This window comes from Lates calcarifer, linkage group LG6 (genome assembly GCF_001640805.2).
Source record: "Lates calcarifer isolate ASB-BC8 linkage group LG6, TLL_Latcal_v3, whole genome shotgun sequence".
NCBI lineage: Eukaryota > Metazoa > Chordata > Actinopteri > Centropomidae > Lates > Lates calcarifer.
In genome coordinates this window covers 7,047,463-7,098,629 of record NC_066838.1, presented here as the reverse complement: position 1 = coordinate 7,098,629, position 51,167 = coordinate 7,047,463, and the positions used below count along the sequence as shown (strand labels likewise).

The following is a 51,167-nucleotide window of genomic DNA, read 5'->3' as shown; positions in this document are numbered from 1 at the left end:
CTGTTTCTTATTCTGTTTATTCATCTCATCCTCATGCATTCTCCATCTCTCTCTTCCTCCTGTTGATCTATTCTTTATGTCAGCTGGAGTCTTTGTTTCCTTCCTCCAACAAAACCGGCTCTGCTATCCTACATCACACACACACACACACACACACACACACACACACATTTGCAGCCTCAAACTATTTATTTATTCAGTCTCCCATGGTGATACGAAATATTCCTGTATCACAAGATTTCAGTGTGTTATACAGCAGAAAGCAAAGCACACTCCTCCCTCCTCCTCTGAATAAAGCTTTATTATGTCAAATAAAAGAGATGCTTTCCAGTAAAAAGCCCATTGTGCCAGTGCAATACTGATCAACTAGAAATTGTCTTGTTCCACTGTAAATCAGATAGGACTGCACACTCTTGCATGCTTGACAAAAGATTTTGCATAACGCACAGAATTATCATTCTTTCTGAACCAGCTGAGAGATTTTCTGCTGTGTGTGGCACGACTGATATCAGTCCAAGGAATTGAACCAGTGATGGTGGAGGAAATTATAGAGGCTTTGTTGAATGGCAATACCAGTTGGAAAAGTCACAAAGGGTCACTGTTATTGTGTAAAGAAAGAAAAAAAAAAACAAAACTAAACGTCTGCGTGGTTCAATATTAGAAAAGCCTTTTAATCAAGTAGCAACAGCATTATGTGTACATTAAGTGATTCCTTCTTTAACACAGGCCTCAAATACACTGTGATTTTTACTGGTTTCTACTCTTTTAACCTCTTTTTGGGTAAATTATGGACCTGATTGGTGTTCAGCTTCTTGCAGCTGGTGTCAGTCAAATGTTCTGTTGATAAACGGTTGAAGGGACGTAAAGACCCCGCCCATTGCGTCCCGTCTCCACGGAAACACTAACAAACATGGCGGATTAAATTTGCTGTGAGGAAAAGTGATTGTGGGAAGATATTCTTGCCGAGGTAAAGAAACCCTATGGCTAAACGACGTTGTTAAATGAGTTTTTATATTAGAAATGTGATACAGCCAACGTTCAGTGTTGACTGTGTCTTAGTCGAGCTTTTCAGCTTTCCAAGCTTAGCTAGCGCACGTTGAGTAGCTAATTTACATGCCGAATTCCATTCAGAAATCTGGTTATTGAATGTTGTCTTACGTACTCTTACTTACGTTAATACTCAAAAATATTACTTAACATCTAAAGCAATTCACTAAGAGCCCAACTTCAAATCGGCATATAGTTACCATGACGTGGTTTAAAGTGGAATATCAACTTTTTAAATGAGACCAGCGGCACAGTTTATGACGAGCAACATGAACTAACAATGAAATTAAGATTAGCAATTTACTGTTAATTAACGACATGTCTGTCGCATTAAAGTGGCTTCCAGTGATTCAGTGAGTAGCTCTACTTCTGAATTGGCAATTACTGAAGAGGTTTGTTGAGCCATCCACCCCCATTTTGGTTATTCTTACTAGGTGTTTCTGAGTTGTTCATTAATAAGGTGAAATGGACGAAGAAGACAGGAACAGTCCCTGTGATGTGGCCTCAGACAGCTGTGGACTGGTGGGTGTCCACCTCAGCACTGATAAGGACTCTGAGGGTGAGTGACAGCTCCTGTTACATCACTGAGATTCATACACACATAACTGCCTGTTTGATCTCTGTTTTAAGAAACTGGGAAACCTTATTATATATATATGTACGTATTTCAGATGGAGGTTCAGACCAGGAGCCTGCTCTTCCTCCTGATTTGGAGTGGTTGGATGAATTGTCTGAGTAGGTATTTTTGCTTTTCTTTGAATCATATCTCTTTTAGCTAGCTCAATTTTGTAATTTTTCTCCCAAATTGATTATACTCGCTGCATTCTAGACCCCAGTAAACACCTCCAGGCATAATTGTGATTTGATCTTATGTATGAACAAAATGCATGGTCAGACTTTGTATTAAATATGCAACCTTTCCTAAATATCCTTGTGCATCTGTCCCAAGAGAGGACGATGGTGATGGTGACCTTGCAGTTGTGGCTGATTATGGTAAGAAGAGGAGTTATGCCGAGACAGCACGGATGTTCAAGCTGAGACGAAACCTGGACCAGCTGGACTGCTTTCACCGACAGAAGGAGCATGACGTGCTGAAAGCCAGGTCTGGACCTGGCAAACAACACACTTCTAGAGCCACAGTAGCTCCTTAACCTAGATAGACTTGACTGAGGTCTGCACACATAATTAACATAAACGTTGCATGTGTTTTATAGTATGAATAGCAAAAAAACACAGGTGTCTTTTTGTCACAAGTTGTTGCATTGTCAAGAAAATAACACATTTCTGCCAGTCTTTTCAGTTTCTGGAAATATATTCTCTCAGTGTGATTCGGCTCTCCCAGGTTTCTCCCCTCTTGCCCTCCTCACACAGGGCCAATCATTTCTGTACCAATTGATTCAGCAATTTGCAGGAAATCATTTCAGCTGAAGAGAGAACATTTCCTATAATGTTCTCTCTCCCCACTTTTCTTCCCTCTTTTTATTTGTCTGCACTGCAAGCCATTAAGCACCCGATGAACTGTGATGCAGTCCCCAGCAAAAATGGCTGTCATTTTCCTTTTAGCACAAAACATCAAAGGTCAGTGTGGAGCTGCACTGCGTTCTGATCAAACATGAGTTTAATGGAACCTAAGCACACACCTGGCTTTTAACCAATCTGTAGCTTTTACTGTACCATGTGCCATGATTTTCTTTTTATGACCATTTTCCCCACAGCCACAGATTGCTGTGTTGCACACCATTACACTGCAAAAGGAACACTAGGCAATTCAAAGCTGTTGAGGTGTGTGTGTGTGTGTGTCCACTCATTTTTTTAGTATCTTCATTAGATTGCCTTGTTAGCCAACAGAATGCCCTCCATTTTGTTGCTGTGGCCACAAGGAAATCCATTAGCCTGATGCTCTGAACACACTGCACTTTAATGGCCTTGAAAATGTTCCTTCTGATTGATTTTGACCTAAGGCATTTCTTTATGTCAACACTCTGATCCTTTCTTTTTTTATCTAGTGTTGTTTTCTTTTCCAGAGAAGAGCTCAACCTCTGTCATCAGAATATTGAAAGTTTGGTAGAGCAGAGGGATAACTTGGAGAAAGAGATAGGGCGACAGAAAACAGAAGACAACAGGTGAGTTCAAAATGAACAAACACTGACTGGTCTCTGTATTTATATCTGAGATGTTGAGTTATTGAACCCCTGAGTTGTTTGTTTTACTCTGCAGTGTGGCAGTGTTCCGTTTACGAGCACAGCATAAACTTCTGTGTCAGAAGCTGCAGAGTGAAGAGGAGCTGGAAGGCCACATCAGCACCGAGCTGAAGCAGCTAGAGTGAGTCCTGAGGGGAGGATGGTTTGACAGGGAGGTCTTGTTCTGACAGGCATTAGTACTGTGTGGAAAAAGTAGCCTCCTCATTTATTTCTATGGGACCACTACATTAACTCAGTGACACAGCTAACAGAGAGAAAAAGTTGAACCTCACTCAACTTTTGCCACAATGTAATGCAGTGCCATCCAGCAATGCACTTTGTTTGGAATTGTTGCTGAGTTTGTATTAGAGCAACATGATGTAACTATTCTACCTTAAAATCTCAGCTTCTGAATCACTGTGATGGTTCAGTGACTTGTAACAGGGAGAATGGAGCCTCTGTCATTCCCAGTCTGCTCCCTGAACATCTTTGGTGAGCAGGTACGATCTCCCTCTAACTGACTGATAGTCAGCTGCTTAAACTGCTGGAATCAGGTCCAGCAAGTTCAAAAGTAATGCTGAACTGTTGATCCGTTAAAAAGAATTCATTAAAAATCAGCGTTCCAGCGTGCATCTCTGATATCCAGTCAGGAAACTTTGAAAATATCAAGTATTACAAACAGAGTTTGGTGTGTTTGTTACAGTGACAGAACTCTCGGGTGTGGAAGCTGAGAATCATGGGTAATAAACATTGTTTGATTGTGTTTCAGTTCAGTGAGTGGTACTATGCAGTCGGAGCTCCAATCAAGCGATTTTCTGATTTCTGTACATAAAAAACACTCAACGGCTTGGACTTGAATTAATTACCACTTGTGGCTGCAGAGGCAGCTGTTGCTCAACAAGATTACATTTTGTTGTTTAAATGTCATGTTCAAACTCAGGTTTTAAGCTGCTGAAAAAATACAAATAAATCCAGTCTAGTTTGATTTGCAGTAAAAAAGTTTTTTTTGTTGTTGTTTTTTACATTGGACTATTTAAAAAAATAGTATCTATTTAGCTTAATCTGTAAAATCTGTAAAGAATGAAGGAAGGATTAAATGTTTACCTCTTAGACCAGCTGATACAGTTAATTGATTTGTTCATATTCAGTGCAAAATCAAATCAGTATATGGCTTTAAAACCCCACACAGCTGAGTGACCGTTCAAGTCCATAATATTCACCATCAGTCAGCATGTTTAGCTTCTTGTTCTGTCTACATCCTTCTCATTCTATGTCCTGGCTCTGCAGACTGGAGCTGAGTGAGGTGGAGGTGGAGCTTGGCAGGTTCTCCTCACTTCGGCAGCAGGTGCAGGAGGAGGAGCGGGTCTTCCAGGTCCTTAAGGCCCAGAAGGCAACAACAAGGCTGCAGCAGGAGAAACAAGCCAGTCAGAACCTGAAGGTCAAGATGCAGCATCTCAGAGAGTAGGAAGAATCACCGTCTTCTCCATTTAGACCGAATCTTTGTTTGAATCTTTGCTGTATTAACTGTGTGGCCATGTAAAGACTGATGTGTGTGTAAGTGTCTGTGATTGTGTTCGATAGTAAACAAGCAGCGATGATGAAGACAGAGGAGAGTGAAAGGCAGAGGAAAATTGAAGAGCGCCGGGCGAACCGCAAGATAACTGCCAAGTACTTGAAAGAGACCATTAAAAGGTAATCAGCTTTTAAGCCAATAAACAGGGCTCAGAGCAGAACAAGAATATGAAGAATCTCAGGGGACCCATTGGAGAGTCGACACATCCTATTGATCATTTGTTTGCATTGGCAAAAAAATGTATATAAAAGCAGGGCTTATAAGATACTGAAATTCAAAGAGCTATGTTGTAGCAGAGAGTGAACAGGTCGGGTCGGGTATGTGCACTGATTCAATCCCAAAAATCACTAACAATATACATATCATACATTACACTGTGCATGAAATTTAGCCTCTCTGAAGCTCTTTGGAAATCCAAAATGGTCACCAAAGTCACCAAAATCTTAAAGAATAAGGCTGGCAGTATTACATGGTATGTTTTTCTTACTGTCAAAAATCCATTAAAAGCAACAATGAATTTTCTTCTACTAACAAGCATCGCCTGTGTTCCCAAAACCAGATTGGTCCTCCGTGCCAGAGCTCTGTTGTTGCCCAAAAACTATTAAGTACACAACAGTGAGTCACACTGTTGCACTGGGTGATATGATCCCTCATTACCTTGAACAAAGCCACTGTAGTTTATTTTAAGCATCACATTTGTGTTAACCCACCCCTCCCTTCAGCACGTGTAATATTCAATAACCAATGCTTTGAGTGGATTATCCACTTAAATCATGAAGACTTGCCAACAAGCAGCAAAATAGAATAATTGTCTATTTATATAACAGGACACTATCTTTGATTAAGATTATTTTTGTGCTCCAAGAAGTGAAAGAAGCCATTAGTAGTAACAGCCAAAACTAACAGCCAATCACAGGATGACAGATCTGCAGTCTTTTCTGGAAACAGAAGAAGTCCTGTATGGTTTCACTGCCAAAAGTGTTGATTTCTTCTCTGTTATATTTTTCAGTTTGTCAGATTTTTTGTTCATTTAAATAGAATGACTGGTAGAAGTTTATATAAATGCCTGTATGTATGAAACATATCAATCTTTACCACCTTAAAGCGTGAAAAGAAAATTACTGGTAATATTTACCATGTAACAGCTATGAGGGTTATGGTTATAGAGAATAAAGCAGTTCTCTGAGTTATGATAATTAATCCCAGCTCCTGGAACTTTTGATTCCCAGCAGTAATAGCAGATTTGTTTTTCTCTCATCCGGAATTAGACCATTCACATGCCTTGTGATTGTCCCCATTTCATTCAGGATGCATCAGCAAGAGGCTGAGAAGGAGCAACAGAACAGGGAGTTACTGGAGAAGAGGATACAAGCTGTCAAATCACTGAAATCTAACATAGCAGCCACACAAGTAAGAAACAACAGCCACCCATACTCATACTATAGAGTAATGATGGTACACAAGCTGTTGCTCTATGTATTATTAACATTTTCTGTAGTCACCAAATGAATAGTACAATATAAGATCATTTCTAACTGCATAGCCTTTTAAGTATAAACTATATATAGTGATGCATTATATACTCATAAAACTTTAAAGATGGACTGATACTGCCTGGTGTCATTTGTGCTTCGAGACATCATAAAGGCAGTGTAAACACAAGTGCATGATAAACATGCACATACATTAATGTATATTTAAATGCATGTATGAAACTGAATATAATTTTCCGTTGTTTGTCTGATGGTTGTACCTACTCATAATCTAATAGAAATGTGACACAGTGCATTTCAAACAAAGTATCATCAGTAGAGCTCAGTAGAAACACTTTGTAAACATATGGGCTAATTATCATTATCAGTCAGAGGTTATGAAAAAAAACCTTTTAGTCTCAGCTGGACAGAATTACAACATTATAACATTATGGCTGCTGATACTATGTATTGTTAGTATATTTACTGTCATGAACTGTTACTGTGTGTGTGTTGTAGGAGTCATAACAAAACTAAATCTTAACTGCGGATTTAATCTAGATAAGATGAGTGAACCTTTTAATGAATTATGTGCATTTATGTCTTAAAATTGAAACTGTTCTTGTCCATATTAAACATGTCACTCAAATACTCACAGTATAGGTTGGAAAAATAATAATGTGATTGTGTGTTATTGGAATCAGGAGTCCTGGAGTCCAATCAATGAAACCAGATTGAAGGAGAGGATTAGAGATACCTTATAAAGATAACTTATAAAAAACACTGAGGCGACTAACTGGCTGAGGCAGATGGCCGCCCACCCTGAGTCTGGTTCTGCTCGAGGTTTCTGCCTCTTAAAGGAAGTGTTTCCTCTCCACTGTCGCCTGGTGCTGCTCATGGTGGGAACTGTTGGGTCTCTCTCTGTAAATATTATAATATAAAGAGTACGGTGTAAACTTGTTCTATATGAAAAGTGCCTTGAGATAACTTCTGTTGTGATTCTGCAGAAATCACAATTCTGCATATAAACCATAGTGTAACATTTACATTAAAAAATCCTACATTTACAACATTTGTTTGCTGACGTATGTTGTCTATTTTTACAAAACATGGCATCAGCACCTGGATTTATTGATTCCAATCACCTCAAATCCTCTACCTCAGTAGAATAAACATAAGCAGAGACCAAATTCAGCTTATAGTTAGATGCTTATTGCTGTTTTTTCAAGTGAACATTCAACAGGTCCATATCACTTTTTACCAGAGAATATTTTTCTAACATCCCTCTCTTCTAGTTCAGATGATCAGTTTGGTGCATCAGGCTGCATGTGGTCAAACACAGCTTCATTAATCTGACGTTGTTTCTTCAGGAGAACTTACGGGTCCAACAAAGCAGAGCCAAAGCAAATGCCCAGAAGAAAGAACAGCAACAGAGACAGCTGAGAGAATCCCTGCAGGCCCAAGGCATCAACAGTATCAAGCATATGTACCAACAGAAACAACTAGAGAGGATAAAACGAAAACAAGAGTGCGTTTTCTCTTCTCTTCTCCTCTCCCTTCCTCTCCTCTCCTCTCCTCTCCCACATGCATGTCCTCCACTCCCACTCTATGCAGCAGTGTGTGGGTGTTTTCTCTCACTGTACGCTGAGGAATACATGACCCCATTTCAGTATAATGCAGTGCTGTTGATTTGCCCTTCTCAGGGAATTTGAAGAGAGGCAGAAGTCAAACAAGGTGGCGATTGTGGCAAAAATCCTTCAGGAGGAACAGCTGGTAAAGAGCAGGAGGAGGCAGCAGGAAAAGCTGCCGAAACTCTCAACTACTGACCAGTTCCCTTCTCTGGGGAGGATGAGAGAGAAGCTCCTGTACTACCTGGATCCCAACCCCCGACCAGCCTCAGAGGAGAGAGCCACAGCTGTGAGTGGTTCTTAACATCTGAGAACCCATTTGTAAAGTGACAGTTTAAACAGACTGAGTGCAGCCTGAACAATTCTGACCTGATGTATTTGTGCATTTGTCCATCAGTTAAGAGAGGTCAGTGACATCAGCAGCTCATCATCAGCCCCCTCTGACGACGAGGACCTGGAGGACACCCTGCACCAGGGAGTGGACCAGCGAAGCCTTGCTGACAGCCTGGCTGAGCCTGAGTTCTCTGGGCTGTGGGACCACAACTACAAGGTGTGCTAGAATAACAGCCGCTGTCAACCACTAACAAATCCCTGCAAGCTGCTAAAATTAAACACTCATAAATCATGTCCCATTCACAACAGGCACACCATTTTTTTTTATTGGTTGCGTGTACTGCATATTTTTGAGTAGGTGAAATTCCCACCTGAAGCTTGATGCACTGAAAGAAAATATTTCATTAACTTGAAACATTTGCACAGCAGTTTTGATGTACATCAACAACAGAGCTCATCAGTTTATTTCTCATTCACTGATTTAATCAGATGTTTGAACATTGGGGTGTGAGGTTGCAGGGGAGGGGATACCAATAAAATACAGACTCAGATCCCAGTAGCTGCACCTCCAGGTCATTAGCGTACTCCAACACAACTGTCAGAGATTGTAGGTGGGAAGCCAGTGAGGGATCGCATTACTGCTTCTGCACTACAGACTTAGGGTAGGGTACTCTGCCTCTCACCCAGTGTCACCTGGGATTGGCTCCAGCCCCCCCACGACCCTTAAGGATAAGATATAGGTATAGATAATGATATAGATGGATGGATGTACATGTAGGGTGGATGGGATCTGGAGGGTTGAATCATGAACCTCCACATGTTCAGAGTGAAGTTCATCACTGACGGCACCATGTGTGAGGGAGTTATGAAGACCTGAGTGCCCACAGTACAATCCCAAGTGTTTGGGCTTGTACTGTTTATAGATCAGAGTTTTTCTGTTTTCCAACACTGTTTGAGTTTGAATCTTTGTAAATTTGATATCTTTAGGTTTTTGACCATTGGTCGGACAAAACACAGCATTTTCCTTTAAGGAATTTTATTTTTCACTATTGACATTTCTTTCTGACATTTTAACAATTAATTGATTAGTTGAAAAAGAATTAACAAATGATCAATAACGAAAATATTAGTTGCAGTGCTATTAATGATTATGCATACAATCATTCACAACATATTATCTGATAACTCTCATATTGTTTTACCAAAATCTGTTTAAAGTGTTACAGAGAGTGATTGGCCGACTCATTTTTCTTGTTACAACAGAAGTATCTGTGTCTGATTCTAAAACATTAATATACATTACACAGAGTGTCTCTAGGCAACTTGCACTGACTTTCTCATGCAGTCTGAAAACACCAACATGTGAGCATTGATTACTTCTACTGTAAACACCTAATGAAACTGAATCATATTGATCACATTAGAGTTGGACTACAGTGACAGCACCAGTTCTGACTTTTCTTGAGTCTAGGGATGAAGTGCCTTGCTCAGGGGCTGCTCCATGGGTGTGTAGATCACTGCCATGGAGGTGAGTGGACCCTGTCTCCCCCAGCCCCCTACACTCTCGAAATGTGGGGCGACAGGCATCACTTCTCATTGTGCTGGTGCCTTTGAGGCCTCAGAGCGAGCGTGTTGTTATAGCTCAGAGCTCTGAGCAAGTGACAAGTGGAGTGGAAGTGATCTCTCTTCCGAACGTAGAGATCAGACTGATGCTCTCATCGAAGGCTACTTCTCCACACAGTAATAACCAGTGCAATAGATGAGCACAGCAATGTAACAAAGCTAATGAGATGATTCATTCATTTCAAGTGCTTTACAGTACAGAGAAAACAGAGCACTGATACAATGACAAAGCCATAAAAAGTAAAACAGTTTCACATGTAGATAAATTTAACACGTTTGGTTTTCCTTGAGTAGCTTTAGTGTTTGAAAACCATCTTATTCCACAGTGTCTGACAGCATCACATATATTCTCTATCAGCTCCTCTCAACCAGGGCAGGATTGTTGAACCTCAGTACTTTCTTTGGTGCAAAATTGTCAAGTAGTTTTGCAGATATACTTTTTTCCCTTCATTTTTTAAATGAACACATAAACACCTTTGTGATAGAAACACCATACTTATTTTTTTAAAGAAATGTGACCATGATTTATTCTGAGAGGGGCATTTTGAAGTTGGAAAATTAATTTAAAAAATAAAATAAAATAAGATAAAATAAAATTGTCAGTGCTGTCAGTGTCTGGGGAGCAAACTGTGTGCTAACAACATATTTTCAAAATTATTTCAGACCTGTTTTGGCATGTCTGTTCTGCAGCTTCTTGCAGACATGGCTAACATTAATGCTGATATCAGTATATCTAGTTTTGTGGACAGGAGTTCTGTGACTTCGATTTTTTTGACATTTAAAAAAAGGTTAAAATTTAGTCAGAGATGAAGATGCATGTTCACACACAGATAATCCACTAGAAACAGCTCCCATTTTTTATATTACATCAGACTACGACTCTCATTTTAATCCTTAGTTTGTTACATAATCCTGCATTAAATATTTTTTTATCTTCTTATTCTTAGACTAGACATATGGTACATATTTACATTTGCTTTCACTCAGACAGAGAATATTACACTCAGTCCTTATTCAGCAGTAGCCTTGGACAACGTTTTAAAAACTTTTATTATTTTAGATTTTGTTTCATAGATACTATGAAACTATCAAAATACTTTAATATTTGCTTCATGTGTTTCTTTTTTCTATCTAGTGCTGTGTTCTATATTTAGAGACATTTTATAGCTGTGAAGTTTGAGTTTATTTCACGATGTTACAATTCTACAGCTTCATTATAGTGACTGTTGCTGTTTCTTCACTGTGCGCTCATAGAAGCTCCTGAATGAGAAGACTACACTGGTCCAGACAGAAGTAAAGCAGGAAGAGCCTGCAGTGGCCAGTGGAAAACTCAACATGTCTGCCAAAAAAGTTGAGGGAAAAGAGTTGAAAGGATCTCCATTCATCAGTAAGCCAGAGGTCATTCTCTTCAAGGTAAAAACATCACAGATTTTATCACAGGAAATCCAATGAAATGGAGTCATGTGTAATGTGTATGTTTCACATTTAAAGCTGTGTAAGCTGCATATTTTCGATTATTCAGCTGTTGTTGATGGGTTTTTAAAACAACAGAATGATTTAAAACATTTTAAATGGTCTGTTTTAGGACTTTGAAGTGGGGAAACTCTATAAGAAGAAAATTGTTCTGACTAACATCAGCTATACCACTAACCACTGCAGGCTGCTTGGAGTCTCTGCTCAGCTGAAGGATTTCATCTCTATCAAGTAAGAGTTTTACATCATACATTATAATAACACACAACGGTTGCTGCCATGGTGTAAAGCAAGTGGACCTAACATCCAGGCAAACATATGCACATATCTGCATGTGTGTAATATTGAGCTTAAAAAAAAAAGTTGCAAAGTTGTCACAAATAAGAAAACTCCAAATGTGTATAATAGCAGGAATTCTGTCACACAAATGCCATATTCTATTAAAACAAAGAATATCATTGCATGTTCAGATGAAAAAGCTAAGTAAGCTTTCAATTATGTGACCTAAAAACATCTAACTAGAACATGATGCTTCCTCCGCTCTTTGTGCTAAGCTATGCTCTCTCTGGGATGCAAGGACTGTCACTTTTTTGTTTTTTTTTTTTACTTTTCATTTTACAGTATATAAGGACAGCAGACCTGTTACATGTCCTACTGACTTATCAGTGAACCAAGCCAATAAATAAAACTGGAAGAGGATACGTGCTAAATAATCACAACAGCAAAGCAGTTGTTGTTAAAAGATCTTCAAATAATCTATTCTTTAGCAGCCACATTTCTTATATTGTTTATAGTGTTTCACCACTATAGGCCACTATGAACTGTTAATTCTTCATTTTCCAAATTTACAGACCAGAGCTTTGAAAGAAGCCAGTAACTCCAGTTTAGGTCTATGTATCACACTGGCCAGATCAATCTCTGATGGGACAAACATACAAAATTAGGCACAGTTGTTGTTCAGTTGCTTTGTGGTTTTTCTCTGGGTTATGATGTTAAATTCTGGTTTGAGGACATCGTTTTATTGTGATGTAGGATCATAGACCATGTTTACAGCAACTAATGTTAAAGCTGCTATGAATCCACTGTAGATTGAACTGCTTCAGTTATCACATGGAAACATCTGCTCGTGTATCACCACTTAGGAATTTAATAAAAGCACTTCTTGTCATTTTAAAAGACGATGGAGTGGACGTGAAAGCAGAGCCTGTCCTCCCACATATGGACGCCAGCTTAGATCACCACGCTCACAGCTCCTCTTATGAGACTCAGCTCTGAGTCAGTCTACGTCTCTGCTATCTCCTCTCTCTCTCTCTCTCTCTCTCTCTCTCTCTCTCTCTCTCTCTCTCTCTCTCTCTCTCTCTCTCTGCCTGCCAGCAGCCTACAGGCCCAGCAGAGATGCATTGTTCTCCAGGTCACTCACTGTGTATCACTTTCCCATCAGCTCCCTCATGACTTGATGTGGTTTCTTCATCTCTCTTCTTTCTGCCTGACTGAGTGAGGAGTCTCCCAGGCTACAGCAGGGTCACTTGGAAACCACTGATGCTGTTCTTGAGCCTTCGTGCTGGGCGACTTGTCTGAACATATCACCTTCTAGTCCTCCATTCTCAGCTCACATGTAGCAAACATGCATTTTCCTACTTATGGATGAATACACACATTAAACGGAATTAAATAAATAATCAAATGAATGAAGAGAATAACAACAGGTGCTGCCTGCTGTTACTTTTCTACCAAAAATCTAAATAATTTTCTCCATCATGACAAAGCTTCTTTGGTTTTCCTGCTACACCTGTTTGTCACTATTACTCATTGTTACTCATCATTTCCTGTAAATCAGAGGATATTTACAGCATAACTATGCAACTTTAAAAAGATAATACAAAAAGACGAAAAATATGTATGACAGATTAAAAGTTAAATTCATAACCTGTAAAACACAACCTTGCTCTGTTCAGTACAGTCAGGTTTTGCTAATATGGTCTTATGTGGTCTGGTATGACCAGTACTTAATTGTAACTTAATTATGCTGCTGTTGATGGCTGTCAACTAAAACCCAGACATTTTTGTTTCTCTGTGGCTCATGAAATTTGTAATGGGAAGATAAACAAGTAACAATATAAGGACAAAGAAACTTCTCTTTCATTGAAGTCAGTTCAAAGATGGTGAAGGATTTCTTGCTCACCCACAGCTGGAGTGCTGCCACCAGCAGCCAAAGTTTTATATAAAACAGACCCAAGTGTTTAAGTATTATTATTGTAATATAGTTTCCAGCCACCAGTGGCAGCACTGAGTGTTTTTTGTTAGATTACATGTGCCTGATTTTGTTTTTTTGTTTTCACCTCAGAAGTCTGACCTGTCAATTATCCACTGATAAAAACACAATCTCTAAGCACTGAGTGACTCAAATGTCTGTGCTGAGGGAGATCCAGGATTGTGTAACATAATCTGAAAGTCCTGGATCAGGACTAGTAGTCACTTGTTGTGTATATGTGCATCTCACTGATTATTTGCAAAATATTGGAACTAGTTGCGATTAATGCCTTTGTGGCTCATCCAGCTATTCAGACAACAAAAAACAATGACCCCCTCTTCTCTCACATCTTCCATCAGTTACATTTACATTACAATTCTTCAAAAACATACAGTAGCTTTACTGTAATGTTTACACGGTATCACTACTGTAACCATATCATCTGTAAAACAATATAGTAATAATATTATTTGAGAAAATATAAAAAACAGAATTCTGTTGACACTTGCTGACAGATTCACCTGCTGCTGCCACTGTATCATCCACACACCCTCCTTTGACTATTCAGTGTCTGCTGAGTATAAAACATGCGGGTTATTCACACATTAAAACCTACAATATTGAGATCAGTCGTGACCACTCCAAAGCCTTCATGGCTTGCCCAGCTAGAAACATTAAAACATCAAACACAGCAGGAGAGAGAAACGTCAACCAGGAACACACTGGGCTTTTTCACACCAGCCCATGGTTCCCTGTACGCCCCCTGAATTTCTAAAAATGGCTTCTCATCCCTCTACCCCCTCCTCCCAGCGTAGGTGCGTGTGTGCCAGAATGGGCTCTGCTGTGTCTTTTCACTACTGGGACAAAAACCACAACAGCCCAGGCTTGCCAGACTTGGTGAAAAGCTATTGTATAGAAGCTGTGCAATTAGTGTCACCTCCTAGCATGTATTGTAAATGAGTGTCTGAGAGGAAGACACCCCTCTGAGGTCTGTGTGTTCCTGAGATGTGTTACGAGATAAAGCCCTAGACTGTAGTAGAAATGGTGGTACTCGACAAAATCTGAGGGTGCAATCAGACCTACCATTTGTTTAATTGGGTCCAAATCACACTGGGATAAGATACAGTGTTTGGTTTTGCCTCCTGTCTGAGGAAGTTAATTAATGAGAAAAAACTGTTTAACGAGCAAATAGATTTCAAAGGAATCTTCAAGTCTAGATTAGACTGGACGTTTTTATGTGAAACAGTTGTCTCTATGAATCCAAACTTTTTTCTGAAACAGATCCATGCAAAACCTACCTAAACCTAAACTGCATATATTTATTTTGGAAATGCCCTCTTTTAAACCAGACCATGATCTTTAACTAACCTGAGCCATGTCCTGTGAGTGCCTAAACAGAACCATAAAACTGTTATAATGCTGTAGTCATGCAGTATAAGTGGGTATTGTTCTGTAAAATCAGATATTTTGGCAGAAAACAAATCTGTTGTCTGAACATTTTACTGATATGTTCAGTATCAACGTAGTGGTGACTTTCCAAATATGTAGATTAACAACACATTCTCATTATGTTAATAGAAAACTCGGTCCAGTTGCAGTTATGTTTCCTACAAAACATTTTGCTGTTGCAGTTTAGTGAATTGCTAGAAGACTGGGTTGTGAAGGGTAATGGGGAAGTACTTAACAAATTAAAATTTTGACCTGATGACTTTAGATGAAAGGTCAGGGACATCTCCATCCTGTGGGGAACATGAATCTCTGTACCAAATTTCACAACAAATCCAACTGTTGTTGCTGTTGCTGTAATTATTCCACAAAATGAATTAAGTCTCTAGACGAGTAAGCAGCAGAGCTTCATGTGGTTTCTGTATTCAAAACCTTGCTTGCAAAATTCCATTTAATTTTAGCTGGAAGTCAAATTTCACCTTGTTCGACCCATTTTCCAAGTGAAGTGGTCTGTCACTCTTTTTATTTATCGAATGGACTTTGTGACTGTGAAGCTGAACCTAAACCTTGACAGTCACATGTAAACTAGTGTTATGGTTGTGTCCAGTTGAAACCAGCTAAAAATAGTGTGTAAGGGTTTCTTCACATTCTCAAGTGCATGAAGTCTGAAAGGGACATTTATTTCAGTGTCTGACATCAAAAAACCATGCTGCACTTAACTGAGCTTGTTCATTAATCTTTTCTGGTCGTCTGTCTAATACCCCATAAAAAATAATTGAATACGAGCATCAGTCAAAACTGCAGCTTTATATCCAGTGTTTGTTTCTAACTAAAAACATCCACTTCAACATATTTTCAAGCAGTTTCATTGTTGGGTTTTTTGGTGAATTGAATATCATCACTCTCACCTCAGATCTGCATCATGCTGTAGCCTCCACATTTTAGAACAAGATTTCACATTTTGAACAACAACAGGATTATACAGGTAATATTCACACACACGGACAGAGTTTTGATGCTTCAGTGTAGATCGCTTTTGAAAGTAGTTATGAGTGTGAGGGTGTTTTAGCTCTGTTGAACTGAATAATGAACTGAGAATGTTTATTGATTTACTGTAGGAGAAGCCAATGGGGAGAAACCAGAATGTATAATAGAACACACAGTCAGTAATACTGTACAGTCTCTGCTTCATCACTTCAGTGTACTGCAATGGATATACTGTGCAGTATGGCCTCATTTGAAGCTCTCTATATAGGGCTGGAGCAGGCTTTTTCAAACACTGCCTCACTCAGCATTTAATCCCAAGTGAACTGTTCTATTTCTCCTCATGTCGTTTCATATCACCTATGAAACTAGGAGAGAAGAATGGTACCAAAGGAATAAATAATTAAAGAAAAAAATAATGAAAGAAAAAAATTCAGGTAAAAGTAGAATATGACATTTATAATTACCACCAGATTCACTCAATCAGGTTGAATCCTTTCATATATTTCCAAGTCACAGCAGTGAGCTGGATGGCAGCTTCAGCCAAGCTGCTCCAAGTTCTTCACCTGACATCTGGACCAGGAATTTCAAACAACTGGCATAAAACAAATCTAATGCTCCATTGTCCACTGACACTGATATCAGTATGCGCAGACTGCTAGTGTCTCTGTTAGACAAAGTGGTTTTTCATATAAATATTCTGATTTTAAGTGTGTGCAAACTATTGAGGAATTTATGATAAATGTAGAGGTCTGTGACCTCTTCAAATAATGTTTCAGAAGAGGTTAATATCACTTTTCATAAACTCTGTGGCTATAATCATCTCATAGGCCAATCATCTCTACATATTATCACCCATCTACTTCATAACAATCACCAATTGATGTTGCTAGGAGACACGTTTTCAGTGTGCTAGAGAAGGAAAACCATGGTCATCCCTCCTCTTCACAGAATTTGTATAGTTAACATAAAAAATACAAGAAAAACTAGTATGAAATCTTTCCATTTTAGACACCCCACCTTCAGGCCAAAATGTCAACATGACATAGATTTCTCATTCTCTGTGCATGAAAACTGTGTGATTGTACTCTAATTTAAACTGTTTTCACTCTGTAAAAGGATGAAACCATTAACAAGATCTAATAAAAGGCTGCTTTGGCATCCATTATATTCTGTAAATGTTGCTATGCTGGTGGTTGCATGTTTCTAACTTCTTGTTTATGTATTGAGTTTTGAGAATCCTCTGTGCTCCTCCTGCTGGCTGCGTGCCATGTTCATATTGATCGGCCTCTTCTTGTGTCTCTAGAAGGGCGGCGCGTTGTCAGGCTCCTCAGGGCAGTGTTCGGTGTTAGAGTTGGTGTAAACATGTGCTGTGAGATACACATGTTGCTTTGAAATAGCTCATAGTCCTCATGTTTCTTTTATCGTCTGAAAATAAACTTTAGGTTTGTGGTATGCAGTGCGATATAATAAAATTTGGCAGTGAAATGATACCGAACCATTCTGTTCCACACTGCAGTGTTTTCATATGGAACTGCAGCTTTTTCTCCTCTTTGTTTTTTGATTCATCACACTTCAGCGTTTCATCTGAGGCTGCTGATCATATCATATTTCCTATTGCAGGGGCATGTACAGTATGTTCTGTGCAAAATCTATGTGTTTCCTTTCTCTCTTGTGTTATTGCGGTACATGTGAGGCCTCACAACGACTCACACGTGATGTGCTATCACACAATCAAACTGCTTTTACTTTGGGTGAATCATCAGACACTTGTCTATCAAATGACAACTGTGTAAAAACCATAGGGACCAGACTATGAAAAATGGAAATTGTTTTATTCATAACTTACTGTGATTTGTGTTTCAGCTTTGAGCCTCCTGGTTCCTTATCTGCCGGGATGTCCTGTGACATGCAGGCTGTTTTCCAACCAATGGTTAGTCACATCACTACCTCTATTACACCTGCACTACATGCTACAGTTAATACACTCATAGGCTAAAATGTGCCTTTTTCTCTGTGGTTTTAATGCCATTTGAGTTTATAAGAATGTGAACGCTGCACTTGTATATCAGCATTTTGTCAAATTGGAACAAGGCTGAGTATAGACAGTGTTAGTCAACAACAACATCTGTATGTTGCTGTGAAAAAATGGCTCTAAAAAATAGTTGGAATGAGAATGGACTTTTTAGAAATGCGGGAACCATATATGTGTGCATATAGATTACAACTGACTCTTATTAGTCAAGTCATCATAAATTTTCTGTCTGCCTGCTGTCATTCCACTCTTTAGTTTTGTAATCTAATTTCTGACATTATAGCAAATCAGAATAATCTTTAGTGCCAAGTAAGTTTACAAATACGAGAAATTTGTCTCAGTATATTGGTGTCAAACAGTGATATATAAAAGTAAAGAGCAAGTACTGTGATACAAGGAACATAAATGTTAAGTGTAACGTAAATAAACTAGATCAGAAATATTGACAATGATAGAACAATATGTTAAGTATATAAAGACAATGTACTGAGTGTTATTGTAAGAATAAGAAGCTGTACAGATTGTGCAGAAATTTGCAAAAGTTCGCGGTATAAAGTAAAGAACGTGTAAGGGTAATAGCCCAGAGAGAAGTGCGTTAATGTAATGCATCAAGATAGGTTTAAGATAGATTTAAATTCGAACCTTTATTTTGAACTAAATGTCAACGATCTTATCCCTGTAGATCAATGAGGACCTGGAGGGAGAGGTCCAGTTTGCATCAGCAGTGGGTCCCTTCTCTGTGCCGGTCAGATGCACCATAAAGAAATGTGATGTAAGTCGTGTGAAGAGAAAATTACTTGACATTACAAATGACTGTCAGTGTAATTTTCTCATTATTGGTTGGTTTGTCTTGAAAGGATTTTTTTTTCCTGCTGCGTAAGTGTACATGTTGAATGTTTGATTTTGTTGGCCAACTTTAGGTTGCCAATAATGTAATAATATTAACAATTCTAATTGAAGAGCAACACTGCCTGTCTGTTACAGTCTAATTAAACTCTATATTATTTAATCACTTCATGTTTGTGTTAATGTATGTAAAGCTATGTTCTGAAGCTGACAGCTCATCACTGCTGATGATAATTACTACATGTGAACATATCTTTTCTCTAGCTGGAGGTTGACAGCCAGTTAATTGACTTTGGTTCACACGTGGTGGGCCAGACTATTTCACGGACGATCACCTTGACCAACAAGGGCGCGCTGGGCACCCTCTTCAGCCTGGACACCTCCACATGTCTCAGTCCAGAAACTAGCCATGTCCAGATGCCATCTCAGGTTTCTGCCCACACAAACCAGGTCAGACTGTTGATCTGGGTCTGAAGAAGTTCTGTTTCTGTGATGGTCTGATGAAGTAAATTTCATCACAACTACAAATAAGAATTTGGGAATTTCAAGTTGAAGACTGTACAGCATGCAGGATGATTAGTGTGTAGTCAGAACACATTACTAGGTCTAAAAACAGTCATATGAATAAACCATTGTGTATAAAATATGAATAATGTGAGTATGTTTCTGGCTGACAGGAGATGAGCCGTCAAAACACAACATCTGACAGTCAGAGGAGCTCTGCATCCACAGAAATCCAATCAAATCAAGAGAGTCAAGAGCTCTCATCGCAGCATGAGAAGCCAGGTGAAGGTATTATACATGTGCACACACACAAAATAATTATTTATACCCTGAATTAGAGTTCTGCATGGACCTAAGACTGAAACCTGAACCTGTACTTGCATCTTTAAGACCCAACCCATCTGAATCTGACTTGTACTGCAGAGTTTGATACAGTCTCTTTCACTTTTCCCTCTGGACATTGTATTCCTGCTTACAACACATGGCAAGCTTGGACAAATGGTACAATTAGAGTAAACAACCCAGGTCTGGTAGAAGAACTCTACCCTGAACCCAATTACCCATCCTAATTAGAGATAAACCAATATAGTTTTTTCAGGGCCCATATCGATACTGATTATTAGTAGTCAAGGAGGCCGATAACCGATATTTGGAGCTGATATTCATTTGCAGGAAAAGTGAAAACATTGGCGTCAAAATTTTGAATAATACAAACTCTACAAACTTTGTTTAAATGCCTTTAAGCATATGTTTAAATAGCTTTTCAGGCGCAGCTGCATCAGAGCCAAAATAACCCAGTTTAAAATTGATCTCTTATTGGCCGTCGGATTAAAAAAAAAAAAGGCTGATGCCGATATGCGTCAAAATGCCGAATATCTGTGCCGATAATAGACCCGGCCGATAATCGGTCTATCCCTAATAATAATACAACCAGACATTCATTTTCACATCAGGGTGAATCCTTATATATTTACATATTTAATTAACCCTTAACTTTTCATTTAGTGTCATCATCAGGTCAGACTCTCACTTTGTCTAATACTTTGGATTCTAAAACTAATGATATTTCTATCAGCTTTGTGTAAAGCACTAAACTAAGATGGTGAACATGGTAAACATTTTGCCATCAGCAAGTTAGCATTGACATTGTGACCATATTAGCATGTTAACATTAGCATGTAGGTCACACTCACCTCACCTCACAGAGCCACTACCTCTTTCAGAGTATCATATAAAATCAGTGCTGTTGGTAAAGACAAGTTAGCTGCTGCAGATTAGCTGCATTTGAAAATAATTTATAGGTAACAGTGTTTCCTAGCCACTGAGATACAGGAAGTGAGGACTGACAAAATCTCCTCATTGTGTATGATTTTCTTCATCTTTCTATTCTTGTTAAGACATTTGGTTCTTATAAGAAGAAGAACACACACACAGAGGAAGCAGACGGTTCACCTTGCTCTCACAGCTGTAAGAGGAGCTTCTTCTCTTTAATGTTCTCTCAGATCTGAAGTCTTCATCGCTGCTCTCAGCACTTTCCTCCACTGATGCTTTGATAAGCTCTTCAGTCTTTTACTTCTGCTCTGCCAGCTCTGGAAAAACTGTGTTAAAGTGGCTCTGTCTCTAATCTTTTTTTATCTGCCATTGCTAAGAGAGGGTGTTCTTGGCTAAATTTTCAGGCTGCTGATGTTGCTGAAGCTCACAGCAGTTGACATTTTATGCCTGTGTTGGTTTTTTTTATATCACATACATTTTTTCTTTTGAACTAATGGCTTCATCAAATTTAGTTTGATTCATGCTCATAATGGGACTTCATTTTTTACACCAAACTATCAGGTTTCTGATCTACATCTACTTGGTTTCTTGATCTACTACTCTGATTATAGCCACCATCAGGTGATTACCCTTAAAGATCTATTGTTTCAGCTACCCACGACAGAGTTCACAGTGTTTTCTTTTCTACAGTGTTGGCAGCTCCTTACAGCAGGTTGCCCACTCAACCAGTCAACAGTAAAATGGCTTATGATTTGCCCTGTATGTGTGTGTGTGTGTGTGTGTGTGTGTGTGTGTGTGTGTGTGTGTGTGTGTGTGTGTGTGTGTGTGTGTGTGTGTGTGACAGTGTCAGAGGCTTCAGCTGCAGGACCAGAAGCTCTTCCTGAGGTTCGTGTGACCACCGATGTGGAAGCCCAGGCAGAGGAGTGCCCCTTAGACTCAAATGACATAAGTCTAGGAAATGTAAGTTTTAAATCATACTGCAAATATTCGGTCTTATTGTAACACTGGTGGTTTTCAACTGTAATGATGAAATCAATCTGAGTATTCTGTAGGTTAAAGTTAGTAAAGAAAAACTTAATTTCACAGATAATGATAGAAACCTATAAAAAAATTTATCAGCAAGCCTCTTTTCACAATACAACTTTACTCAGTGCTGGCTAGTCAGTATCCTCTACCTAAATTAATATGTTAAACTATTAGTATTAAACTATTAGTATTGCTAGTAGTAGTCGTATTGTTGTTTCATACTAGTCAGCAATAGACACTTTGGTCCAATGGATGTTGACGTTTATAAGGAGAAAAGGTCATGGGGCTATTACAGTCAAAAAGGTTTATCGCCGCTGGAGGTTGACTGTGCTCAGTAAATTTCATGTGAATCAGACCAGTGGAGTTGACATTTTGATGGCTGGTGATAGAGAAGCCACAGGGTTGTTTAAATCAAGTGGGTTCATCCTGCTGGGAGCATGAAAATGAATGATTAAATACAGTGATCTGACTAAGAGAGTATCAGAAACTTTGAGTGCAAAATTGACATTTTGTGACAGGTGGAAAGTCCATGGATGGCCCCATTTTCTTTATAGCATTGGTTAGTTTTTAGTCATGCTAGCAGCGTGCCTGTAGGGATGGAAGTATTGTCTGTCAGTGAGTCTGCTGGTTGGTCTATCAACACTTAAGTCCAGTGCAAATTATCTCTATAACCATTAGACAGATACAGTACCAGGAGCTGCTGCAACAGGCTGCCATTAGAGTGGCACCATCTTGACCTTAATATCTGATTCAGACATTTGTGGTCCACAGAGGATGAATCCTATTTGACTTAGATCATCTCCTGACTTTTCCTGAAACACCAACAGAGGGTCAAATCTTTTTATTGTCCAATACTTTGGTTTATAAATAAATACAAAACTGATTGCTCTCCTGTCAGTCTCAGCTGTATGTTGTTGTTGTGTTAAGTGCTAATTAGCATGTTAAACTATCCATAAGTAAGCATCCATACCAAATTACGTATCAGTTTTGTCTGGTAGTTGTTGAGATATCTTGCTCAGGTATTGATCAGTGACTGATGGACCAACATCAGTACCCCTGCAGCTGATGAAGTTTTTGATGGATCTGACTCTGAAACTGCATGAACAGAGAGAGACACCTGCTCTGTCTCTGAAGAGACAATTATTTCTGTCTGTAGAAGTCTCTGCCTCTGTTTTTTAGCACTGATGCTGTGTGTGCCTCATGGCCCATATGAAGTTGTGGAGTTGTTCAGGGTTCATTACGTCTCTCTGGCAGGGGGCTAATGGTGCATCGCCTCTCCCTCTGCACTTGTTATGGCTGTGTGTATTGCATGTGCCTGCACGCCTGCGGCTCGTTCATTGTCATTTTGACTGATACTTTCACATCGTATGGTTGAAGGCTGGTGTTTTAAATGGTGGATTATCCATCAAGCTATCATGGTTCCACAGGACTGAGTCAGCTGCTGCATGAATGACTTTCTTTCTTTTGTTTTTTATTATTGCTCTCAGCACCTTGATGCTTTGAAGCAGAGTAGACATCCCACGCTACCTGTCGCTGTGGTTTGATTGCATGCCATTTGAAGTCACACATCTGAGTGAATACAGCTTCTCCTACATGGAAAGAAATGGTTTTATATCATGAACTAAAACGGTCTGTCCTCTGTGCACCAGATCACCATCAAAATTCAAACAGAGACAGCTCATAAAGCTCAGTGAAAATATGTAGAGTTCATTTTCTGATGTTACCACTGGGATCATCTGATTCTCATTCCCAGAGTTAACTGATCATTTATCATTTGTCTTGTAGAGTATTTCTCAGAGATACTGAACTATAAAAAGATATTTAAAAATTGAATGTTTGTCTTTCTGTTTGATGTACCTGCCTCAGGTTAGAGAGGGAGAGATCGGACCATTTGAAAGTATCAAACTGGAGGTTGTTTTCACGCCAACTATTCCAGGAGAGGCCAGACTGGACTTCCACATCAAATTCTCTAACTTATCCAGCAAACCAGTAAGACACAACATGTTTATCATCTTCTGAATGGTGTTAAAAGTTTACAGAGTCATAAATATTGGTTGGTTTTGTTCACATTCAAACAGATACCTGTCCAGGTGATGGGTACTGCAGTCAGCGTCCCTGTGTGGGTGGTTGAGCCAAGCATTGATCTGAAGATCTGCATGTTTGACCGCCTCTATCAAGACAGTATCATGGTGCAGAGCAGGTAGGTTTCAGAGCCTCAGGAGGCTGACTGCTGTGTCATTAATAGAAAATGAAATGTTCTCCAGTGTCTGCACTGTCTCACTTAAACATGTATTTATGCGTGTTGCACAGCTCCCAGTGAAAACCCAGTGTGTGTTACTGCAAGAGAGGGACCTAAGGGTTAGTGTGAATCCACATAACAATACTATGTGTGACTGACTTAGACCTGAGAGACAACATTAGGTTCAAGGACAAAAACAGCTAAGAAGCTGTATAAAGCCTTATTAAAGCTGCAGTAGTTTTCAAGTTAAAGTCCCTGTGATGGTAATTAAGATATCAGGCATCTGTAATGTTAAAGGCCAACTGACACAGAACGTGAGGCCTCAGGGTAGCCCTTTATTTTACGGGTCTCTTGGTTTCCTAATCACTTCCTAAAAATTAATTAAAAGTCTTTGTTAGTTTTAGGAAGTTTCTTGGATGAGAGTTTGTAATTTGGCGCTAATTATAAAGAAATTGGAATCTGTACCCTTAGTGAGTGCTACCTCATTTATTTGAGTTTGTAAGAATGAGTCAGTCTTTTATAAGTGGCTGTTTAAAAATGTACTTTATATTTGTCATGTTCAGCTGTGTTTTAGCAGACTGCGTAAGAAATAACTGTTATATAATTGTTACTTTCAAGGACATTATTAGGAAACTATGGTGTCCATTAGATAAAATTAGATCTCTGTAATCAGTTTCAGTGTTAATGTCAGTTCAAGGTGAGCTGTGTTTTCATGTAAAGTTTGAGTACATGCAATTGTGGTTGCAGCTATGTAGGAAAACTGTTTTCCTACATAGCTGCAAAACTGTATTTTTTCCCATACCAGTTAAATGTGTTATTATGATAATCACCATTATATATATATATGGTTTGTCAAGGCAGCATGAGGCAGATGACAGCCTTTTGAATAGCTGCTGTGTTATTGGTGGAGGATTCTTGGCGCAAAGAATGTATAATGTGGTGAAGATGGAAAGTCATGACTTCACATGCCAAAAAGCAAATTGCTTTGGCAAAGAGGAACGGTAGTCACTAGTCCAAGCTCATTAGACGACACACAGACAAACATTACCGTCAACTGACAACTCTGGAACTAACACGTCTCGGGTGGAAAAGCCAGAAACTACAGGATGTGAACTTCACAGAGTGCTTGTATCAAGTGTACTGCATTATGTTTTTTTATCAACAGATGTAAACTTAATTTCAAGAAAGGTCCAATATACCAGTACACATACTAGTAGTATACATATGTGACGGTAACAGTACTTGAGTTTGTCAAAGGTTAAAGTTGTCTAATATATTTTACTCATAAGTGTTGTATCTTTTTGTAAATTTGTATATCATTTGTCATGATACTTTATTTTTACAGTTACTGTAAGTGAACACAGTTGTCCATCACAACCAAATTAAACATGTTGTTAGTTCACCCTCTCTAAACTGAAACATAATAAGCTGTGTAATATCTCAACATTTAACAAACAAACAAACAAAAAAAGTAAAGACTTTGGCTCCACCCCAATCTGTGATGTCAGAGTACCTGTTGGTGCTTCTTTGACAGCACAGTGACATTTAATGGACAGAAAATACCAATACTTCCCTCCCTCACATTCAGTATTTCTTTTCTAAATAATGCTAGACATGCAGACTGGCTTCAACAGTAACACCTCAGTACCTTGGTGTGAAGTCAAAGTTAAAAGAAGAAGTTAAAATATGAAACATCTTCATCCTCATGTCACGAAAAAATGTAACCCAAAATACCTGAGATGATTACACTGCTGAGAATTAACATACATACATAAAGCTCATTTCTGTGCTCCTTAGAGAAACTCCTGAAATGAGAAGCCATTACGGCTAATACAGCATTAGTTTAGTTATTATAATAAACTCTATCTTAAAGCGTTATTATATAAAGCCTCTGCAGAAATGAGTGGTGCATGTCATATTTCCATTTTATTTGTTGTCATGCTCAGAAACGTCCTTGGAGCAGAGTTTGGAAAGTAGCATGGACTGCTGACGTGGCACGCTGGCTTATCTGCTGAATGCAATACTAACTCCCTTACATACTCTGTCTCTGCCAAGGCAGGCATTTTCACAGAAAAACGGCTCATGGAAATCCCTTAAAATTGACAAGGCCAGCTTACTTTTCAGCTAGCCCAACATAACACTCTCCGCCTAACTCCGTTCAGAACTAAGCGTCGTATTAAGATATTCAACAAATGTGTGCACACAATAAAACAGAGATGTATTAGCTGATAACTGTTCCTAAACAAAGGACAATGTGAGGGACCAGGAGGTAAGCTCACATCCCCACAATCCTCTTTGGTCCATACAATAGCAGAGAGGAAAAAGTAAATCCTTTTTGATTATGGATGTGATACATTATCTTGCTCACAGGAGGTTAAAGAGTACACTGGGGACAGCAACATTTACAGGCGTGTTGTCCAGCACCTCACCAGTCATTGTGTCACATCATGTGGGGGAGGGAGTGCATATGTGGGGGTGGGGTGTTTGTGACAACTGCCATCTGGTGCGCTGGCAAACCGGCACATGTGACAACGTGACGATGACAGCATCAGTGTGAACAGCAGCTTTTAAAGTTAAAAAAAGAAAAATGAAAAGAGCTGAAGCTTGAACCAGAAAACCATGCAGTATGTCACTCTGCCTCCAAGACAGTAATTTGACAAATAACTTGGCAGGCTTTTTGGGGAAACAATAAGAGAGCTGCTGCTTTCATCATACAATTTGTCACTTTTTCCTTTGAGTAGATGAGTAGATATCCCACAAGCCCTCCTCAGTTAGTGACAGATTTTTTTAAGAGAGCAGCACACGCATAATTGATTATGTCTCTGTTGTCTGTGAGCCAGTGATTTGAATATTACTCCTACAAATTGAAAGAATATTTAAGAGGCTTTAAAATACGCAGTGTTTGACTTTTGTTCATGAGCCAGTAATTGGAATATTCTGAACTCAGTTGGCAGAGTTTTTCTTTTTGGGAACAGTGTTTTTATTTTTTTATTTCAAACACTCGGCCTGGACTTTCAGACCCTCCTCCACTGGCACAGGCTGGGTACTTGAGCATTCCTGTCCAAACTCAGGCCACAAACAAACACAACCAACCATCTTCACAAAGCCTGCTGTCCTCAATTTCTCTGTTTACTGCATTTCTAATATTCCCACTGCACCTCGTCTTCGTCCAGCCTGTGTCCTGTGTTCTTTGGCTTGAGGAATAGAAACCTAGATGATGAAGAGGAAAAAAACCTTCCTGCTGGTTATTTTGAAATGTTTTATTTAGTATAAAGTCGACAGTGCTGCATTCTGCATCGCCTAGAACTCTTGCCATGAAGGCTTGGTGTCCCACGAGGCTTTGGAGTACATGTGGAGTAAGCAGGCACAGCCACCTGGCCCTTTCAAGAAAGGGCAGAGGCTCTGCTGTAGCTGGGGGCGCTCAGTTATTTAGCTCTGCATGAGGACTCAACATGAGCAGTTTCTCTGCAACATAACCTGAAACAGTTTCCACTAAAACACCATGATTATTATGTGTCATTATCAGTTTTGCTCTGATCAGTGTGTCAGCTTGAAAGTAAAAGGCTGAGTTGTTTCTGCTGGTTTTCCTTGTTACCCATAGTTACTTTTTTCTCTTTTATTATTTTGGGCATTTTGCCTTTATTTGTTGGTCGACAGCGTAGTGATACAGGACAGGAAACATGGGAAGAGACAAGGCTGTGACATGCAGCAAAGGTTCCCGCTAGATGAATGTCTGTTACAGTAAACTGCCTCACACCAGCTCAGGAAGGGACTCGAGTTCCAGAGATTTTTTTTACTGGAAATAAACAACAGAGGTATAAAGGGTGTACAATCCCAGTGTGGAAGTTGGTTTTTACCAGCAGCACATGGACGAGTGAGAGATGTGGGTGAAGGTTGTGGGCTGCAAAAATGGCAAATTAAACCAAAGCCAGGGGAAATACAAAGTTTACTGTCTTTCACATAGTTTTTAATGTCTTATCAAGACATAAGCTACATGGACAAAAGAATGTGGATCCTCAAAGATTGTACCCATGAGCACCTATCTGCTGCTGCAACAGCCTCTGCTCTTTTAGAGGTCTTCCCACAAGAGTTAGAAACCTAGCTGCAGTGATTTGCTCTGATTCAGCCACAGGAGCATCAGAGAGGTCAGACAAGAGCTGGATCTCAGTCAGGTTTCACTTCATCTTTAAGGTGTTCTTAGATGAGGTTGAGGTCAAATCTCTGTGAAGGCCAGTTAAATCACTTGTCACCCAACAACATCATGATTTTAATTAAAATGGCTGCTTCGACTTTCATTGTCATGGTTACAATAATAAATGATTAAGGTTATCTAACCGTCGTGACGATGGTTAACAAAAGACATGGCTTTAGGAACAGCTGTCTTCTTTGTTAAAATCTACTCAGACCTTTGCTATGCTCAGGTTTGATCCCCGGCTCCTCCAGTCCGTGTATCCTTATATTCTTCCTAACATATGTGGTTTTGAGGGACTCGAAGTGTTTTTCTTCTTGGTAGAACACTCTCAACACACCAAGCTGGGAAATCCATTCTCTATAGACCTGACTCTGTGCATGAGGCCACTGTCCCAAACTGCTGTCATAATTTAGTTATTATTTAAGTATTATTTTACGCTGTAGCATAAAAAATTTCCCTGAACCAGACCAAGAAAAACAGACCTCACACCAAAGGTAAACAAAGGTATGAGAACAAGCTGTCAGTCTATAATACTTATCATGTCATTAAATGCCAGTAATGTAAGTTTAGAAAGACGACACATGAACTACAAGGAAATCTTCTCAGGGAATGATTTCAGAAACTGTAAATCTATGATCAAATGAAACAAAAATAAAGACATAATGTGAAGGTTACATATTCGGTATAACAGAGGAATAATGTCATAAACTCACCTTTAAATGATGAAACATTGGTTCAAAAATAAACTGGTCCCAGGCAGCCAGTAAAAGACGACAGGATCAGCTAAATGCCCCTGTTAAGTAAAATGCCTAATTACCCTAAATGATTATATATTCATGAATATTCCTCAAAGAGTGATTTGAAGGTTATCATTTGGCTGGAATAAAGATAGCACTTAATATCCCCCAAGTGTCCCTGAGCGTCCTTGCCTCGGGGAAACAACCATCTGTTTGACCTCGCTCAAAGTAGGACGTTTGATTTGAGAGGGGAATGGAAACATGAAGGCTCCCTCAGTCTGTTTGGCCTCAGCTTGCTCATCACTTACCTCTGTATCTTTGAAGATGAAAGCAGACAAAACAAAATGTTATCACAGTATATTCACATCACCTCCGGCTAACAGAGAGCGTGTCTGTACTGTCATTGTTTTATGAAGGTGTGTGAATGTGGGCTGTGGTTTGATGTGTCAGAGAATTCCCAAGGTGACGAGCCATTTATATCACAAACCTCAGCAATAACTGAAGCTTGTAGCCACAGGCACAACCATCTGTTGGAGCTCCTGGAAAATGGGTCACCTAAATGATACATCACTCCATACAAGGCAATTTCTGTAGGTGTCACTCAAACAAAAGTCTTTCCTCTGTCCTTGCTGAGTCCTCAATGGATAAGAAGTGTCAGTGGCAGTAGCCGTACCAATAACATACTCCAGTTATTCTCCTGTATCATGGAGCTAAAAGAGAACCCCAAAGAGGACCCCAAAAACTGTAGGTCACCAGATGATATTATGTTATATACAGCACACTTGCTGTGAAGAATCTTCAATCTGATTGGGTCAGCTCAGTGTCCAACAATACTGCAGCGCACGATCTACGTCAGACATCAGCGCAAGGCAGGAAGAATGTTACCCTTGGCATAGAGGGTTAGGGAGAGTGTGTGTGGAGGTTGACTTAGAGGACGGACAGAGAGTTTATGTCCCTATCCATAACCTTATATAAACTTAACTGTCTAACTGTTATCTGTCTATAATCTTAACCACACTGTAATTTCCCTGTGTGTAAAATAATGTTGTTGAACATAATGCAAAGTTTTACAGAATTGTCTGATATAAATTTGGATTGTTAATATTAACAGTGAAAATATTCCTGTGCTACTGTGAGTTCATTATTTATAACTGTATCAATCTGCCTTAGATGAATGCACCCGGTGTGTTAGCATTATGCTAATGAAACCATGTCCGTTGTTTGACAGTGCCAGCACAGCCCTGAAGGTGACCTTTGAGGTGTGTCCGGAAATGAGGAGACACATGGAGATCTTACCAAAGACCGGCTTCATCCAGGCTCAATCAAGCTTTAACGCCCAACTCAAGTTCCTGCCGAGGTAAGAAAGGACACACGGGGGGGATGCAATGATAATGGAATCACTGGAGCATTGATAATCTGATTTTGGACTGTGAGCTTGTTGAGATTATATCAAAGAGCAAACTGTGTCAGTCCAAAGCAGAGTTATCCTGGGGTATGCTGACGTCCCATCCTCCTACCCCCTCTCAACCACTGCAGTTTTCCTGTTGAACAAAAACTGATAAAGTGGATACACCAGACACACACACACACACGCACAAAAAAACAATGGTGTAAAATTATTACTCAAACTGTTGTAAACATCCATCACTGTTTACACACCAGCACAGAAGCAGCAGCTTTCACATGAGCTAAAGGAGAAACATTCTAACTCGCTGTGAAATGGATGGAAGTGCATCTGCCTGAGAGATGAGCAACTAACTGTCCAATTCTGAAATAAAAAGGAGAGTATCAGCTGGATAAACATGCTCTGAAATCAGATGCTAGTATGCTACAATGCTTTTATGATATCTTCCCTTTTTGATAAAAGCTTTGGAGTCTGATAGAGTTACAGATGGCAACAGTTAGAAAAGAGTTTCTCCAACATACCTACACTCTGAGCACAGGGCCACAGAGGCTCCTGATAATGGTTTCTAATGACTCTGAAGGACGTGGTAATTCTTTCTACAATGATATCGGCTCTATATTTAGATGGAGAGGCAGGAGTTGAACTGTGGTTTGAATGCCAGGAGAGCGGACCGGGGACCCCCAGGGCAGATATGAGAGGCGTGCAGTATGTAAAAACTCAGCGTGGGCGCCAGTATTCTTCTGCCCACCCCCCTTTTTTTTCCCGTTCACAGTTCAGCAGCTTTGTTTATTGATAGCTGAGAAGATATTGATGGAAAAAAAACACAAACAGGACATTTTCTTTGCACATGACAAAAGTTAGGGGCGTGCCCTGGTCATCGTTCAGCAACAGGGCGGGAGGGGAAAGTGGGAAAATGTCAGTAATCTGCCTTAGTGAATCGGCAGAGGTTTTAATGCAAGGATTAGAGTAGGGCATTACTCGTGCTGCTGCTGCTAAGATGGTACAGCGTTCACAAGCACTAACACAGCCACAGCTACCACCCCCTCCTCCCTCTGTATCACACTTTTTCTCTCTGTCTCTCTCTTTCACTTCTGTGCTGTCTTCTCCCACTCTCTCACACATACTTCTCTTTTTCTTGGCCTCTCACCTCTTTGCTTAACTATACTTCTCTCTCTCTCTCTCTCTGGTTTTCTCAGTCTCTACCCTCCTCTGTCTCTCTGCTCCTTCACTTCCCCTCTAACTACATCTACTCTGCCTCTCTCTGTTATTCTCAAACTCCTCTCATTCCTCTTTCCATCCACCATCTACCACTGCTTATACACTGGCCCTGATTCTGCTTATATAACCTCAGACACCAGACCCAGTTCTCTGTGCTCTCATTTACAACACTGTTGTTCTTAAAGGATAATTCCACTTCATTACAACTTGGGTCTTATTCTGTAGGTTTGGTCATCAGTTCTGTTGTTATCTTAACACTGAACTTACCATGTTAATTACAGTTCCACTTCCTTATTCAGTGTGATATTGTCTCTGTATGAACCTATTTTTTGGGAGAGATTGTTGTCTGTTGTTATCTGTTTTGCTGCCTTTAGCAGCTGCTAGAGGCAGTTACTGGTTTTTGTGACAATCAAAGAAATAAGGTGATATGACCAAAATCTCATATCCTATCATTAGCAATATATATCTGGTCTGTGTCAGACTGTCATTCCTCATTTAGGAATAAGGTCCTCGATTTGTCTGGTTGATCCTTCTCCTGTTCAGAGCTGCCCAGTTCTGTCTCACCTTCACTGAGTATTCATGTTTCTGCCTGTGCCAATGTGTTGGCAGGTAAGATTGCAAACTGTCATCCAAACATATCCACTCCATTCCGTAAACAGTGTATTTTGCGACACTATGAAACAAACAATAGATCATATGAAATGATATTCTTATTTCATCATCTAATATGTATTGTCATATCACACAGCCCTACAAAGAAATATACCAAAATAAGAGTTGTTCGGTTTGTAGAGCTATGATGATCACACAAGCAAAAGCATATATGATTTAAAATTAATATGATAGGACCACACCCTTAAACTGCATTTTTTTTTAAAATTCCAAATCATCAGCTCTGCTTTTTTATCAAATACTAAAGATATATTGGATGATAGAAAGATAAGAATATTCAGTTATTTGTTTATGGCTTACAATTTTGACAGACTTTACCGGGACCCTGTGGTCTAACACTTTACCTCCTCATGATCTGAACAATGTCTGTATGAGAGGACAGATCTCTAAATCATACGATGTCGGTGGTCTTGATCTTTGCCATCAAAGACACTGTCTGACAAGAACAGCCTGAAAACCCTAATAATAAACTAGACTTTTCAGTCCTGCCCAATTGGACTTTACAGCTCTGTCTCCATGTTCCAGTATCTGTGTGACTGACTAACCACAGTTTGTTCCTTTAGATGAAGAAATATTCAATCAGCTTCACAGTAAAAGTGATTAATAAGTAATTAATATTATTACTGTAGACAAATATAACTGATGATAAAACTTTTTCATTTTGGTTCACATATCACAGATACTGTGCCATTTGTGGCTGCCATCTTTGGTTGGATTAGAGGATGGCGTTGCATCTTGGGAAGTGGGCACAGAGTCATTTTCATCCAGGAACTGGACTGTTTATTTATCCAGATGGTCTGAAGAGTCTTTGAGGATTCTGGAAATACCTTCAGAACTGTGATAAACTTTCTGCATTTTTTAAAGATTTAAAGGGATTTGTCTTCAGGAAAAAAAATGCTTCGCTCTTGATGATGATGCCAGGACACACACACACACTAGGGGCTAGTTGAGTACAATGTTATCAAAACTAACGAAGGTGATGGCCAGAGCTACAGAAATAGGACAGAAATTGTCCTTTAAGAGAGTCCTGAAATTCATACAGATCATACATGTCAGGAGGTTGTGTTTCTTTATGTGTTGTCTCTGTCATGGTTGGATCTCTCCTTCCAATCTGCTGGTTTTTAGTAGGTTTGCCTTTTGTGTTATGCAGTAGCGGTGTGTCATTTAAAATGGCAGTGCCAAGTCTTGGAGCCAGAGCCTGTGATTGAATTCCCAAATCCTCATTAGCAGCACTGTTTTCACTCAATGTGTCATCCACACACACACACACACACACACACACACACACACACACACACACATACACATACAGAGAGAGCTAAATCTCTATTCTGAAATGACTCATAGTGTTCATTCTTTACACAGGTGTTTGCTTCTTGCCTTCTCTCCTCAGGCTTTTGGGAGAGGGTGAGCACATTCTTGCTTCCTGCTCTGGAGGATTGCACTCAACCTGCCCACATCCTTCACCATCTTTGCCTTGCTTCATTCCTCTCTGCCTGTCTTCCTCCACTTTTATTTGTCACCATCCAGCCCACACATTTCCCTCACATATCCACAGCATTGTTCCACACACTACATAATCCCCTGTACGGCTTCAGGGCCAGCAGTTCAGAGGTTTGTGATCTTGTTCAGCTGAGAGGAACGATGCTCAGTTACAGTAGATTCAGACAGACACAACTGTGTTCATGTTAGCCACTTCCTGTTTTAGAGAGGATATTATATTGTTGTTTGTTGTTTTTCATGATAAATGACAAAATATGTCAGATCTGTTTAATTTGCTGAACAAATACGAGATGTTTCATTGCATTGAACTGAAAACAAGGTGTTAGAATTAGCATGTGAGCTACATTACCTAGCCATGTGGTCTGGCTCACTTTGGCCTGGATATGTAGCTTTAGAGCTTCTTCCTAAAGTGTGATAGTTTTGAAAACCATGAACCTGTTAGAAGTAAAACATTCTGCATGAAGAGAATTTCAGCTTCGCAGATTTTGAGACTGGAGAAAAAATTGTTTCTCTCTTTTTCTTCTGCTGTGTAAACCTGATGACAAGATCATTAGGACAGGATTGCTTGAATGAGCGGTTTTAGGTGTAATCTCTGAAGAGCGAGAGCAGCATGTCCCACGCCGGCAGTTCCGGCTGATAAAAGGGAGATTACAGGGATGATTTCCTACAGATTAAAGGGACCGGCTCCACCAGTACTGCCCCTGCTAGTTCATCTCTCACACCAGTACCAGAAACTTTTGTGATGCTATGAGCTGCACGAAAACAAGCAAAGAAAATAACCTGTTTGGTCAACATGATTTTTAAGATTTCTGTCGTGATCAGTGACTGTAGTTTTTCCATCCCCATAATGACAAATCCCTAAGCCTCTTAATCCTTTTTGTAATCCTTTTCATAATCACTTTTTTTAATGGTGAAGTGAAATTCAAGCTTGAGTCCATATTGAAGAGGGTACATATACATATACATATACACATACACATACACATACACATATTGATGTCTTTTGGGTTTTTGAAGCCTGTCATGGATCAGATCCTCAAGATTATTGCTTCTTTGACTCTGAAAATATAGATAAAGTTGATCTGCCCAAACATTTCATTAGTTCCTGGTGAAATCCAGCTATAGCTATTTTCCTGGTACCACAAAGTTAGACCAACTATTTCAGCTCTACTATGTCCTCTACTAATCTCAGAAGTTATCATTAAAGACTATGGAGGAGAATTACTTTTGGACGAGAATGTGGATAATCTGGCAGTGGAGAAGAAGAGCACACAAGTAAGTCTGTGCAGGACAGTGACAAATCTGAAGCCCCATCTATCCGCAAAAATTCTCCGGAGCATATGGCCTGGCGATGTCCCACCAGGCTTTTCCACTCTGCCCTGCCAAGCTAATTCAAGAGTGACTCTCCAGCAGCGATTCTATTAGCAGGCAGAACAAGAGTGCTTCTTTAAATACACCCTCTGTGCTCATTGGTCAAGCTACAGAGGGAAAGAAATACTTTTTTTTTTCATTACTCTTCTTTGTAAATGCGGAGATTTAATTTTGACGTGTGGGGAAGTGACCTATTTGAGCTTTGAGGATGTCATAGTAGATCAGCGTGTTGACAGCAGTTGCGTGTTGAAATGAGACCTGGGAAATCAAAACCTGTCCTTGAACCTGAAGCTGGCAGATTTGTTGGAGGCGAGGCTTGGTTATGGTGCTTTGAAAAAAAAAAAAAATAGTATGACATCTGGAGAGCCTTAAAACCAGTTATATTTACAGTATTAGCTCTCAAGCCTTCAACCAGCATTAAGAGCGTAAAGAGGGAAAGACAGAGAAGACAGCTGATGGTACAGAAACAGAGGAGTCGAGGAGGAGCAGGAAAAAGAAGAGAGGGATGTTGGGAAGAGGACGGAGAGAGTGAGAGCTGGAGGTAGATCTGAGCCACAAACTGCATTTGACATTTGACCACTATTTCCATGATGATAAACTATAAATACACACAGTACATGTATACAGTGAATATATACGCTATCACGAGAACAGCTCTTCACATTGGAGGATACTGAGGGACTGGAGTTTTACATAAGCCTGTGCATGACTACTGGGCCTTTTTGAATCATACTTACGTCTCCCATCACCATGGCTACAACCTACAGTAGTGTGGAGGCGCGCTCTACATCTCTCTCCTGCTTTCCCTGGCGAGCCGATCCTGCAGTCGTGGGTTAAAGTAAAGTAATGGGTCTTCAGGGTCCGTATCTTTATCTTTCTTTGAAAAGCTCGACAGTGGCTTGTGGCTTTTGACTGCTGGTTATCCAATACACTGAAAAACAAAAAACTAATTAGCAACCTTTAAAATCACTGTTACGTGTTTGTTTTCAGCCTGTAATTGGTGTCTTTGCTCTCCTCTGTTCATGATGTTATGATGAAGCTGTTTTTATGAGAAAATATTAGAAATGTTAGAAAACAACACCTGCCTTTTCTGCCTCTCTTAACAGACGCTCCTTATCCAAAGATGCACAGAAGTTTTTTGACAGTGATACAGGAGTCCTGGAGGTTCCAATGACAGTGGAGGTAGCAGGCCAGGTTTGTATCATACTGCGCACTATATACATTCAGTCTGTTTCACAGTAAAACTCTCTGCGATCCTGAAAACAATGTACTTATTCAGCGATGCAGGGCTCGTGTCCTACTTTGTCCCCAACAGAAACAGAGCCACTGAAGGTTGCAACCTATTTTGCTGGTAACAAGCTAAAATTATCTCCCACCTCCAAGGCCCAGTTACTCCATGGGCGTTAATAAGCCATGCATAAAGGTTACTCCACATGGTTTTACTCAGAATGTCTCTAGCAGCTCAAAGTGGGAAAGCAGGAATTTACACTATGCGTTACTTTCTCATCCTACTGAGTGTACATATATATATATATATTAACAGATATCGATTAACAGACATTTTTATTGTTCTGCGGTGTAATTATTAAATTCATGCCTTCCTACATGGGGTTTTGCTGTTTTATAGTGGCTTCATATATAACATATATCAGCATATATCACTGTAAGTTCAGAAGTGGAAAGAGTTACTGTAACTCAGGCACCCTGGCTCCTGGAAGTAAAAGTCTTAGTAAAAGTCTCTCTCACATACAGTCAGTTCTCTGTCCTTTATTCTGCTCCTCAGCACTGCCACATGTTTAATGGTTTTTATAAATGTTCAATCAGACATCATGATATTTGATCAGATCTTTCCTAAAGTTGTATTATGGCCAAAATGATCCTGGTACAGTATTATGTTGATCATTGATCGTCACTTTAATTGTTGTCTTGATGGGATAATGACAGTGACAGTGAAATATATTATGGCCCTATTTTACAATGATTTTTTACTAAGACATGACATGGGTTCACACCATTACTAGTAGACTAATATATATTGTTATTACATATACTTATATACATATACTTTGGTTGTGTATGGTGCAGTTGACATTTATAAGGAGACTATTTGTGATCCAGTGTGTCATTCCTCTCAGGAACTCCAAATCTGAATATCTTCTTCAAGGTCCAACCTGCATTTTGAAATATGAAAACGATCAATTCAGGATCCCTGAAGTGGAAAATAAACTGCTTACAGCCACTGAATTCCTTTAGCTCGTCAGCAGCAGCCTTTATTAAAAAACACAGAGCAGCTGCTTAAACATTCGTGTTGCGTTGATGCCAGTACTCTTTCTCAGTAAATCTAAATCTGGACTGTCTCCTTGCCATATTGTCACCTTCCTCTCCCTCCCCATCCAGCCTATATTCCCTGTCTCTACCAGGACAAGGAGAGGAGAGGATTGTGGGGTTGGGGTGGAGTGGCTCTGACCAGGAGCCAAAGACTGGGCCAGGATGCTCCTGTGGAGCACCAAAGCTGTTGCCCCCAGCCCCAGGCCCTGAGCTCCTGGCATTAAACCAGTTGCATGTGCACGCGCACGCACACACACACACAAACACACACACACACTGTTGAATAGTCACCAGACGCCACAGCAGCCAGGATGGGAATGGCACCGACAGCAGTAAACAAGGTCATTTACTGAGCACTGACATGACTCAAGAGGACATCAGTTTGAGAAAAATAACATCACTTAGTTTCCTAATCTACAACTATGAATTTATAAAGGACCAGGCTGATGATTCTGTATTTTTGTCAGCAAACCCAATGAAAAGACCAAAACCAACAGTGAATTATTATTCCTCTGTGTCTTAGAGCTCCACTGTCCAAAAACTAATGAGCCACACTGAGCCACACTGAGTGACATGTTCCTTCATTACCATGAACACACACACACTGTAGTTTATTTTCAGACTGATAAACAGTTAGTTGGTTTGGTGCCGAAATTTAAATTTCTAAATCTGACTTTGAGCTTATTCTCTGTTTTTTGAATACACACACACACACACACGCGTCTCACATCTCAGCAGCTCAGTGATGGACGACTGTACACATGAAAGCCTCCATCTCAGCTCAGAGGACTGAAGAGGCCTTAACATGAAATTGATTCATTAAATACTTCAAGTGCAGATATTCATGTTTGTGAAGTCTCAGGCTTATTTTTTAATAAAAGAACCATCCGCTCAGGCTAGTCCCATGTTCCTGTGTTTCATTGCTTCAATCTGAATATGAAAATGTATAATTAAGATTTAAAATGTAATGCCAGAGCACAAGAGTTTTCAGAACAGTCACTGGGACCAGTTTGTTTCATGGAAATCAAACCAGACACGATAACAGGGATTTTTCTTCATGATGCTGATGGTTTGTGAAGATGCTTCATATTTATGTGTTCAGGTGCAGCCCGTCCTCTTCACAGTCCAGGCTGTCGTGACTCCCTCAGACCTGCAGTTTGACCGGACTGAGGTGGACTTTGGATGCTGCTCCATTTACCAGTCGGTCAAGAGCAGCGTTCGCCTCACCAACCTGTCTCTCCTGCCTCAGGACTTCGGCTTCTTGAATGTTCCAGAGGTACTGAATGACTAACAAGAACTTAATACCTTGTCTTGGGTTAAATGTTACTAAGTACAGTTACAAGGTACGAGCAGAAATTAAGCCGGAAACCATTCATTGAAGACAGTATTTTTAATCATTACGTAAATTATGTCAGGCACTTAGTCAGTCCTAACTTCATCCTTTCTGTTACAGGTTTATGAGATTTCATTTTTTAGATGTGTTTATTTGCATTACCAGCTCAGATGTTGTGTAAACAGGTTGTGATTAAACCCTCAAGATTAGGTGAGCAATCTGAATCCAGCACAGGAATGGTGGACTCCCCCCACCACCAAGAAAAACTTGTATACGAGAGATAATTACTGAATATAAATACGTTGAATGGCTATTACGAAAAAAGATGACCACGAATAGTATCAGAAGTGGAGTTTGATTTCATAAAAATCTTTAGGATTACTGTGTTAAATTGGAGATCGAAGCTGTTTCCGTTGTTTGTGTTCTCCTATGCTACAGTTTATTGAGGTCCAGCCCAATGATGGCTTTGGTACTCTGCTCCCACAAGAGACCCTGGAGATTGATCTGATTTTCAGTCCTAACAAGGCCAAAGAGTACAGTTTCCAGCTCTACTGCAAGTCTGGAATTAACAGGTTGACTTGTTTTCCTTTATTCTGTGTAAATTAAATATCATACATATGGATTTGTTCCCTTTTTATGGGAAGATTGAGCCTGGATTGATTGTGGTTATCATGTCTAATATGATGGATTCAGTTTATCTGATCACTGTCTTTATTTAGTAATTCATAACTAAACGACTGATGTTCCTCTGGCTTTAGAGATTTCCTGCTGTCCTGTCGAGCGGTCGGCGTTCGTCCTCCACTGCAGCTCTCACATTCTCTAGTCCAGTTTGGAGCCACAGCGATAGGTGACCGCTCCACCACCACACTTCACCTGATCAACTATCATACCGACCGTAACCAGTCAAAACAACCGGTCACTCCGGTGGTCAAAGACGCCCTGATACCCAGGCTGTTCTCCTTCACCTTGCCTGAGGATTCAGACATCAGCATCACACCGTCTGCAGGACGCCTGCTCCCTGGACAGGTGGAGTAAAAAACATCTCCACCTCTCTGTCCTCTGCTCTACAGGAGCTTCGTCTCAGGAAACAACCCTGATGATGTCACTTAAACAACTAGTCAGTGATTATGTCATCAGGGTTATTTTGCCTTAAAGCAGCAGTGTGTAGGATTTAGCGGCATCTAGTGGTGAGAATGCAAATTGCAGCCAACAGAAAACGTGTCCCCTGAACTCAGAATTGACAATGGCCGGGAGGTGATAAAATTGTGTCAATTACGGCATTGATTAGGCTACTCTGTCAAGAAAACTAAATATTTTATTTATGTTATTTACCTGGTTTATGGGCTCTCATTTCATTTCAGCTCAGTGTGCAGTCTGTTGTGTTTTGTTGTCACAGGCCAAGACAGGCCGACATCTTGTCATGCTCAGCACAAAAAAAGCTGCCACAAACGTTGGCACGAACGTTGAAGTGTCTTTAAAATCATAGATGGACAGACGTTGACCCCAAACATCTGAAAGACAGGACAAACACTTTTTAAATTTATTTATGTTTTTTAAACAGACACAGTCTCACCGTAGTGTCTCTGCTGCTGATGACAGGGAAGCTAGCCTGAGTCCTCCTGCAAGTTTGCTGATTATTATTAAATATTATACAACCAGGTCAACCTACTGTAAAACTGTAGGTAATAGCTGACATCTAACAGGCTGTGACAGGCTGTGGTGTGGTCTCGTTCTAAGTGAACGAAAATGCAGCAATGATGTTTTAGGTGATTCCACACTAATGAAAACATATTATTGTATATTATATCCCATATCTGCCAATAGATCCCTGTGAATGTTACACACTTTAAGTGATCCTCTGGAGCTTGATCTGCTGAGGTTGTTTTTCATTTTACACATGAATGAAATCTTGCAAAAGCATTATTAAAGTTTTAGACGATGCCTGGTCTAGTTCCTTGTTCTGACTCTAACCTTTAATCAGAATCACCTGAGGACAAAACAAACCTGGGACATATTATGACAACAAAACAGAACAAACAGATCTCAGAGGAAAATCATCATCAATTCAACTCAGTACTGTTACACATAATAACAGTGAGACAAATAGCCATCATAGCTGCTACAACAGAAGCCTTTACAGTGTAATGATGCCCTCTTCTGGACCTATGATAGCAGTGAACAAATGCTTCTTGTTTTGTACTGTCTCTCCTGCAGTATTAATGAGTACAGAACACAGTACACATAACAGTGAATCTTCATTTTATCTTTATATTCATGTGGTGCAGTAAAAGTTCAAAGAACAGATTATTTGAACATCAGTGCAGTTTATTGCTGTGAGTTGTGATAGCTGCATTTGAAGAACGCTTTCCTGCAAGCTCATACACTGTTTATAGAAGAGATTAATTCTTTGTATTCATTTTTTCCAGTTGGATAACAGAGGCCTACTGGGAGAAATCCAGTAAATAGTCTGCAATTATAGAACAGAGGGATTATAAACCTCCTTCCGCTTGAATTGATCCACACCAGAGAAACTCTAGAACAAGGAAACTTCTCAAAAACTAATTTAAACATTCATTTTGAAATATGAATTAGAGGTTTAAATTAGAAATCACTAGGGTGTAAGAGTACTGCAACCTGACTGCCACTCTAAAGTTTCCTGAAAATTTGTACAAAACACAAAACTAATTATCCTGTGCTCAGAGTCTGTCTTTATGAGTACCTCCTGATATGTCACCATCTCTCCTCTCATTAGAGATGCCTGGTTCAGGTGACGTTCAGACCCAGACTGTCGGAGCAGGAGATCAAAGAGGAGGCGCTGCGTCTCCTCCGCCGAGCCAAGCTGCTCCGTCAGAGGGAGGTGGAGATGAACAGACACATTGGACAGGAGGTAAAACTGCACAGCCGTCTACTCCGATCACCTCCTGTGATGTGAACATAGAGAATGTAGATGCATCTAATCATAGTCTGAACCCATCAGTCATGTCTGTGTGTGTGTTGTAAGACTAAAAAGGAGACGCCAGTGGAATCCAGTAAAGGAAAAAAAGCATCTGTGAGTCCAAAGAGCAGCAAAGTATCAGACGAATCAGAGACAGAACAACCAGCTGAATTGCCAAATCCTACCGACGTACAGCCGGGGTATGAGGGTTTTTTTTTTTTTTTTTCTTATTCCTCACTTTGTATCACAAATTACTTCAGTAAACATGACTAGTTTGAACTGAAAAGCCACTAAAGTAAAAGTTAATTAATAAATATTCTGTTGCTGCATATCAAAGATTAGTTCAGCAAAAAGAGAATAAATGAAAGAAATATCTCACATCCTTCCTAAAAGCCTGTCTGTGTGAGAAAGTAGGCTACACCCAATTAACTTGGTCAGAAATTCAACAACACTGAAATATAAATTACACACAAAGCTATGAGCTGTTCATTGTCTCTTCTTTGAGTTCTTCAGTGATTTCATCAGCATCCCCTTCTGTTAGTTTGCAGGGATCACACCACGTACACTGTGATATCTCAACGACACTGGGAAACCTGGATGAGAAGGTGCTGAGTTTAAGGAGTGTTTGTTGATTTGTTTAAATGTCTTTTACCTGTAGGTCAGAGCAGTATGAGGATGCCAGGTCCTCTCTGCTGTTCTCCTTCACTCAGCGCTACAGAGAGTACATCATCCCCTGCTTTATATCAGATGGAGACCCCCCTGAGGAAGACAGACAAGCCCCCCCAGCATGGAGGTAACACTGAGTCGGTTCTCTTCACATTCTGGTTCATGCCACTGTGGCTGACTCAGGAAACATTTCAACCCCAAGGGAAGTTGCTGTTTTTGACCAAGAAATTATCTGGGATATAACCACAACATGTCATTTTAACACTTTAAAATAGCAGGTGGTTTTTGTTACCTTTAGATGGAGTGAGGCTCCCCCATGTTTCCAGTCTTTGTGCTAAACGAGCCGCTTAATTGAAATGTGCATATATTTTACAGAATGTCTGACTATTTCTTCAAACTTTTTGAATTTTGTGTTTTAGTGGTGCATTTTACAAAATTTGAATTACAAATTTGCAATTTACTAACCTAGTACAATCCCACTGATTTACAGCAAACCCAGAGCTTCTGGTCTCCTGGGCCCCTGAGGGTCTGAGGCCCTTGAGGGTCACAAGGGTCTGGGATTGTCTGCTTCTCCCAGTTAGAGAATGCAGTTTAGAATTTGCATTGAATTTTGGAGCTGCATAGCATTTAGTAAAATTAGCTTCTTATATGAACTAAGTGCCTGGTTACTAATTCACCATCATTGTGCTGATTTGTGGAGATTGTTTGCTGCCAAGCAGATGTTCTGACCTTATCCAAAACTCAAGATTTCCACAATGGTGGACACATCTGGTCTGGCCTTCATCATTGTAACACTGGAACACAGTAGTGATTCAATCTGTATGTATATCCAGTAAATAGAAGAAGTGGATGGTTAGTACAGAAGAATAACAGGAGGAACTCACTAATGACCACTCATCAATGTGTTGTTTCTGTCAGTCCAGAGATGATCACAGACTTCAGGAGAGTGGAAGAGACATCAGTTCATATTCAGCACATCAGTTTGATGTGGCTGGATCAAGAACAAATTAAGACTGCATCCAAAATGGATACACTGCCTTCATCTTTTTCTTCAGTCTGTAAAGATCAGCTTTATTCAAAGTCTCTAAATATTCAGTTTTTTTAGGATATTGTCTTCTCTGTGTTTTCTGATTTGATTAAGTTTAATTGCAAAACAATTTAACCAAATCAATTGTCTGTATAAATCTGTATCAGGTTTTGTCACTTTCTGTCATTCATTACCTGTATTCCTTATTTCATATCTTGTAACATCTCCTCAGTCCCTTCAATACTCTCCACCTGAAGCTGCAGTGTCCTGCTGTCAAGCCCTCTCTGCTGCTGATATCCAACAGTGGACACAGGAACATGGACTTCCATCAGGTGGCAGTGGGTGAGTCATGTTGAATGTTTGTGTAACTCAGTGGTTCTTTATATACTGTAAATGTTCACCTGTGCATTCAGCTTACACACCTTTATGTATTTTCTTCTGTTTTTAGGAGAGAAAGTGATTAAGAGGTTCACAGTTCAGAACTTTTCAAAGGGATCTTTGGACGTATCCTTTCTCCAATACATATGTATCAGCCTTTCTAACACATTCTGTAGTCTTAATTGTTAACCATTTTTAGAAAGAGATTTATTTGTGCTCCTCCGACAGCACTAAAAAACTTTAGAATTTCCGGATCAATTCCTTCTACACTTTTCTTTTACAGTTTCACATCTTTGAGATTCATTTGTTCATTCAGGATGTAAAAGTTTTAAAATAGGTTTCTGCAGATATCATACAGTGTGAGGTCCGTGGTATCTATTTAATATAAAAAGGGGTTTGTTCACACAAATCTCACAAAACATTATCATTGAATTGTCTCTTATTTACCTCTAGGAGTATGTACCATCACAGGTATTCTGGGTTTTACTTGTCCAGGTTTTGAGATCTCAGTCTGTGATTTCTGCCTATACCCCAGTATAGTTGAGGTGAGTGGATTTTAATCTGTGGTGCTCACAGCAAAGAAAAACCACTAATTCAACATCAGGGTTTTTAGTACTTTTTTGTCCCTTTATTCAGACTGGATAGTAGAGAGATGACAGAAAAACAGAAAACAGGGGGGAACACATGGAGCAGAGGTCTCTGGCTGAATCTGAACTGGGGACCTTGCCGTTCATGGTCATCACTTTAATCATTCAGCCACCAGGGGATCCCACTGTGAACAGGTTTTATATGAACCTCTGCTGAAAGCATTTCTAAAGAAAACTCTTCACAGTGTGGGGGCACAAACAGAAGCTGCTTTTGAGAATTTTAAATGAAAATGTTCAGTGCTGTGAGCGCCATAAATGAAATCCTGTTAACTGTCATTGTATTTAGATGGAGTTAGAAATCTCAGACAGGCTGCTCTGGTGGCCTCAGAGTTTTAGATGCTGACTGTGTAAACACAACATCCCCGGTTCAAGTCTGAGTCTGGGACTTTTGCTACATGTCAGTGTCTTACTTCAGTTCCTGTCTGTCAATGATACATCTCAAAGACAGATATCTCAAACCTGGATAAATAAAATCATCCTTTAATAGGAGTGGTTATGTCAACAAATAAAATGTCTTGAGGTAAAAGTTAATATTTCTGAAATCTTAACAGGTTTTGATACAAACTTACCTCTCGTCCCTCTCTGAACAGACGTATACTGTAAAACCTATGAGGTTAATCCAGGCTTAAGTCAGATTTAAACAGATTTACCATATTTCAAATACCTTATCATACCTTATCGGTAACATCTCTTTGTACTGGTTGGTCCATGTCCAGAAATTAAATAACACAATAAAATATGTCTTAATAGTAAATGGCTAGTACTATAAATAGTCATAAATAATAATAGTGAGTGTTCTCTCCTGCTTTTCTTTGACCATTTACAAGCTGAGGTCATCAGTGCTGGACATACAGGGTCCCTTCTCTCTTCTTAATGCTCTCAGATGTTTAAGACCTGGGGAGAAACATACTCTGGTTCTGGCCTTTAGTCCAACTCTGGAGAAAACGGTGGGTCAACAGTGAATTCATCATGAAGCACTGGCTTATAGTTTTATGTTACTAAACATATGCACCTTACTCCACCGTTCTCTAGTACTGTGAGACTCTGGAGATCCAGAGCCAGAAAATGACCCTGGAGGTGACTCTGCGTGGGGAGGGTGTGGTCCCTGCTGTCACCTCGTCCCACCCTGGAGGTCTGCTTGACTTTGGCTATGTGTTGGAGAAGGAGAGCACCTCACAGGTCATAAAGGTCAGTCAACAGTGTGCCAGGTTCTTCAACAGGAATATGTTTCTGTTGGTTTTGAGGAAATCTTGAGAAGAAAACAGTTAATATGAAGTGATTACACTGATGTGTTTGAGGAGGTTGCAGCCGTGGTGATGACTTTGAGCCCTGTTCTATCTGCAGCTGCAGAACAGCTCAGCAGTGGCTGTGGGTTTCAGGGTGCTGTTGGCCGGTGTCTGTCCCTCCAGGCCTCAGGGTGGAGCTGACAGGGTGGGCCTCCTGCTTGGCAGTTACACAGACCCTCAGCTCCAGCCTCCTGTGGGTAAGATGTAATTAACACTTCACCAGTCCACCAGGGAAACTTTGACTGCTCCAGCTCCAAGTGGAAGAGGACACATTAACAACATGCTCTAGCTCTCATGTAGTCCTGGATCTTTTTACATCCCTGGTTTAGTTTGTTTTCAGTTTATATTTAGACTCTGGGTTAAATCTTGAACTATTACTAGTAAGTGATAATATACTCTGCTGTGTTTTTACTGTCCAGGTAAAAACCATTTCATATGCAAAAAGATGTAGATACAAATTGACTTTAAGGGCTCTGCTTTCATGAATCAGTTGTAGCTACACATCAACAACCAGCTTTTGTTTTCCCAGTGAACCTGTTGTGTTACTATTTTAAGCTTTAAAATGTGTTGTACAAAAAAGCAGAAGTTACATTAAGAGCTTATACTGTATGTTAAAAAAAATACAGTGTCTGAAAGTTGATCTTTCATTTACGTAATTACATGTTAGTATTATTTACATTTTAGCTCGACCACTAAATCAGCCAGACCAATATATTGGCTAATTAGTTTATTGCAGATAATATCATTATCAGTGTAAATGTATGCAGAGAGGTAAAAAGCCGCTGTAGTACACTGTCACCATTACATAGTTTGTCCACCAGAGAGCACTGGCAGATTTTTTCCAACTGTTAAACATTTCTCTCAGTATGTATCTTGTTCACATTCATTTTGTTGAAAAAGAGAGAAAAAAACAAGATTGTTTTTATTGCGTGTTTATGTGAAAACAAAGTATGAGCAGGGGCCTGTATCTTTATTGGATTTTTAGATCCAGTATTTGTAGGTGGGCGATGTATGTATGTTTAGTATGTTTTCTTTTTTTCATTCTAATGAATGTGGAGGTTTTAACATTTCTCCAATGAGCTTTAATTTTACCTTAGATCATCTTTCATTCTCAGTTGAGTATCAGTGCTGATTAACACTGTTAGAATCTGATTATTACAACCAGAACAACAAAAATAAAGCAAACTAGTTTTGACTAAGTACTTCCTTTGTACTGTCATAATGAGTATATGTCATATGATAACTGGTGTTTCTCATATCCAAATGATCAACATTATGGATGTCAGCAACTGTGACATCTGATGTAAAAACCCACTGAAGTTATGAGATCAAGACCACAGCCACAGTTTCATCAGTTCAACAGCTGTACCAGCAGCAGACAGAACAGTAGCAGACACAGTAATAACAACCTTGTATATTTTATGTCCTGTACAGGAACCCAGAACTACAGTGGGCTGAGTGTGTTCAGTGTGGTGCCAGCAGAGGGCAGCGTTGCTCCAGGACAGAGCCAAGACATCACTGTCACCTTTCAGCCTGACCACCCGTCTGTTAACTACTCGGACAAACTCACTGTAGAGCTTAGGAATAAGGTCAGAAAAACACTGTGCACACACATAAACTCAAACACACACCTCTATCTTAATCACTGGTTGTAACAGTCACCACATGCTGTTCTCCCATTGTGTTCTTCATATCCACATGTACTGACTGCACCCTGTTTGTCTCTCAGAATAAAGTGTGTGTGGTGAGTCTGAAGGGTGCTGCCTCTTCACATAACATGTATTTACATGGAGGAGACCTGCTGACGGTGCCCATCGAATCCCTCCTCCCTCCACTGATACCCAGTCAGACTCAGCTCACAGGTAAAGCCTCCATCCTCCTCTCTTCTTCCTTCACTGCTGGTGTAATAGAAATGATAGAGTTTAATGAAACACACAGTCAGTGTGGAGCAGCTCAGTGCAGCTGTATATCTGTGGAAAGTGATTCAACCTCAGCATATTCTCTAAGACACTGAAAGCTCCAGTAAGACAGGAAACTCATGCAGAGAAAATAAAAGCACTGACTCTATAACGATGACTAATAACTCCCAGACTCATTCCATGATTTATGCAAACAAGAGCAGCATATGTGAAGTAGTAATTTATGCTAATCACAGTGTGCTGACAGGCCTCATTCCTGTCACCAGCAGTCAGATCATATTTCACCACAGAATCCATGTGTGAACACAGGAACACTTCCGTGACAAGGTTACAGTAAATGTTACTGAATCAAAGAGGTGTTGGTGTATTAAGATTGCATCAGCAACCAGAGAGGACCCTGAGCTCTGATAGTGTCACACGAATAGGACTCCAGTGGGAGAGGAGTTCTCACATCTTAAAGTCTCACAGCTAAATTTATGTTATTGAGGTGTGAATATGTGGATTGAAGACAGAAGTAGTTGTAGGGCAGTGTGTTGGCAAACTTTATCTCAAATGTATGTTATACTGTACATTTTTTTAAATTATTTTTCCTTTTCTGTATACATGCCTATGTCTGCTAGAGCCTGCATGCAGCCCCAAATTTTTTTCTACAAGGCCTCAATGTACCAACAAACATATGTGAACACACCCGTGTCTGCAGAAACCCAGCTCAGTATGAAGACAACCATGTGGGCAGACGGTTTATCTGCCAGTGCATATTGGTTTGAAAAATCTCCAATGCAAAAATCTAAAAATGTGTAATCAGAAAAAAAAATATTCAAGTATGTATGTAGGTAATCTAAAATATAACATAATGAAATAAATGAATGGATGCCAGTGGATGTCATCAGTCACACCAGCAGCTCTGTGAAGCTGTATTTAGCCACATTGGTGCTTTGAGCTAAATGCTAGTGCTAACATGTTACCATGTTGATGATGACAGTGCTAAAACTTTGATTTTTAGAGGGTATAATGTTTATCATGTTCACCATCTCAGTTTGAGTAATTAAAGCAAAGTGGGTAAAATAATAATCTTGTCCTGATGATTGTGCTGTATGGAAAGTCTGAGCCACATAGCAGGACAGTTCATCTGAAGATGAATTAGAGGTCAGAAGAGTCTCTGGTCTCCAGGGACCGTGGAAGAACCACATTTATTCCAATTTCCAACTAGTAGTTGTTAAGATATTTCAGTATGGACCACAGTGGTAGTGTTAGAGAGTGTTTATTGCGAATTCTGTTTCCATAAATTTGATAATCTGTTGAGATTATGTAAACACTTCTAATTCATGATTTAAATTCTGAGTAATTATTTTGGTCTTTATCATTAGATCTAATATCTATTGTGACTGATGACAATCAGCTGTGAGAGAAGGAAGAAAAGGAACTGAGTTTTGTTTTTGTCTCAACAAACTTGTAGTATTCTGGGTAGAGACGGGGCATCGCTACAGTCTTTGACCTCATGTCAGACAAGACATGCTTTTCATCACTTTGTAAAAGTGAAAATATATGGAGGTAACAGAATCAGCGACTGAGGTATTTTGATTTGGACTGTTTGTGATGCGAGTTAAAAAGCAGAGCCCTGTTAAAGTGGGGTCAAAAAGAAGAAAAAGGAACAGACTACAACAGATAGACTGACTCACCAACCAGATCAGTGTTGCCATTTCTAGAGCCATGCCACTAGCACTACTAATATTGCATACACATTTAGATACATCTAAATCACTCCACGTTTTGTAAAATGGATAGCTAGGGTGAAGATTGACTATGCCAGAAAATTCCACTGACTCTGGTCTTGTGGATTTAAAGTGACATGAAAGTACTGATGTTAGAGCTGCTGCTATGTCCCTGTCCATCAGAGTCAGAGGTGGTGGAGAAGCCCAGTATCCCTGTGTTAGTGACTCTGAGGGCTGGATACAGCGGGGGCACCATCACACCTGGGGTGAGGGAGCTGCAGGTGGGCTGCATCAGCTCCACACAGCCCAGTAAGAAGGTACTGTGACATCAACACAGGTTCACACAGATATGTAACCAGCAGCTGATGTATGGTTCATCAAGTATGATGCATCATTATAGGGTTAATAAGTTTTTTCATTATTATTCAGTGTATTAATATCTTCATAATACAGCTGCTCTGTAAATGTTTTATTTATTGTCTGTTTGGTCATCTTCACTCTGTCTTTCTCAGAGTGGTGAGTTTCACTGGGACAATGTGGCGTCTCTTCAGCAGCTGGGCTTCAGTGTGGAGCCCAGCAAAGGCAGCGTGGAGGCAGGACTCAAACGCACCATCACTGTCACATGGACCCCTCAGAGCGGGTACAAGGTGAGAAGGAGATGATGTTTGTCATTGTTCTTCAACAGGAAAATCAGCCTTTGCAGAGGAGAGAGCATACAGACATGTTTTCATGAAAATAACTTAGAAGGTGTGTCAGTTTGGATTTGGTCATTTTCTGCACTCACTGATAGTTCTCTCTCTCTCTCTCTCTCTCTCTCTGTGTGTGTGTGTGTTTCAGCCGTATGAGGTGGCGCAGACATGTGCGTCTCTTACCTTGAAGGGGGATGAGAGGAGCGTATACAGAGTCACCTTCATGGCTTCGGTCTCCACCACCTGACTGACCTCTACAGAACCTGGACGACAGCCAGTGAGGAAATCTGCTCACACACTCACTGACACACACACAGAAACACACAGACACACAAAATACACAAAGACACATGATGTAGTGTATATACTGTATATGTAACCTGCATTAACTAATTATTAAAGGTGGATGTGTTGTCTGAAAATTTAGCTGTAACCATTTCATTCAGTAGCTGTGTGTATAACACAGAAGAGAAAAATTAGTTACTACAGATTTCATTTTGTTGGCTTTATACCTTCTTGTTCATTGCTTCAGTTTTAAAGATTTTAATATAACACAAAGTTAGTAGTGTTATTTCTTCGACACTTTACATTTGCATTATATTTGAACCATTAATAAATTTTAAAATAAAATGGGCATTACAAAATAATGTTATTAAATACTAACTCATTCCCATTCAAACAGTACACAGATTGCAGTGGTTATTTACTACAAGACAGAGAATATTACACACATGGAGCTGAGAAAACATTTATAACCTACACAAGTATTTGAAACTTTTTATTTGCTGAATATAATCTTACATATTATATTACTATGGTAATATAATGTGGTCAGGAATATGACTCTACAGAGCAGTAAATCCTACATTCATACAAAATAATGATGTAACAGTCTTTTAATCCGTTTTTATTTTTTCTGTTTGGTTTCTTACAATAAAAAAAGTAAAGAATTTAAAAGTAAGAATTTGTCAAATCAGTTTGGTTCTTCAAGGCTTTTGCAAAGTGAAAACTGAGCCAAGTTATAATCATGATAGGACTGTAAAGCCTTGGTGACCTCCCATGACCCCTAAGTCAGGACAAAGCTGCGGTGGTTTGTGACATTTGTGTTGAATCAAATTGTTTGTTTCCAAAAGACAAGAGAGAGAAGAGCATCTCTCCACTAACACAAACCTTCAGTCAAACTCTTATTTATTAAACCCAGAGCATAAACCCCATCA

The 51,167-nt window shown here is 39.7% G+C and overlaps 1 protein-coding gene across 1 annotated transcript; it reads left to right on the top strand.

Moving 5' to 3' along the window:
• Window positions 1-894: 894 nt before the first annotated feature.
• Window positions 895-50,905, top strand: cfap74 (cilia and flagella associated protein 74). The gene is made up of 39 exons (XM_018675147.2): window positions 895-967; window positions 1,482-1,606; window positions 1,719-1,782; window positions 1,997-2,149; window positions 3,072-3,170; window positions 3,265-3,369; window positions 4,515-4,688; window positions 4,809-4,919; window positions 6,108-6,210; window positions 7,643-7,800; window positions 7,976-8,189; window positions 8,298-8,450; window positions 11,111-11,269; window positions 11,442-11,560; window positions 17,877-17,943; window positions 18,728-18,817; window positions 19,156-19,341; window positions 19,569-19,683; window positions 21,512-21,627; window positions 23,560-23,682; window positions 23,772-23,893; window positions 30,090-30,218; window positions 36,137-36,224; window positions 38,461-38,634; window positions 39,130-39,263; window positions 39,450-39,717; window positions 41,444-41,578; window positions 41,693-41,826; window positions 42,285-42,419; window positions 43,552-43,661; window positions 43,768-43,823; window positions 45,172-45,291; window positions 45,377-45,532; window positions 45,689-45,827; window positions 47,065-47,219; window positions 47,360-47,492; window positions 49,445-49,578; window positions 49,774-49,908; window positions 50,099-50,905. Exons 2-39 carry the CDS (start codon window positions 1,513-1,515, stop codon window positions 50,195-50,197), a joined length of 4,959 nt encoding a protein of 1,652 aa, XP_018530663.1. The 5' UTR covers window positions 895-967; window positions 1,482-1,512; the 3' UTR covers window positions 50,198-50,905.
• Window positions 50,906-51,167: the final 262 nt, after the last annotated feature.

What these genes read in the sequence shown, in the direction of transcription:
- cfap74 (XM_018675147.2), top strand. Translation starts at nt 1,513, where the DNA reads ATGGACGAAGAAGACAGGAACAGTCCCTGTGATGTGGCCTCAGACAGC. An exon ending in AGGATAAAACGAAAACAAGA is followed by an intron (nt 7,801 to 7,975) that starts GTGCGTTTTCTC and finishes TGCCCTTCTCAG; the next exon opens with GGAATTTGAAGAGAGGCAGA. An exon ending in CAACTCAAGTTCCTGCCGAG is followed by an intron (nt 30,219 to 36,136) that starts GTAAGAAAGGAC and finishes CTCTCTTAACAG; the next exon opens with ACGCTCCTTATCCAAAGATG.